The sequence below is a fragment of the Vidua macroura genome, chromosome 4 (assembly GCF_024509145.1).
Source record: "Vidua macroura isolate BioBank_ID:100142 chromosome 4, ASM2450914v1, whole genome shotgun sequence".
Taxonomy (NCBI): domain Eukaryota; kingdom Metazoa; phylum Chordata; class Aves; order Passeriformes; family Viduidae; genus Vidua; species Vidua macroura.
In genome coordinates, this window is record NC_071574.1 from 68,568,406 (window position 1) to 68,638,955 (window position 70,550).

Here is a 70,550-nt window from a genome sequence, read left to right on the forward strand (position 1 = left end):
AGGGAAAAAAAAAAAGACAGTCCTGCCTTCCTTTAACCCTTAGATGAGTATTATTTTTTGAAGAGGAAATTATAATTATTTCCTTTACTTTTATATGTAACTTAGTGAGGGTTGGACCACATCAGTGAAGAGTCAAATCCAACAGCTCATACGTAATGTACCAAAATCTTGTCTAATTGAAGAGCAAGCAGATAATCACGTGTTCTACTGAGAGGGTTTTCGGGGTGTGATCTTCTGCATATGAGCACCTTGGGCAAACTCAGCCCCTTTGCCACAGACCACCACTTTTTGGACAGGGTACTTGCAGGTTTCTCTGCAGGTCAGCTGTGGGCTGTGATTTATCATTCATGAAATGTTTCTTTCATCCTTATTTGAGAGCTCAAGCAGCACATGCTGACCCTGGCTGGGCTCTGGGGGCTGCACTGGGTGTTTCTGCTCAGGCTCTGTGTTTTTCCTGTGGATTTGCTGCTGTGATAGCCCTGGCTACCAACAGCCTTTTCCAGCCTCCTTCCAGAGGCTCCTCAGCAGCCCAAGGCCATTGTTGCTCCCTCGTCCGATCCTTGGAAACTGCTCAAGGAGTTGCTTTGCTGTAATTCATATCTCTGATGCCCACAAATGCCCAGTGGGCTTCATTTCCAGTTCCTGGGATGCCCTGCCTCACCAACATCATTGCCTCAGCACCAGCAAGGCTGGCCAAGAGCTTTTTATCACTTTTAAAGCAAGTCAGCAAGAAACTTTTAGCAGATTGAACATCCTCAGCTGTAGAATCATTAGAAAAATCTTCTCTGCTCATTGGATTGTACAGCTGGAGGTTTTGCCACATATGACAGTCACAATCACATCAAAACATTACTCAGAGGTTCAGTATCATTTAATCCATCCTGCCTGGGCAATTTCATGCCTTTTTTGTTATTCAACTATGGGTCATGTTATTCATGTTATTCAAGTTTTGGGCCACGTATAAAGGATAAAAAAGGTAGGAGATTTTTTTCTGAAAATCAGATGGATGTGTTTTTAATCTCCCAGGCAGGCAGGCACAGTTCCATGTTCCTTCTCCACAGCTGAGTTTGGCCTGTGTCGAGTTGTGAAGAGGAAAACCCATCTGGTTACTTAGCTGGGATTTTTTTTTCCCTGGAGTAAATCTAATACCTGAGACTTAAAAGTCATGGATGTTCTAGAGACAGTGAACTGAAAGTAGTTGATTACATCTCCCATATGCCAGGTCAGCAGGGAATATTTCATCCAAGCTCCTTTATCTCAAAGTGACAATTCTTCACTTCAAGTGCCCAGAATTCTGGACACCAGTCAGAAGATATTGTTCATTATTGTTCCAGCCAGGACATGGCACATTGGAATTATTCTTTAAGGACTCTCAGGACACCGCCAACCCAACCACCCTTGTCCTTGTGGGGCGATTCCACTGGCCAGATGTTAACTGGGAAAAGACAGGTCCAGGAGATTCCCAAGACACCTGGCTGACAAATTCTTGGCAGAGGATCTTGGGGAGCTAATGCAGAGAACAGGACCAGGACTTATTCCTAGTTTCCCCACATCAGTAATAGGCTTTATCTCACATAGCTTCCCACTCAAAAGCTACATGAGCTTGGACAAACGTGGAGCCTTATGGAAAGGTGCCCTCTGTGCTTTGCTACTTGTTCCCAGAGAGGCTCTTGTGGGTGAGATGGTGATTGGTGGCTGTCTGGGCCACACTGACTATGAAAACACTGATTTTCAAATCTCTGGTACTGCTGGAACCCACCTGGGTCCTGAGGTGGCTCACTGAGTACTGCTGACAAATCAGCATCTTTTATTGGCGTGTCCTGCAGGAAAGGTGTTTGTTGCTTTGAGTCTCTGTGCAGTAATGAGGGACAATGACGATTCTCCAGAGCACTTTGCAAATATAAAAAAATGTATTGACAACTGAACTACCCCAAGTGAACTGATTTGAATTAGAGTCTGGCAGCATGCACTAATCACCCAGCTGCAGCTCCATGCAGGAGCACCAGAGCAGGGTGCACAGAGCCTGCAGAGTCCGCCTGGGGCTGGAGGGCTGCCTGTGGACACGCTGCAGGTCACCGAGGGTCCGGGCTGCCAGCTGGGTCTGTGAGGAACAGGGAGAGCAGCAGGGGCTGCCCGGGGCAGGGCTCTGTGTCCCTGCAGCTGCTGGCACCTGCTCATCTGAGGTAGAAGGAGTTGCTGCCTTTGCCTCCTCCTGGAGGGGTTCCTGCAAGAGCTCCGGGTAGCTGGGGTTGATCCAGACCGTCCGGATTGTGATGCATCGCCAGTTTTCACGCGGCAATGTTTTGTTGCTGTTATTTTCCCCTTGGGACGGCTTCGGGATTCTGCTGACTTCCCCTTGGGAAAGCTCTCGTTCCATGTGGTTTTCCCCTCGGCACGGCTCAAGGGGATGGCAGACTTCCCTCTCTTCCTCCTCCCCGGGCTCTGGTGCTTCCAGCACTGACCCAGGCCCGCTGAGGGTCTGGGCTGCCCCCTGGGCAGATGAGGGGCCTGGGGAAGAGCAGGAGCTCTGCAGGGGTGGGACACAGCTCTGTGTCCCTGCTGAAGACACCTGCTCACCCAGGGCTGCTGCCTCTGCTGCCTCTTGTGCCTCAGGAGGAGCATTTGGGCAGCGCTTCTCATCCTTTGGCTGCCTGTGGTCCACCTGTGGCTGCTTGAAGTCCATCTGTGGCACAGAGGAGGCGTGGGGTGGAGGGGGCTGTCTTGGCACAGCCCCAGCCCAGCCTTGTGCCATCACCAGCCTCTCTGTCCTGCCCTGTTGCTCATCCTTTGCCTCTTCAGGTGCAGCAGCCCTTGGGCGGGCAAGGATTTGGGATTCACCTTCTCCCCGTTGGGTGTCTCTGTCATGCTTTCCTGCAGAGGTTCTCAGGCAGCTGCTGCCTCCTGAGAAAGGTGCTCTGGGGCAGTGGCACCCCAGGCCTCTGTGCCCCAAAAACCCCCCAGAGGTCACAGTGGCCTCTGGGCACAGGGCACAGCCCCTGTGTCACAAAGAGCCCCCGGACACTCCTCAAAGGGACACAAAGGACACTCTGTCACAAAGGGCCACCCCAGCACCCCCAGCAACCACAGAACCACCCAGGACCGGCTGTGCCCAGCACAGGAGAGCCCCTGCTCTCCCATCTGAGCCCCTGGCTGGTCTAATCCCACCCCTCCCACGCAGCCCCTCACTCTGGACTCCTGGATCCCTCTGGATCCCTCTGGATCAGGACTGACTTGGCCTTGGGCCTTTATTTCTCTCCAAGCCTTGATGGGGGCAGCTCACATTGGGAATAATTTCTACAGGTGTTCTGTGTTTTAACTCAGCTCTCCTACTCAGCTGCCTAAAAGTGGTACAGTCACCAAGTGCCTAATGTGAGCTCTTGAGGCTTATTTCAGTCATCCAGTTTGGGAACATTCTGGTTCAAAAGGGGAAAATAAGCTTTGTTAGGTCAATGAATGCTTAGAAAACTCAAACTTTTATTAATTAAATAATACTCAAGAGTTCCAAACTGAATATTCAGTAAATGAGACAGAAAAAAAGCCTGATGCTTTTCTAGTCTAATTTAAGAGAAATAGATAAGATTAAACCAATGTGAGAGAGAGAATCCAGATGTTGCTGTTACTCTGTGGTGGATGACTGCTTTCCCCAAGAAAAATTCAGTGGAGAAATTCACGCCCTAAGGCCGGTATTTATTGCTTGAGGAGTAAGTGAGGTATTTCATGGATATCATTATTTACAGGATCAATGTTGCTGTTTAGCCAGATGGCCGGCCAAGCACAGACAAATACTGTCTGCTATAATTTGTTTATTTGTCTATTGATCCATCTCTGCACCCATTTTGCTGATCAAACAGATGGATAGGGCAGGATCAGGAACAACTTATTCCTAGTTTTCCCAAATCAGTAATAGGCTTCATCTCACATAACTTCCCACTCAAAAGCTACACGAGTTTGGACAAACCTGGAGCCTTATGGAATGAGCAAAATGGATTCACCCCATCTATTTTAGGCAGAACCCCTCACCTCCTGTGGCTGCCCACCCCAGACAAAAGCAACCCACATCTCCTCCTACCTACAAGTCTCTCAACACCAGAGAACTATAATAACACTTTAGCAAAGTGTTGCATTGCTTAGAGCAGAAAATGTGATTCTAGGAGGGATGTGTAGAAGTGGAAAGGATGGATAAAAGATTTTCCTGAATTCAGAATATTCAATGGAGGACGCAGAGAGGTTTTTTTCAGATCTACTCAAGTATACAGAGTACCTCATGTTGGCCCAAGCTGTTGCTTACTTGCTAGGAAAACGTGATCTAGTAAAAGGCTTCCACTGATCAGAGGGTGACAACCCACTGTGAGGGCTCCTCACCTCCACACCAAGCAGGAACAGCTCCAGTGAAGTGGGTGGAGCTGATGAACCAGAAATCACTGTCAGCTGCAGATGGATTCACAGATGGAGAAGAAAGATGTTTTGAAAGATTGAGTGAAATGCAGCTTTAAAAATCAAGGTGTTTCACAGAAAGATCCCTGATGGGACTACATTCACTGGGCTTGTTGTGTGCAGAGGTGTGATCAGGGGGAGGATTTGGAGATTAATGTGCTGAAAAATTCCATGGAACTGGTGTGGGAGTGGGGGATGCTTTCTGGGAACCAGCCAGGTCACTGCAGAAACACAACAGGTGATTTTTGGAGAGTGAGATGAAGCCAAAACACTCAATTTTGTGTTGTTTATCTCCTCATCACAGGGATGGTGACAGTGGCTGTGCTGGGGATGGAGCTGTTTGCCAGTCACCCCCTATATCCAGTATCAGCCCTGTCATTGCCGTCATCACCCACAAAGATCTCATTTAACACACTCGGGTGCCAGCAGCCAGGTTGCTAAAGAGAATTTCTGGCTGTTTGTTTTTCAATACAGTTCCAAGAAGACAAAAGAGACGAGCCTCTCAGTTTTCACCTGGCAATAGTAGTTGTCAGCCCTGCTGATAAACAGATGGTTTGAAACCATCCTGTTTTTCTGGAAATATGCAATACGTGGGGAGGTCAGTCCAAACAGTCAAGGCAAAACACACAAGGAACCTTTGGTGTCTTGAGGATGATCACTTGGGGCATCTCTGATACAGCTCCAAGCCCTGAGGGTGGGCTGGTCCAATTGGCACAGCTTGGGAAGCTCACCAAAGAGAGGAAGCCTCCCTGGGTCTCACAGGGTGCTCCCCAGGCTGACATGGGGCAGAGGAGGGGCTGTATCTATAGCTATGATTAATGTTTTCATCTAGGATTTGTTAGATTGATTTAGAAAAAGCTGGGCTATGTATTGAGGGGGTGGCTGGAAATATTTCTCTTCTCCCTTTTCTTCCCTCTTTTCTCCCAGGCAAATTGTGGGCCGAGTTTCTCTTCCCTCCAGTCACAAAGGGAGTTGGCATCAGGCTTGGGTGAGCTGTGATTTGGTGTCATCTCAAAAGAAAGCACCACTGAGTCCAGCAGAGAAGCTCATTTAGCAAAGCCTGTCAGCTTGAACAGACTCATTGGCCTCAGTTGGTTTTAGGCTGCATCTAAAGTCAGACAGACAAAGCATTGCTTTAAAGTGACTAAGAGGAATTTTACTAAAGCCACTGTAATAATTAATCTTGTAATGGACAAGTCATGCAAATTAGGTGAATGTAGGCAGGCTGGGAACCCTCTGCCCAGGCCTGAGGCACTTCAGACACCTTTGTGCCACTCTGGGTTCCTGTTACAGTGGAGAAATGTGGGTCCTAACCCATGGTGCATCCCCTGCTCTGAGGGCCACCTCCTCCTCTGCAGTCCACTCCAACGTGGAGGAAGCACAGCCACAATCAGCCACTTAAAACCTCACCTTTCAAATACTTCTTGTCCTGCACAGGTAAATCCAATCAAAATCATATTTTGTCACACACAGGTGTATGATGAGTGGTGCTTTGCTGTGGTCTCCTACAGGACCTGGGCTTGTTTCACTCTAAACCTGTCAATAACCCCAGTGAATTTAAGCACTGCAAATATTTCAGTTTGAGGGTAAATGTGCCTGGGTGTTTGAGTGGAGTGTGACAGCAGAGAGCTAACACTCCTCTGTGGCACCCACTGAAGTGGCATAACCAAGCAGAAACCCCACTGAGCTGAAAAATGCCCTTTGCTCAGGAAAAGCAGGCTCCTGCCTGTGCTTACAATGTCTTGTGATGGGACATCTCCCAGAGAGATGGGAGCACCTCCAGTGGTTCCTCTGGAACCCACTGCAAGTCTGATTCAAAGCTCACTCAAGGTAAAAGTGCCATTTATTTTCTGTGGAATTTTAAATCTCTTTTCCCATTAAATGCTGTCAGCTTTTAGAGCAGGACAGCTGGGATATGAACTATTTTAGCTGAAGTTTCTGGACTTTCCCATTTCATGTCCATTTTAGGGATGAAGTTAAACCAGGTTCTTCACAGAATCACAGAACAAGCTGACTTGGAAGGGACCCACAGGGATCATCCAGTCCAGCTCCTGGCCCTGCACAGCACCATCCCCAGGAGTCACCCTGTGCCCGAGAGCATTGTCCAAACACTGCTTGAGCTCTGCCAGGCTGGTGCTGTGCCCACTGCCCTGGGGAGCCTGTTCAGTGCCCAGCCACCCTCTGGGGGAAGAACCCTTTCCTGATAGCCAACACAAACCTCCCCTGACACAGCTTCAGGCCATTCCCTGGGTCCTGTCTCTGTCACCACAGAGCAGAGATCAGTGTCTGTCCCTCTTCTTCCCCTCACAAAGAAATTGTTTCACAATTCAGCACAGTGAGAATACCCCCACCAAGATGTTCACTGCTTGTTGTAAGGTGCTGTTGTTCTGACAATCACTTTTGCTTTCTTTTTCTTTGTACTTTTTATTGGTTTTAGGTTTGGTGGTTTTTGTTTTTTTTTTTTTTTTTTTTGTTTTGTTTTTTTTTTTTGTTTTTGTTTTTGTTTTTTCACCTTCAGGGAATACTTTAACAGCAATTTCACAGGAATTCAGTTTTGGTTTTGTTTGCAATAATTGTTGTCACTGGAGTGAAAAAGGAATCCACAGGAACAATTACTGGTCATGAGAGAGTGAATAAATGAATTCATTATCTTCAGCTTTGCTATTATTTTCATGCATATAATGATGGCACAGGCTGGTGCACTGACTACAGTGTGTTTAGGGGAGGGAAAAAAATTCTCTAAAAGCCTGTGGGAGATAATTAGTTTGAACCTCCCTCCGAAAACTGTGTATTTTTCTTTTGTGGCAACCTCAGTGCCAAGACCTGAGGATGAACAGGTTCCTGTGGATGACACCAGCAGAGACAGAAATCAGATTGCCTTGGGAACAGAGGAAGAATATTCTTCCCTGACCTTCACATGGGCTGAAGCAACTGTGCTCACTCCTTCACCTTCCAATCATTTGCCTCTCTGCCACGAGCTGCTAAAATAGGGCAGAGATACAGCCAGTCTCTGTGGCAGTTTGGCATCTAAAATTAGCTCCTGCAACAGAAAACACCTCGAGTTTGGCCTAATTAAGTTCTGTTGATGTTATTGCTATTTCTTCACTATTTCAGTAGGAGGAGGTGGGTGGCTGCTTGTGTGTTCCAGGACCATCAAACATCAACAACCACGGTGACAACACAAATGCTACATGCTATACCCAGGGAAAGTGCAGGAAAGTCACTGCCAGCACTGAAATTATCAGAATAAAGGCAAAAATAATATCCTGTGGTCACTTTGCTTTCCTGCCTCCAGCATAGCTGTTTGTGTCCCACATCAACTTCTTCTCCACAGCTTTTTGCTGTGGTTTCCAAGGGTCAGGGTGGTCCTGCACAGGAATTTCTTCATACTGAACAAACTGCAGAGCCTTTTTGTGCCCAAAACCAGAGGATTTGAGAAAAACATTATTTTTCTTTTTTTCTCAAGAAAGGTGTGTCCTACAGCACCCTGCACTTCCTGAGGTCAGAACCTTGGTTTTGCTTAGTTGTCTTTGTATTTTGTTTCTTAGTTAGACCTGCAAAAGTTGTTCTTCAGCCGAGGCTGTTCGGGAGGGAGCAGTCAAACAGTGAAGCAGTTGTGACATCTAGTGGTGTTTGTGGCTGTTACAATGCACGGAAAAATCAGGGAATCGTGGAATGGTTTGGGTTGGAAGGGACCTTAAAGACCACCTTGTTCTAACCCCTGCCATGGGCAGCAACTCCTCCCAATAGACCAGGCTGGTCAGAGCCTCATCCTTGAACAATTCCAGGGATGGGGTAGCCACAGCTTCTCTGGCCAATGAAAAATATACACTGAATAATAATAAAAATGAAAAATAGGTATACTTATTGAAAACTGATTTTGTGCTTTAAAGGATAAACAGCCAGAGGGATCTCACAAAGGACACCAGGTCTCAAGTGCTGCCATTGCAGTGCCTTCACCACTGCTGCTCCAACTTTAACTGCAAGGATGTGAAATGAGGATTAGCCCCTGTGGATTTAGTTTAGACATTTGTATACATTTTGTAGACATTCAAGAACTAATCCTGAAGCAAAGGATTTCAGTAGAACATTAACTTGGTCCTGCAGAACTTTGCACACTGACATTGCTATGTCAGCAAGATTTCTGCGATTTCTGCAAAATTAAAAACCTCAAATAAAACTCTTCCCTTTAGAAAGAATCTGGGTTCTTTTAATGTTGTCAGTTACTTATGCAAGGACAAAGCTGGCTTCAGTGTAACAACAAATTTGAGTGAAATTCTTTTTGTCTTTAGGTGCAAGACAAATACTGCCATGGAATAAACCTATATTCATATTTTATTCTGGGGCTGTTAAGCCTCCAGAGAAATGGTGGACTCTAGAGAACTTCTATTCTTCATCAATCCCACAGTGCCTGAAAAGAAAAGCAAATTTAGTGCAGAAAAATTCCAACAGATGTGTTTGTGAAGCTGCTGTGGCCAGCTCTGGGATTTCCAGACTGCACGTGACCTGTCTGACCACTGAAAATGAGCTGATGGCATCCAATAAAAGGGAGTAAAAATGTGTAATTTGTCAGCTCAGCACTTCTTAAGGCATTGATGTATATCCAGATTGGGCAGGGCTCTGAGAAACTTAGTCTAGTGCAAGATGTCCCTGCTCATGACAGGGAATTGGCCTAGGAGACCTTTAAATGTTCCTTCCAACCCAAAGCACTTTTTGGCTTGATGATGCAGAATTAAATAAGAATTGCAACGGAACTTTTGTGGTTTTGTATGTGTGACTCTAGGAGAGCTGGGTGAAAATCACTGGAACTAAGGGAGGGAGGGAGCTAACTGGTGGAGGGAGAAGCCACCAGCTCCTGCTCCAGGACCACAGAGCCCTGCCCTGCCCAGCCCAGCTGTCCTGCAGTGGCCTGACCAATCTTCCTATGAAGTAGGAATGATAATGACGGAGGAACAGGGCAAAAGGGAAAGAGCTGGATTTACTGCTCTCCCTGGTGAAGGTGAACACACTGTTCCATGTGTTTGTGACATCTGGGGACACCAGACCAGACCAGACCTGATCTGTTGTAGGCTGTGCTACATTTAGCCAGGTTGAGACCTTGCTCTTGGCTGTGGATTTTGGGTGCTCCCAGTCCTTACCACTCTCTTATTTTCTGATGCTGATGTTCAGAATTACAGCTTTCTTAAACCCCACAGGGGTAAAAAAAAAAATCATTGCTCCATGACTAATTATGGAGAGACACATGAACCACAGCATTTCAGGGAGCTGAGGTCAAAAGGAAAGTGCCTTTTTCCACTGCTGCAGTTCTGGCCCTTAGATGTCAGGGTTTTATCAGCTTTCAGCTTAACTCCTGCTGAGATGCACCCCACAATCCTGAAACCTTAAAAACCACCGTGGCCTCCAGCAAAGAAAACTTGAGTTTATTTATCACACAGGGATTCATTGGTATTCAGTGGAGTCTTTTTCAGGGCAAAGAATTAGGGGTGGAATGAAATGGTCCCCTTCCAACTCAAACCATTCTACGATTCTATGAAAGAATTAAGAGCCAAACTCAATTCCTGACAAGCCATGGCCAGAGGCTTTTCTGGCATAAGCATTTCAAGGAACTTACATCCCATTTTGGTCCTGCTTCTTCTTGTGTGGCAGAGGCTTTGCAGGATCCTGTATCCTGCTCCAACACCAGGAAAACCCCATGCAGGATCTCTGAGAACAGAATTTGTCCCAATCTGCTGTTTTCCCTTTGTGAAGCCCTCCCATCTTCAGGTCTGCTCCACTCCTCGTGGCCAGCAGTGCAAGCTGATGATCTGGAAGTGCAGGTCTGCAGGACGTGACCTTTCCCAGCACTGTGGGGCAGCCCCAGGTGTGACACCCGTGTTTTTAATAAACCAGATCGCCGTGCTTGGCTGCCCCGTCTCCAGGAGGGAGAAAGGCAGCGGGAGGTGTATGGCTGCAGCCCAGTGAACTGCTACAAAAACCCATCAAATGTCAAGCTTTTCTCTAAGACCTGGAGCTGCTGAAGCATTTCTGGCAAAATTTACTGAATAAAACGAGTAAGCTCTGATAAGCCCCTGATATGTGACAGAGCCAGACTTGCTTCAAATCACAGAGCAAAGGAAAAAAACACTATTTGGATGAAGATCACCACAGACCTTTGGCAGCATCTTCCTTCCAGGAGAAATCCAAGCCATGATGGACCTGAAAGGATCATTTTGGGGCTGGCAGGCTGCAGGTGTCCATGCTTGGGACTTCCCACTGAATGTTGTGACCACAGTTGGTGCCAAGCTGAAATCTGATCTCCTGTTTGTGAAGCACTGTAGAAATGTCAGCCTCTTTAAAATACCAAGCCACAGTTAGGGGACGAGGGGTAGTGTTTGTGTGCTTCTTTATTTTCATTTGGCATTAATAATACTGAGCCCCCCAAAGTAACTATAGTACTAGTACCACAAAAGTTTCCAGGATTTTTTTCAGAAGCAAAATATAGAATGTGTTTGCTGAAAGCATAATGGAGATTGCACAGAAAAAGAGCAAGCTGGATGATCCTTTTCTTGCTCCACCTACACCCTCCCTGCCATAACTCTCCACTGGTCCTTATCTCTGCTCTCTGGAGTTACAGAAATCCCAGCAAAGTTAATTTCTAACTAATTCCTTAGCAGATGCTCTCAGCCATAGCTCTGTTACTGAAAACTACAGGTTGCAGGTTAAAAATAAAGCAGGTTAAAGCACAAGTGTGGCTAATCCCTCCAGAGGGAATCCTCAGCTCTGAATTTCTCTGTGCTCTTTTCAAAGGAAAGGAGAGCAGTGGTCCACCTCCTCCCAGTCACTTTCCTCGGGCTTAGATGCTGGGATTATTTTTACTTATAACCTATAAATCAAAGTATAGAAACCCACAAACCTGTCTGTTTTTAGAAGGGTCAGCTCCCCTTATCTGCTGGAAGCTGGATAGATGTGAGGCCAGGGTTTAGCTTCACACTGGGGTTCCTGCCTTGATTCCAGGGAGGCGGTGGGGAACGACCAATTTGTTTGCACATCCTTCAGTTCCAGTGATAGAAGGTGATGATGCCACTACAGCTAACAAGACTCATGAGGATTTCAAGCTGCTGGGTTGTTTTATTGAGGGTAAGATCAGACATCAGCTCAGATCAGACATCAGACAGCAATCAGACATCAGCTGATGCCAGAAATGTAGGTCCAGAATCATCACTGAGGTGAGTAAGGGCTAAACCAGCTCAAGCATTTGTCCTTGGTTTAGCAATTCCCTAAATACAAGTTTTCCCTCCAAGGATGGCCTTCCTGCTGAACCCTCCCTACTGGAACCTGCATGTGTCCATGGGTGTCTTTTAGCTCTGGCCAGCACAAGGAGACAAACCTGCTTCAGGTTCTGAATGGGAAAACAGGGGTATATTTGATATACTGTTCAATACCTGCCCACAAAGTCCATTTTGGGGCTGTACCAGCTGTGAAGTTTGTACAAATGCCAGGCTGAACACAACCTGAAGTTTTTTAATAAGTCTGAGTTTATTGTATGGATCAAGTGTGTGACTCCTGCCACACAGTTACAGATTGGCTTGGGTTGGAAGGGACATTAAAAACCACCTCAGTCCAACCCTCTGCCATAGGCAGGGACACCTCCCACCAGACCAGGCTACTCAGAGCCCCATCAAGTCTGGTCTCAAACACCAGCAGGGACAGGGAATTCACAGCTTTTTCTGGGCAACAAGATTATCCCGAAGGATTTCTGCCTGGTGGGAAGCTCACCACAATGTTTGTGGCATAAGGGGCTGCCATCCTAGGACAGTGAGCAGTCCTTTGGCCACTAGAACTGGGTCTGACCTGAGCTTTGTGAGGCAGCCCCTGTCACTGCTACCTGAGTCTTGACAATTGCTGCATTGTTTCTCCCTGGGCTGAATGGTTTCTTTCTAGGCAGTTGAATAAATCAGCAAAATTAATGTTGGTGGGACAGAGTGTTCTCTGACAGGAACCAAACCATTGCATTAAAAATTTTGAAAATAAGTTTATTTTTCCTCAGTTTCATGTATGTCTGGCCAATTAGATATTGTACAGCTTGTTTCTATACCCTGAAACTTCAACAATTAGAGTATGATGCCTTGCATTGATGTTAATTACAGAATCAAAGACTCTATACACAATAGGTTTTGAATGTAAAGGACTGAAGAAATGTTTCTGTTACTGAGGTTTTAAAAAAACCAAGCCATCAAATCAACAACCCCTACCCTCATCTTACATGAGCCTATTAAAAACACTAAAGAAGTGAAATGTTTGTGTGTATGCAATGACAATACATTGGCATCTAACTCAAATTCTATAATCTCCACAAGAGTCTTAGTGAAAGCCTCAAGGAAAAGTTGATTTGGAAATGGATCCAGGTATAAATCTTTTAGTAGTGAGGAGGTTCCTTATAAAATCTGTGTGTGTGTGTCCTCCTAAGGGACACTCCTCGTGAGAAGCTTAACATTTGGATGCTCCATTCATTACAGCCTCCTTCTGGCCTCAGTTTTAGGGACATAATTAATTAATAAATCAGGAAGAAATCAGAGTAGAACTTTGCTTGTTTATTTTTGTTCCGAAGCAATACTTTCTCTCTTCTCGACCACTCCCACAGCCCTCCCCACCCCATCTATGCCCATAAATACACAATTATTTGTACTGTTTGTATTTACAGGACTGTTTCTGGAGGCAGCTGATGGCATGGGTCGAATCAGGTAATGGACTGTGGTTCCTCCCAACCTGACCCATCCTGGGATTCTGTGAGGTGACGGAGTCACAGAATCACAGAACAAGCTGAGTTGGAAGGGATCCACAAGGATCATCCAGTCCAGCTCCTGGCCCTGCACAGCACCATCCCCAGGAGTCACCCTGTGCCCGAGAGCATTGTCCAAACACTGCTTGAGCTCTGCCAGGCTGGGGCTGTGCCCACTGCCCTGGGGAGCCTGTTCAGTGCCCAGCCACCCTCTGGGGGAAGAACCTTTTCCTGATAGCCAACACAAACCTCCCCTGACACAGCTTCAGGCCATTCCCTGGGTCCTGTCTCTGTCACCACAGAGCAGAGATCAGTGTCTGTCCCTCCTCTTCTCCTCACGAGGAATTTGTAACTGCACTGAGGTCTCCCCTCAGTCTCCTCCAGGCTGAACAGACCAAGTGCCCTCAGCCTCTCCTCACACGGCTTCCCCTCAAGGCCCTTCACCATCCTTGTGCCCTCCTTTGGGCACTCTCTAATAGTTTAATGTTTTTCTTCTATTGTGGCACCCAAAGCTGCCCCAGCACTCGAGGTGAGGCCGCCCCAGCCCCAAGCAGAGCGGGACAATCCCTCCCTTGCCGGGCTGGCCATGCTGGGCCTGCTGCCCCCAGGACAGGGATGTCCCTCCTGGCTGCCAGGGCACTGCTGGCTCAGGTTCAGCTTTGCACTGACCAGGAGCCCCAGGTCCCTTTCCCTGGCACTGCTCTCCAGCCCTCATTCCCCAGTCTGTCCGTACATCCAGGGTTGCTCCATCCCAGGTGCAGAATCCGGCACTTTCCCTGGTTGTACCTCACATGGTTGGTGATTGCCCAGCCCTCACACTTGTTGAGGTCTCTCTGCAGGGCCTCCCTGCCTTTGAGGGAGTCCACAGCTCCTCGCAGTCACCGTCCCTGGGGGTGACTGAGGACAGACAGACGCGTCTGTAGCGGTGCCGGGTGGCGGCTTGGACTCGGCGATGCCGGAGCCCTTCCCCACCCTCATGGCTCCCGTGCCTACAACGCCCAGAAGGCCGCGCGGAGCCGCTTCCGCCGCCGGGGCGGGCCGAGCTCGGGGCCGCCGCCGCCGTCATTGCGGACGGGACGATGTCTCGCTGCAGCCCCGCCGCCGCCCGCCTGCTCGGCCGCTTCCTCCGCCGTGAGTACCGGGACGAGCCCTCCCGGCCCCGCCGCGGGGGCCGCGGGCAGCGCCGGGGCCCGGCCGGGCCGGGCAGGGCAGGGGCCGGGCAAGGTCACGGCGGAGCGCGGCCGGGCGCGCTCGGCCCGCGGGCACCGGGGCGGGACTCGGGGTGTCCCCGGCGGTCCCCGCGCTGCTCCCGGCGCTGCTCCGGGCATCGCTGGGCGTTCGGAGCGGGGCAGGATCGCCCCGCTCGGGGCGGGGGCACGCCTGGCTGCGAGGGAGCTGTGTGTCAATGTAATGGGAAGTTTTCCCGTGCAGGGCGGGCGGCCGCACGTGCGGGGGCGCGGGAAGGTTTTCTCGGCGTTGTAGCTCCGGAAAGACTCCAAAGGGCAAGGGCCGGACGGAGCCCGTGGAGTGGGGCTGGTCACTGCGAGGGCTGGAGGCCTCTGGAGGGCCTTGGATTACCCTGTGGTTTCAGCACAGCGTGGTGAAGTTCTTTCTGTTGCCAAGAATAAGGTTGTAGACTTGTCTTTTTGGGGAGCACGAGCCCTCTGAGACTAGTACTTCAGCTCGAGACATTTAATATGTGTTGTTCTGAACATCACAATAAAAAATAAAGTGCTTTTCTCCCTCTTTTTTTTTTTTTTTTTCTCTCCAGTGTGCTTTTTTTTTTTTTGCTGCATCCTCTTGAAGAGGAGACTGGTAGTGATAGAACAAGGGTAGTGGCTTCAAAGTGAAAGAGAGTAAGTTTAGATTGGATATTAGGAAGAAACGCTTTACAGTGAGGAAACTGGAACAGGTTTCCCAGAGAAGCTGTGGCTGCCCCATCCCTGGACATGTTGAAGGCCGGGTTGATGGGGCTTGGAGCAGCCTGGTCTACTGGAAGGTGTCCCTGGCCATGGCAAGGGGTTGGAATGAGATGGTCTTTAAGGTCCCTTCCAAGCCAAACCATTCTGTGAGATCAGTGTGGGTATGCCCAGGCACAAGAGCAGTTAAACAGAGGAAATTATGCATTAATGTGGTTCTTGTAGCTGAAAATGAATGAACAAACTTAAACCTACCTCATTGGACTGCACACAGAGTGTTTTTGTCTCGGTGGGATGGTGCCTTGTAGGTCAGGTAACATGATCTCACAACCACAGGCTGGTCTGAGTAGTTCCTGTGGCACGCCTACCTTCCAGGTGGGTATCCATTCCTGCCTCCTGTTCTCCACAAGCAGGATCAGAAAACTGTGCTGTTAATTTCTGCCACTTCAGCTTTTTGAATTGGCTCCCCTGGGCCCAATAAGAATTGGTTGTGATGGAGGGGAACAGATGGGAATGTAGCACCTTCTAGTTTAGTTTTATTTATACTCCCAGCAAAGCTACTCTTGGGTGCAGTTTTATGTGTAAAAACCCTACATTATTCCCTTTGCAAATAGCAGTAAGAGATTCAGGGAATAGTTATCAAAATTATTTTGAGGGGTAGAAAGGAGGAAGAAATCTAAGTGGCTCAAGAAGTGTCTTTATGCAGCTGTTCATGAAGTCTTTTACAGAAACTCCTGCAAGATGAAATAGTCCTTCATTGGAAATCTTTGGTTTGATACTCTTTAAAGACTGCTGAAACCTTAAATTTGGGCTTTGTACATACATTTTCACTAACAATTAACATCTGCTTCTCTGAGTGATTTGAAATCATGAGTGTCCAGTGTGTTCTGTTGCAAAAGAGATGCAAACCTTGTTTTTGTTGGTGCAGTGCTGAAAGAAATATGCAGGGTGTGTATCCCTAAGGCTGAGATCAGGAAGTAGTGGAAATGGAGTATGAAATCTGTCAGTGAATGGTGAGTGCTGTTCAAAGGTCACCTCAGAGCACTGCTGGTGTATGGACAGAATCAGGAGAGACCTGTGCTTGTCCATACCCTTGAAGAGTTTTTGTAGGCATCTAAACTGACTGGAGAGTCAGGATTAGGGGTTCCATTGTCCTGGATTGTTAGAAGGCTTTGGAGAGCTCTTAGATTAAAAGATTACAGTAATTATGTGAGTAATCTTGGCAAAGGATTGCTGCAGAAATAACAACCCAAACTGAAGAATTCCTTAATTGTTTTTATGTCAACAGTGTGGAGGGAGGAAAGCTCACAAACCTTGGTGGAGGATACCTGGGGAAGAGCAGCTTATTGGCTTGCAGGAAGCAGTGGATTTGTACTGAGGAGAGGCTTGGATTAGGAAAGAGAGATGTGTTGAAAGAATTGAAATTTTTCTGAATGTCATTTCCCACTAGTTGTAGATTTGTTTTAATGTGATGGGTATAGTGGAGGCATTGCATCTGCCCCTCACAGCCTGATTAATTTACTTAATTCCTCACCTCCTTTTTCATGGTCACAGATCTGGGTTTCCATAATTAACAGGAATTTGGCAAGGGAATGGTGAGAGAAGAGAACCTGGGACTGATGAACAGGAATCCTGGAGTGCATAATCCTCTTAAACAAAGGAGTAAGATATTTTGAACAATCCCTCAATAGCATGCAAACGTCTTTGTCACTAAGAAGCATCTTCTGCTAAGGTAGCTGATAACTTCAGGGGTGAGTTCTGGGGATGGGGTTATGCTCCTCTGCACTGTCAGGAGCTCCCCAGAACTGTTCCTGTTGTGGCTTCCTCAGGCCTTGCATTGCTTGGCAGAGGAAGGAGAAAGGAATGGTCATAAAAATGTAAATTAAACGTAGAAAACAGTGAAAAGAACTCTGAGCAGCAAGCTGAAGGCCCATAACTGATGGGAAGTAAAGAGGGGGATTTGGGATGTGTGTGTGGAAAAAAGACATAGCATTTTAAGTAGCATTCCTCATATCTCAGTCCTTCCCTGAGCTTCCCCTGCACTGGCCTCCATTTTCCCCACTTACAGTGGAGCTCCTATGATTTCTAAGGCTTTCTTCTTTCCTTACATAGGTTATGGAAAAGGAGTATCTTCTATCATCTCCAGGTTCTTTGGGTATTTTAAGGAGCAATAAAGGAAGAATTTCAGTTTTCTGGTAATGTAGGTGTCAGCTCAGGTCATTGTGGAGAGGAATCTGCTGCTTCACCTTGCTTTTATACTGGGCTTGTTTTATGAGCAGCCTTTAAGATGATACCTCAACTTCCAAATTTCCTTACTGATTTGGGGTAAATATGGTTAAGAAGGAGACACTTTTATTGGATTTGTGTCCGTAGGAAATCTTACAAGAAGTCATGATAATAATAAGTTTTGAGCTTTGTATAGTTTGGATGAAGAAGAGATTCACCCTTTAGTATCTGTGCTGTCACCTGGTTTGCACAACCCAAATAGAGAAGGCCTTGGACTAGATGACCTCTAGAAGTCCCTTCCAGCCCAAACCATTCTGTGGCTCCATGAAATGTAGCTTGAGTTGCATTGTTTTAAATGACATTTGTGCCTGAGAGGTGCTGCTCAAGGAGGGCCTGAAAGCTCATTGTAAATGGTATTTAAATACCCTGTGTGCTTTAAGATACCTTGTAAATGGATCAGTTTTCTTTTTAACATGTAAATTCCTGTTTGGACTCCATGATAAATAATAGGGTATTTTTCTAGAAAGGCTTGTTAATTGTAATGCACAAATGAGCTTTAAGTCCTGCTCCAGCCTTGGGATTGTGAGATTTTTTTTCCTAAGAGGTAAATGAGGTGGATTTTCCAGTTATTTTACTGCAGTGAGTTCTACTCTTGGCTGGGGCCTCGTTGCCTGGAAATGCCAGAGGAACCAGCAGCAGTGTGTGGTGTTGGAGTAACTGTCCCTTAGTTTCTAATAAGGTTTCTTGACTAAAAACAGCTGGGGTTCCATATACAGGCTTATGCCCCACTGCTAAATTTAGATGTTGCTTTTCAAATCTCCCCTGAGACAGCAGGGGTTGGGTACTTGAGCACTTTTCATAACTGCTGGCTTTTCTATACAATGGACCAAGGTAGGCTCTTGCCACAGTACATCTCACTTTTTAGCTAAGTAGGAGTTAAAGTACTGAAAAGCCAAAACAAATTATCTTGTTATTTGTGTAACTTTATTTTTAAACCACAAATTGAACAGGGGTGGGGCAGAAATTAACATTGTGCCTGGAAAGATTGTCCAGTCTCTTATTTTATTTTTAATACACTTTGTTAAAGGTCTGTTACAGGCCTTTGTTGGACATGGTAATATTATCTTAGAACTCTGACTTGACAAAATGTAGCATTTTCCCTGTGATTTTGGGAAGAGATAGATTTGATAAGACTTGTCCTTATGCTCTAGGACTTCATCTGGAGCCTTCACCTTTGTAACTTGGACTGTAATTTAGATGTGAGCATTAAAATAGCATCACCAGTGGGTTTGGCCTTGCTGGTTCACAGCTGAAGAACATTTTTTTAAAAAAATTTTTTCCCTCCAGTCTTCATGAAGCAGCATACATTTACACCTAAGCACCCAGATTTTGTTTTGTAGTAAAATCAATTGTCTGGACTGGTTTGGAAGTTGTGAAGCAGGTCCTGGGTGGAAGTTGAGACTTGGCTTCTATTTCTGACTCATACCTGCTGTGAACTTGGGCATGCCATTTCCACTTTCCACCTGTTTCCTTCTCATCTTGTATCTGTCTTAACACTATTGCAATTGCCAGCTGCCTGCACCCAGGGCTTGCTGTTTGTGCCACGTGGAGCAGAACCTCATCCTGACCCATGGTCCTGCTTCCCCCCCTCTGCTGATAACTGGGGCAAACCTTGCTGCTGCAGGTGGGGTCAGGAACACAAGTACAGAACTGAATCAAGCCATTTGAAAAAACCCAGAAATTCAGACTCATCCAGCCCAGAGACTGCAAGGTGATTTTTAGGGTTTTTTTTTTCATAAATCGCTTCAAAAATATATTGCTCTCCAGATATTTGCCCATGCTAAGCTGCCTGCCTCTGGAGACAGCAAAGGGCTCAAATCTATAGCCAGGATTTTTGAACCAGCTGTATTTTCTCTGAAGGAAGGCCATACATTAATGTAAGAAGCACATGGTTTTCAAGGGTAAAGCCATACAAAGCTTAAATTTTAAGCTGCTGTTTAGATATCTAAATTTTTTTTCATAGTTTAGAAAATGCTCAAAAGCTTTTTATCCTTGAAAAATATATTAATACTGTCTTCTGAAAATGGAGGATTGGCAAACTTAAGCTTTCAAAAACTTTTTTTGTGCAATGTTATAACTCTCTGAAAATAGATCTGGAATGAACAGTTGAACTGGGAGTGTACAGTTGCTGTAAGGTGTAGAGAAATGTGACTATTTGTCAGTTTGTCAGCAACAAGGAGGCACTGGAGTCTTCCTCACTGGAGATATTCAGGAACCATCTGAACACAATCCTGTGCAATGTGCTGTAGGATGACCCTGCTTGAGCAGGGAGGTTGGACCAGCTGACCCACTGTAATCCCTTCCAACCTGACCCATTCTGTGATTTTTCTTTTTTTCAAAGTACTGAAATTGCTCAGTGACAGGTGGCTAGTAAGCATCCGTCTCTTACTTTGCAGGTGGATTTGCCAGTGGTTGGGCACAGGCTTTGTAAAACTTAGATCTGAATCAGTTGGTGTTGCCTGTTTGTTCTTTCCCCTTGCAGGCCCATTTTCAAACAGTCATTGCCATTCTCCTGGAAGCCTGGAGTGTTCCCCCAAGGCCTCGCTGGTGGTAAGGACTGTAAGAGCTCCTTCTCAAGGGGAATCATCCTCTGCTGTCCTCAGGGCTGGGTGTCACCCAGGCACATCTCATGACAGTGAGGGATTGCCTGAGTGGCTGGGCTCAGGTAGATCAATTCCCTGCTCTCCTGAGCATCATTCCACCTGTTCCTGGTTTTGTTTTGCCTCTCCTTTTCTGGAGTCAGGCTGCTCTTCACCAGATGTGTCCTTGAGTTGATTCAGGTGCAGGGCCTTGCAGCCCTGCCTAGGAAGACGAAGTCCTCAGCCTAGGACAAAGATTATCCTGTGCTGTTTTCTGTAGCAGTGGCTTCTCTCTCCCCTCCCACAGCCAGCCTGGTGGCATTTGTTCATTAAATCTCAGCCTTAGACATATTTTCATAAAATCACAGAATCACAAAATGTTTTGGGTCAGAAGGTGACCTTAAAGATCATCTTGTTCCACCCCTCTGCCATGGGCAGGGACACCTTCCACTAGACCAGGTTGCTCCAAGCCCCCTCTAGCCTGGCCTGAAACACTCCAGGGATGGGGCAGCCACAGCTCTGGACAACCTGTGCCAGGGCCTCACCACCCTCACAGTACAGGGCTTTTTTTTCCTAATATCCATTTTAAATGTGCTCTCTTTCAGTTTGAAGCCATTCCCCCTTGTCCTATTATTACATACCCTTGTCAATAATGTTATTCCATCTTTCCTCTAAGTTCCCTTCAGGTACTGAAGGGAATTGAGTCACACCAAAGGCTTCTCTTTTCTAGGCTGAGCAATCCCAATTCTCTCAGCCTTTCCTCATAGCATCCTCATAGCTCCATCCCTCTCATCAACTTCCTGCCCTCCTCTGGATTCACTCCAGCAGCTCCACGTTCTTCCTGTGCCAGGCCCCAGAGCTGGACACAGCTCTGCAGGTGGGGTCTCACCTGAGTGGGGCAGAGGGGCAGAATCCCCTCCCTCACCCTGCCCATGCTGCTTTGGATGCAGCCCAGCATACAACTGGCTTTTTAAATGTTTATTTTCTTAAGGATTTCACATGGATTTTGTCTGTTACTGCTTTGTATTTCCTGGAATAACAAGTTCTGCAGCAGTATTTGTGGTGATTTAGCTTAAAGCCCTGCAGGTCACTAAGCTGAAGTGCACTTTTGCCACTTTCCTTAAAAGTTTACTGCATCCTAGTCTGTACCTTTGTGTATGGAGTTTTACTTTGTGTCTGTGTGAAGCTGAGGATTTGCTGCAGCTCCTTAGAGAGCAGCAGAAGGTGGCTGGAGTTAAACCCTGGGTTTGCCAGCACTGTCTAAGAACACAGTGAGAACTTCAGGTTTAGCAATAGCACTGATGTGTGTAGGCTGCTTCTGGCATGGTTTGGTTTTTCTGTTCACTCCTTTGAATACAACTGAAGCATAAAAGCAGTGTAGCACTAAACTTTACTTGGCAAGAGAGAGCTGTGAAGCTCTGTGATGGAAATGTGTGTGTTTGTGGATCTTAAAAAGTTTCTGCAGATTTACTAACACATGGAAATTCTGTTATTATAGTAATATAATAATGCATCTTAACAAATTCTGTGCATTATAATAAAGATACTTTTTAATTTCTTTCTCCTTAAAAGCTTTTACTCCCTTCCTAAAAAGAGAAAAAGGAAAATATACTCCCTTGTTCAGTTGTGCCTAAGTATGTATATGGAGCAGTCTGGGGACCGTGATTCAGGATCTGTTATTTTGATTTCAGCTGCACTATTTACTTCCTTAAGTCTTAGTTGCTAAAGTTTTAAAAGAGCTAAAGGGGTAAATAGTAACTTATTAGTGTATATATTATTAGGATTGTGCCTTCCCAGGGTCACTCTATGTATAAATTAAGCTTTTTATGTCAAAACACTTGCAGAGAGTAAATTGGTTCTGATCCCCTCAAAACTCTGGTGTTTGAAAAAGCATATGGCAGTAAATATAGGTGTGCATCGTATTTAGACCAGTCCTCTCTTCTCATCTCAAGCTTTCTTCTGTGTAACATTCTGTGCACTTGCTGTCATCATTCCTTTCCCTTCAGCACAGATGCAGTCATTCCCCTTGGCTTTTTGTTGCCAGCATGCACTGTGCTCTTTTTCTACAATTGTGTTGTTTTCTTCTCTCAACACCAGAGTTGTGAGAACTAAATTGAAAATTACTCTAGTGGAGTATCTGGAGAGCTGTGTTTCCTCTGGAGCCCAAATGCATGTCCAGCAGTGATGCCATAGCTAGGAATCTGATGGAAAAAGATCTCTTGCTGTCTTACATAGCATCAGGTTTTTCCTGGGCTGTCTCTCGTTGTCTGCTCTGGACTGTGCTCTGTTCACAGGAGGTGTCACATAGTACCAGTGTTGTAACAGCCTCAGGATTTTAGTTCTGCTTTGTCATTTTGCAGAGTATCTGAGAAGATAAAAACGTATTTGTTTGCAAATGAAAGCAGTGCTTAAGAAGTCGTTTCTGTCTGTCAGGAGGAATCCTGATATTGAGTACTCAATATGAGAAACCTCTCCTAATTTCTAGTAAATTGAGTAATTGGCATAATAGGGTGAGCTACAGGTGTTTAATGTCTTGGCATGACAAGCACTGAATGAGGCTTCAGAGCTGCTTTTGAAAACATGAGCTGCTCATGATTTTTTGATACAAACACTGATTGATATGCACTTACTTTGTAGGACATTTTTTGTCTCAGAGTCTACCAAAGGAGTGAATTAATGGTTTGTGCTCTCTTCTTTTTTCTCTCCAGTTCAACAGAATGGAGTCCGACACTGCTCCTACACAGCATCCAGAAAAAACCTGTATGTTAATAAAAACACAAAGGTTATCTGTCAGGGTTTTACAGGCAAACAGGTATGTTTATAAGTCATTTTTTCTATCAGCCTTTCAGTCAGAAACTTAACTGCTCAGAAAACGTAGTTATGTATGAAATGGATTATATACTGCCTTTGTCTGTGTTGATAGGAAGCTGGACTTCCTGCACCATCAGGAAGGTCCCTTCAGCACTGAATGTAGTGCTGAATGTAGTTTACATTCTTTGGTCCAAATACTTGTGCACAAGCTTGAAAGTTGGTTTTGAGTCATCTCTATTCATTTTTGTTTTTCATATTGTATACAGCTGAAAGGGTTTCTCTGTAAGAGGCTATTTGCAAAATACTGCAATAACCTGCCCATTTTCAAAGTGCTTTTTTTCACAAATGCAGTTCAATATCAATGGCTATGAATTAAATTTCTGTTTTTATTTCAAGATATTTAATAATTTTCTCAGGTTCACTCTTTTACACATTTGCAGGCAGAGAAGGCTGCTTTTGTAAAACTATCAGCTAGTCATGGATGAGCATGCTAGTTTCTTCTATTTCACTGTAGTGTTTGTCATCTGCCAAACTTGATGTGGGAAAGAAACTGTGGCTGCTGTGTCTGCAGGTGTGTTAGCAGCACACAGCAGAAGACCCTTGAGCATGAAACTACAGTGCTATGATTGAAAAAAAAGGAGTATATTAGCATATTCCAAATGCATTTAAAACATCTTGATGCACTCACCAAAATATTTGATTATATATGTATATATATATGTAGTGAAAACTTCCCTTCTTATTGCAAATTGCAGTGACATAAATTGCCTTCAGAATTATAAATACCATCAAACTTTTTGATTAAGGTTATTTGCTATTACATGCCTTGTAACTTTACTTATTTTCTCTCTCAAAGGGCACCTTTCACAGCCAGCAGGCATTGGACTATGGCACCAATCTAGTTGGAGGAATTTCTCCAGGGAAAGGGGGAAAAACTCATCTAGGTCTGCCTGTGTTTAATTCTGTGAAGGAGGTAATTTGCAGCAGTGACTGGAGGGCACAAAGTTTAAAGCCGAAGGGCTCCTTATTTCATTACTCACACTGGAGAGACAATATTTGAGCTGAGGATGTCACTGGGCACAGAGTGAAACAGAAGCCTTCTAAAAGAGGGAGCATTCAGGGTGGTCAGGCACCAGTTTGGCTTCCACTGTGAAGTTCAGAAAGTCTGGGTACACTTGCTTTATGAATGCAGCTAGTTTCTGATTGAGTCTGCTGTGCATGATGAATTTTTAGCAAACTGTTACATAAGAGTATTTATGATGGTGATCACAGGGCAGATCCTTTCCAGTTCTCAGTTCCCTGGTTGTTCCCCATCTTCAGGAAATTTAACACTTGCTTTAGATTATAGTAGATTATTACAAACCCTTAATTCATGCCTGAGAATGGATGTATTTTAAATGACTTGTTGTCAAACATTCTCTTCAGCCCCGCTAAACACACAATGTGGGTTTTTTTTGTGTCTGTTGCAGGCCAAAGAACAAACGGGTGCTTCAGCCACTGTCATCTACGTCCCTCCCCCATTTGCTGCTGCTGCCATCAACGAGGCCATCGATGCAGAGATGCCCCTGGTGGTGTGCATCACTGAGGGCATCCCCCAGCAGGACATGGTGCGGGTCAAACACCGGCTGCTGCGGCAGAACAAGACCCGGCTGGTGGGCCCCAACTGCCCGGGAGTCATCAATGTAAGTGACCTCTGGCTTTGGTCCAAGGCTGAACTGTTCCTAGTGGTGGTTGGAATGTTCCATCTGACTTCTCCCACTCTTTCCTTAGCCTGGAGAATGTAAAATTGGTATCATGCCTGGTCACATTCACAAGAAAGGAAGAATTGGTGAGTTCTTGAATATTTATGCGTCATCTAAAACAAAAGTTTGGTGCTGTAGTTCTTCCTCGTGAGGCAAGGCACATCCTGCCCTGGAGAGAGTTGATAACACCGTGGGACAGCTTGTCTGTCCTCAGTTTGTACATGAATTTTAGCATTACCAATCCTGAAGGTCCAAATCCAGAATTGTTCCATAGTAGACACTGGGTGCTGATGGTAGAGGCAAAGCAGTTGGGAATTCCTGTAGGTAATGTGATGGACTTGGTATCCTCAAAGGAGAGCCTTGAGGAAACTTCCATTTTTTCTTGGGATTTGAGAGCACTAAGCTCTCCAACACTATTCCTTACAACAGCTTGGCTGCTTGGGACTGGGATCCTACTCTTCTAGTGATCTCAGTACTACAGCAAAGAGAAGAGACTACAGATAAGTTTATAACATAATTTAGACAACTATGAAACCATCACAAGTGGAAGTGACAAATATTCCCAATTTTCAGGCAGTGTGGTAAAGGGTGAGAAGGCAGTGACTTGTTCATAATCAATGTTGGTCACACTCCCTGTGTGTAATGAGTTACACCCCCTGTTACATGCTACTCTCATGTCCTGACTTCTGTCAGCTCCTTGTTGTAAACTACAGAAATAACAACTTGATTTTTTTATTTTCAAATAATGCAGTTCAGGAGCTGTAGAGAAATTTCTTCTGAAATGTCCATTTGTATTTAGGTAGAGCTTCAGAAATACTGCTCTGAACAGCACATGCTGCTGTTGCCTGTCAGCAAGGTAACCAGTTTCACTTGAGCACAGTAGTACCCTTTGCAGCATTACCTTTTTTTCTTTTATGGAAAATGTGTTTATTGTGGGAAAGCCTGTTCAGTGCTGTTGAATTACAGGGACTCAGTGCATTTTTTTAGCATGAGGACCTCCCTCTGCTATGGGACCACTTCTGGCTTGAGACTAGACTGCACCTAAGGAATGCTGGAAGATGTGTTAGCACTCATGTTCCACCTCCAGCTTTTACCCATAAACCTGGAATTGAAAAATCAAATGGCTGCAATTATGCCCTTTATAAAAACCACTGAGACATTGCTCTATGACTGTAAAATGGAACATCAACCAGTGTTGCTCTGAGCTCCCTTCTGAATCAAAGTTCTGTTCTGATTTTCTAAATGTATACAGGAAATGTGTTGCAGCCACAAGTTATGAGAATCTGAATGCAAGGCACATCGAGTGCAAAAGAATATTTAACATCTTAAATTTAGTAGCTGTGCCATTGCTAGAAATGTTTTCAGTGGTGAGCCAAGAATCAAGGAATAAAAATGTGGATTTGCCACCCTCCCAGTTTCATCTAACTGTGACCTTTGGTGATGTGCTCTCCAGCTTTCTGTTACTGTGAGGCATCCAATAATTATCTGAATATACTGTGATGCAAGGCATAAAAATAGCCACAGTCTTTGGACTTTCATCTGTAGCTTCTCTGTGGCAATCTGATCTTAGTGGTAAACAGGGAGGCCTTTTCAAACATAGCAAGGAAAAAACACTGAGCTAGAACACATCTGAGCTGGCCAACAGTATAAATAGTTGATAAAACTAAGGTTCTTAGTCTAGTGGTGTATTTTCTTCTCTGTTCATGCAACGTATGTGTTATATTCCTTCTTATATGGCTTGCGGTAGATGGAAGATGATGTCTGTTTTTCCTGAAGACCTTTCCTTTTGTAGTGTTAACAGAAGTCTCAACTTGAAAAAATGAACAAAAAGCCATGCAAATATTCTGCCTCTGCTCTAAGCTCTGTGCTGCCTTCCATCCTGTATTTAAAACTGGTCTTGTGGTCTCTTGTGATATTGTAAATGCCAGATGTGTTCTGTAGAGCAGCAACAAATACCTTAATAGTGATAACTTGCATTTGTGCAGCATTTTTCTGTTTTGGAAGATCTCTTGTGTGCCTGACCATACTGGGGATGTGATTAATACAGAATTCTTGTGTTAACTGTTGAGCTTCAACTCAGTTTCAAGACCAGTGCATCAGCTACTCACATACAAGATAAGAAGTATTTTCTTTTATTTGCTTTTCAGTTTTCTTTCTTGGTAAGGCTTTTAGCATGACAAAAATATTACTGACTTTCTGGGCAGCTTTAGTCCATTGGCAGTTAAGTGTCAAAAGATGAAAACCAAGAAATGGTACAGAAAGAATCTTAGAGTGTTTTGGCAAGGACAAGTGGAAAAACTGGAATGTCATGTTGTTTACTGAGGTGATTTTCATGACTATAAGAACAGCTGCCTCTAGTTATATGCTGTGTTAGTGGTAAGTTTATCTTCTTTTCTTTCCTCAAGGTATTGTGTCAAGATCTGGAACCCTGACATACGAAGCTGTTCATCAGACAACACAAGTTGGGTTGGGGCAGTCTTTTTGTGTTGGTAGGTTCCCTCAGAATCAGCCTATTGGACCTAGACTAATCTGCTTTTTCTTCACAAGTGTAAATCCAAAATAATTCCTTTTTGCAAATGTAGAATTTGCTGAATGGCAGTTGTGTTGACAAGTGGGATTCCTATGTGCTGTGAAGAGTACAACTCTTCTCTGTTACCATTTCCACATCAGATTAACAAAAGCCTTAAAACCAGCTTTGAACAGAGAACTGCCAGCAAGTATGATGTCAAACTGTCCCAAGAAGTTTAGTTATAAAGGATTAGGGCATTCTTAGGCATTTAATTGGGTGTGTTAAGTAAATTCAGTTTTCATACACCAAAATTCTGGAGCTGGCATCTTGGTCCTGCTGTGTTCATAACATTTTGTTTATGGTTTGAAAGGTGAAGACTCAGATATCAAAGTTTTCTGTGAATTGTGGGGGAAGTATTTGGAGCAGGAATTTGACATGCTCTGACTTGGGTAGAGCCTTCAGAGCTGCCTGCCTTATGAGCCTTTGGGAATATTCCTCATGCTGAAATTTACTTCTAAACTTCTATTGTAAGTGCAATATCTTTATCCTGAGTTACTCTTTTTTTTTTTTTTTTTTTTTGTGATTTTAATATTTTTTGTAGGTATTGGAGGTGATCCCTTCAATGGAACTAATTTTATTGACTGCCTTGATGTCTTCCTGAAGGATCCTCATACTGAGGGGATCATATTGATTGGGGAGATTGGAGGAAATGCTGAAGAAGATGCAGCAGCATTTTTGAAAGAAAATAATGCCGTAAGTCTTAAAACACATTGCTTCTAGACACTTTCATAGTTAGCCAGCTTCTTTTGCCACATCAAGGAAAACTCATTTCACTCTCACATCTCGATTTACAAAAACCACAAATAGTCATGGGGTTTTTAAAGAAAAAGAGTTGAAATTAAGAGTGTTGTCAAGGTTGGACTCAATGATCTTAGAGGTCTTTCCAGCCATGTTCTGTGAAGTGAAGAGCATTGTCAACTTCAGAATTTTATTCCTGTAACAATATTTGTAGTGATTTTTTTTTTTTTGTAGTATGCATGGGTCTGTATAAAGATTGAAAGTTTGTTAACTTCTGGTTTGTGATGATCATCAGGAGAGGAAGTACTCCACACTCCTTTGTGCTTTGTGAGCTGTTTAATAAATTTGCCGGGCGAGTTAATACTTAAATTAAAAATGAACAAAATAAAGATGAACAAAATGAGCAATTTGCCACTTAGAACTGCTTTTCCTCTCACCCTCCTCACACATAACACATTTATCTCTTCCAGGGCCCCAATGCCAAGCCAGTGGTGTCCTTCATAGCTGGCCTGACAGCTCCTCCTGGCCGGAGGATGGGCCATGCTGGAGCCATCATTGCTGGGGGAAAGGGGGGAGCCAAGGAGAAGATTGCAGCCCTCCAGAGTGCAGGGGTTGTGGTCAGCATGTCCCCTGCTCAGCTGGGCAGCACCATCTACAAGGTTGGTTCCTCAGGCATTGGCTCATCTAGAGCAAGAAGCCACTTTTGAGGGAATATGAGCTGGGAGTCAATCTCTTACCCAGACACTCTGCTGCTCTGAACTTGCTTAAACATAAGAACTCTATTGGCTGGACAAGCTGAAATTTCTACATAAAAGATATGTGCACACATTTTTATTTAATATTGTTTTATAGAAAAGTAAATGTAGCAAAATAGAGAAGAGATTACATTCCGCTTTCAAGCGTAGCTACTTGTTGAAATTGTTTTCTGGATGCAAAGAGCCTGAGTTAATGTAAAATATGAGAACATTATTTCTAAATAGGGTATTTGAGGAAGGACAACCCTGGCATATAATTCAGAGTTATGGCTGAATATATGCTGCTGAAAAAATGAAGTGTGGAATGGGATTATTTGCATTTTACTTAATTCATATCCAAAAAAGGAATGCAGCTAGAGGAGATGCATAATTCAGCTCTGTTAGGTATTTTTTGTTTCCTGTGGTGACTGTATAGTACAGCATCTCCACAGGCTGCTGTGGGATTCTTCCCTTCTTTTGTCGTGCTTTTTCTTTACTGAAATGAAAATCTTGATTTTGTTGCTTCCTTGGCTTGAGTGCTTTACTGTAAGGATTCTCCTGCAGTTCTGATGCAGATTTGGCGTTTTTCAAGCCTGTTATGCTGTGTCTGGGAACAAATGGTTCCTTGACAGCATTGCAGTCTGGCAGTGATTATAGTCTGGCTTGTTAATGTGAGGTGGGAGAATGCTCAGTTTCCTTTCCCCCTAACTTGCACACTTCATGCTTTTTATATTTTAATTTTTAATACCAATTTTTAATTCTTAACATCAGATTTCCTTAGATACATACAAAGTAATTTGAAATAGAAGAATAATAGAAGCATTTTCTGTTTTCCCTGCTGGTAACATCTGTGTGCTCTTTGCAGGAGTTTGAGAAAAGGAAATTGCTGTAAGAGAAGACACTTTGGAATACTTTCTCCAAAACACCAGTGCAGCATCCGGCCTCCGCTTATCTTTTGTCTGCTAATCTTCAGTTGCCCCAATGTCTTGACACTAGTCAATGAATTTGACTCAGAAGCCATAAACCTCCTGGCTAAACCTATTTTGGTGTCTCCTTGTTTCGGACGTTGTCACCCTGTTGTAAATCACAGCAAATTAATAAATCTACTACTAAATCTGATCCATCTTTTCAATTCCTGAAGCAGAGCCATTTCTTCGGTCATCATAAACAAAATCTTTTGTGACTTAAGCAATGCCCCTTTTTAAGGTGAAGTTGCTTGTAGAGCTGCTTTTAAGGATCAAGGCACTGACTTCATGCACATACCACACTTTGCTTTATTTTTAAGCAGTCCAGTCCTGCTCGTTCGTTGCTGGCCAGTACCTTTGAACAATAGGCCAAAGTTTCCGTCCATTAAACCAAAGCTGCTGGATCTGGAGGGATTGGTGTTGATCCACGTAGCTGGATATGCCTGAGGTCCAGACTTTCTCTTCAAGGCTGATTAGCCATGCACAGTGCAGTCCTCTACTGGCAAGGAATTCTGTTTGTTGTGTATAGAAATGGAATTGTTACTGATAAAAATTAATATAATTTCACATGCAGAATATATATTCAAAGTTGTCTGTAACTATGAAGATGATTTGGTCTTTAGCTGACGTTATCCTAATTTCCACTTTATCTTAACTAGCATTGCACTGCTTGTATTCTGAAATCCAAGTAACAATGGGGCACAGTAGAGAAGGATTATTACTCTCTAGAAAAGAATATAATAAGGTAACTTTCTTGTTAACCACTCTCAGCACTGTAATGGAAATCCCTCTTTTTTTTACTGTGGATATAGCCCAAGTATTGTGCCTATAAATGTTGCAAGTTTCATCAGGATGGATTAAACCCCAGATTGCTTTATATAGAGGACTGAAAGTTCATGTAAGCTGGCACTTGTTTAAAGCTAACCTTGTGTCCCATAAAGGTGCTGTTACGAAAACCTGTGTCGTTATTTATTTAAAACTGTTCTTAGTTTTCCCACTCAAAAAAAATCCCTGTGGAATTTCTCTTCCTGAAGCAAGCAGGTGTGTCACTACTGACATTTGCAGCTCCTAGAGCTAAGCCCTGATGAAGTGCATAAGGGCCAGGTCATATCTCTGCACACTGAAGGTGTATCCATGCACTTGATGTATGGTCTGGTGATCCAGGCCTTGGGACACAGAGACCAGGTGCTGCATTGTTCACCTTGGCATGATTTACTGAAATGAACCTGACACCCTGTCACCAGACAGCTGAAAGCAGCATTGAGCAGTAAATCATTTGATAAAGCCTATGACAGCAGATAAGGGTTTTTTTAACTAGATCTGCCCAGTTTTCTGGTGGTGCTTGTTTTAATCTGGAGCAAAAAGATTGATGGGTGCCCTTTAGAGAAATAGCACTGCTGGATTGTCTCAGTCTGTGCAAGAGTGCAATTCCTCAGCAATGAGTGTCAGGGAATTGCAGCCAGTCTTCTTATGAGCCTGATAATCAGAATAACTCATGGCAGTGCTGTGCTGCTGCCCTTTGGGATGGGCAATGCTCTGTGATGAACTGCCTGAATTTCATCCCTGTAACAGATGCTCTTCCAGGACAGCTGAGGTGGAGGGAGTTTCCTCCTAGGGATTGCTCCTTGGAAGCTCTTTTAGAGGCACCAGCTATTTTAGAAGACAGTTATAAACTCCAGTGATTGCTGTATCCTGGGAGAGTGTTTCCTTCTGTCTTGAGGATGGGTTTAGCAATTCACCCCTGGTTCTAAGGTTTGTAGCAGTGCCCAGTGCTGTGCCTCAGCAGCTGCCTGGATCTGCTGCAGCCTGGGCAGCAGTTTGTGCTAACCTGGCACTGATGTCATCTCAGGATGGAGAAGGACCCTGACCTTGTCTGGTAGAAAGGCTTGGTTTGCACAGTTTTTTTCTTGCTGCCTAAAAATGTGCACTTGACAAATATCAGCTAATTAATGACAGCATCTCTTTGGAAAACATTCACATCTGTTTAGTACCATATGTTCTTGTGGATAAATATTTTGGGTAATCTGATCTGGAAAACTGTTTATTTATTCTTTTTAAAGGCAAAACTTAAATTAGTGCTGAGCCTTAAAGCAGTTGCTACTTTATAACCTAGTAGTTAACCTATATAACTATAACCTGGTATAACCCAGGGAGATTTTATGTGCAGGAGAAACGCTGCCAATGTTGGTGCTTCCATATTTTGTGGAATAGTCCTTTTTGTATTTCTTGATCTACACTTGACAGTGGTGTCAATCCATAAATCACTTTCACTTTTGAGAGATGAATTCTGTAAGTTCATTTTGGTCAGGGAAGTTTATTGCCATGCTGATTTTCTTCAACAAAGAGAGAAGGATGTAGAGCCCCTTGGGTTTTTTTCCTCTTACTGGACAATACGTGATTCTGGATGGTCCCTAACACTTTCTAGTGACTGGATTCCCTGGTAGCAGCCAGGTGTCAATGCAAACTGGGCCAGAAAATGCCAGGATCTGAGCCATGAGAGATACATTTCAAGAAGAGCTTCAGACTGACTTCTGTGCTGGTGTTTTCAAAGCAATGCCCAACTTGCGATGTCCAAAGTCTTAATTTTGCTGGAAGTGTGGAATTAAATCTTGTGCTGCAACACAACTATTTGCTCAGTTTATCATCACCTTTGCCTTCCCTCTCCCACTGCGTGTTGCTGGTCAGGATTAGATGACAGCTTTTCCTAGGAAGGTCTGTCTGATACCCTGGGCAGGAGCCTGCAGGTGATTTTGGGGGGTGGCAGAAGGTTCTGGGTGTTGTACACAGTGGGCTGTTCCTCTTGGAGCATCTGTACAGGGCTGGGAGTGCTGAGACAGCCTCTAGCTTTGGGATGACTAGAAATAGCTGGTGAAGAGGGAAGAGTCCAGGTTTGATGCTTTCCACAGAAATGTTAACACCCAAAAAACCACCAAAAGTCTCTTGGACATCAACTTGCAGCACTCCAGTAGTAATTAAATTAGGTTTGTGCTACTGGCCATATTGTTAAATAGTTGTTTTTCCTGAGTTACTGAATAAGGGGTTAAAGTTGTATTTCTCTATCAGAGATTATACCCCAGCACAGGGTGGTGCAGTTAGTTAATTAAGGCTACAGGCAAGAGCATATTTGGGAATTGCTGTTTGATTTGCATCCAACCTTTGCTCTGTGCAGCCCAAGGCTCTGAGGACCCTCACAGAGGCTGATTGAGGTGAGTGGTGGGGGTAAGGTATTTCACAATGTAGGCTAAATAATGTACAATCCTGAAATTATCTGCCACTTCCTCCTTTCCTGCCTGGGCTGTATGATGAACCCTGGAGCCCTGTGACTGAGTGTGTGATGGAGGTGATTCTCTGATACAGCAATGAAAACCTGTTAGGTACCATTGTTAGGGAGAGGTTACTTCAGGATGTCCCCTCTCCTTTTATCTCTGTGAATTTGGTTTAGTGTTGAATTGACCTGAAATCAATGCCAGCAATTCTGGAAAATTTCTTCACTCAGAAATGCTGAAACTATTTCAATTTTCTAAAGGAATTTGTCAGCTTGTTCTGCTTGAATTTGAGGTACAAACAGGATATTTTCATAGAAGTCGAAATCTGAGAGTTTTGCTCAAGTTAAAAATCTCAGGGAGATTACTCAGAGTTGCACCAGGGTTGTGTTTTGTCTGTTTGTTTTGTTTTGTGTGTGTGTGTGTATGGTGTGTTGTTTGGATTTTTTTTGTGCATGGGGTTTTTTGTTGTTTGTTTGTTTTTGTTGGTTTGCTTTGGTTTGTTTTTTTTTTGTTTTGTTTTTTTTTCTTTGTTTTTTGGCTTTTTTTTTTTTGGTTTGGTTTGGTGTTTGTTTTTGTTTTTTTTTTTTTGTTTTTGTTTTTTTTTTTGTTTTTTTTTTGTTTGTTTTTTTTTTTGTTGTTGTTTTTTTGTTTTTTGTTTTTTGTTTTGTTTTGTTTTGTTGTGGCAGGGGTTGGTAGTTCCAGGTCCTCCCCTGATACTTGCTGGACCTGCTGACCATCCATACCTCACTCATAGGACTCAGACCCAGACAATTCTCTGCCACTCAGAACATCCAAAAACTCTAATTAAATCTGACTTTATTTCTGCAGCAGTTACATGATCTCAAAAGAAAAGGCAAGAGATGCCTCTCTATTTACAAAGCCACATAAATTTCTAGGACTGGGAGTAAACCTGTGTTTCTGAGCTGTAATGAGTAACCATGCAGAGCAGTGTTGGTGCTGGGATTAGGAGCAGTATCCTGTAACGATGTCTGTGCTGTGCAGATACATAATTGAGGGTCTCAAAACCTGTTTTGTTGCTGTAAAAGACAGCACAGCAAATTTATAGTTCCCAGCACATCTGAAACATTACGAGGTCGTTGCTTTAAAAAAGCCCACCAGCCTCCAAGCCTGCTCCTTTCCATTTGCTGTTTTGCTCTCTAGGTGGCAGGTTTTGACTCCAAAACATGGGTTTGGTTCCTGCTCTGAACTCGGGCTCAGAGTGTGCTGGAGAAATAAAAGATGGAAGCAAACCACTGCTACTTTATTCTTTCTCTGTGTTAGATTGATTTATGATAGTATCCTTTTATATGAGTTGGAGAGAGGTGTTAAAGAACCTGCCTGGTTTCCTCATGGTGTTCTCACTACTCTCTCACTACTCTTGTGATGTTGAAATGTCTTCTTGTTTTTCTTGCAGTATGTTGTCTGAACTGTGTGGGTTTGGCAGTCAAATGGGACCTGCCTTAGAGAAACACCTGTCTTCATTTTGAAGCAGGCAAGAGATGGCTCAGACTGTTTCTTCAAGGGCTTAGCAACTCTGCCTTTACTTTCTTTTCTCTTTTTTTCTCTCAGTTGTTTGCTCCTTAGAAGAGAAGCATCCTCCGTGCTGCTGTGTCCACCAGGCTCTGTAACCTCCAGGGCAATGGATCAGCTGTGCCCTCAGGGCTGGGACCAGTCCTGCTCCTCTCAGTGCCAGCTGGGCACGAGACCAGTTTGGTTTAGTTGCAACCAACCCAGTCTTGTGGGAAGTGTCCCTGCCCGTGGCAGGGGGGTTGGAACTGGATGACCTTCTGAGGTCCCTTCCAACCCAAACCATTCTGTGAGTCCACGATTTGAGGTCTGAAGTGCCAGCCCTTGCATGGAAGAGGCTGCCAGGGCTCTTGTAGGCCAGGAGCTGTCTGGGAACAGCTGCTGTGCGTGTGGAGCCAGATGTGTGCGTGTACAAGTGTCTCTGAAGGATTTGTACCCTGAGGCACAGTGCCTTGCTCAAGGTCACCCTCTCCTCCCTTGTTCTGCTTTCAGACTGCAAGTTTTATTACTGACCAGAGCCCTAGCTACGAGGAGGAGAATACAATAGGCAGGAGATTGAGCCTCCAGTAATTTCAGTCATTTAACTGAGTGTATTTTATTTATCTTTCTGTAGGCAACTGTTATGTTTGCTCAAGACAGGCACTACATTTTTTTCTTCCCCAGAGTATAGATGACTTGGATGTAAATCCAACCCAAGCTCACAGATGCCAGCCTAGAATGTGGCTCAGCCCTGTTCTGAAACATGGAATTTGGGGCAAGATCCATATCCACATCCCAAAGTTCAGACATGTGGTAGAATCCAGTATTTTAAAATGCAGGTGAACCCAGTGGGAAGAAATGATGATGTCCAACTCCGGTTCAGAAGGCTGAATGATTTCTTTATTATAAGTGTGCTATAATAAATTAATATACTATATAAAGGAAGATATTAAAACTACAAACCTACTTGTTCTAACTACCATATTTAACTCACTCACAACTCGTGACCCTCTCACTCTAGTCCAGACACAGGTGGATTGGATTGGCCATCAGGCTCAAACAATCCTTACCAGAATCGAATCAAGCAATCACCCCAGGTAAACAATTCTCCAAACACATTCCACATAGGAAAAACAAGGAGCAGAAATAGAAATTGTTTTCTCTTTCTTTCCCTCTGTGCACCTCTATGAAAAATCCTGAGAGAGAGAGAAATGTGCTTGCCTCAATCCAGTGCTTGGAGAACACATAAGAAACAAGGCAAAGACAAGAGAACCTCTGAAATGGTCACATTTCAGGCATGTTTGATCACTGACCTCTCCTGGTCAGAGCAGAAACTTGGACACCCTCTCCTGCATGGAGACAGCTGTGCCTGCAGGACAGCTTGGCTGGCTCTGCCTGGAGCTGCAGTCTCCCTCCCCTTGGCCAAAGTGACTTACCCAAAGTCGTGCTGGAAGTCAAGCTGCCACTCCCACACCTCAAACAGTCATCTGAGCTTTCCTTCCAATTTTAAGTTGGTGCCATTTTACTCAGTATGGGCTGTGTCATCCTCATTCCTGATGCATTGAAACACAGCAGCAGATCCGTATTTTTCAATTTGTCCTATTTATGGTACAGCCCATTTCTGTTGCAAAAACACAGTTAATAATTTATTTAATGTATCCTTTATAAAACACTTGAGAATGCCAAGATCTGATTTTGTACAGGGAATGAAATCATACAGCATTAATCCTCTCTTTCATGCAACGATGGAAAACAATATAATTAGAAGCCATTCCTTCAGCCTGGAAATTGTAATTGGATTGTCAGTTTTATAGCGTCAGCCTTCAAAGAATAAACAAGAATTAGTCAACTAAAGAAAATATGCTCAGCTTGTTTCCAGCAGGGGCTGTCTTCAGTGGTTAACTTTAGGTGTTATTGTTGTTTGTTCATTTTTTTCTATTTGCTGCTGGCAAATAAGGCATCCTTAGAGGCTTAAAACACAGATTCTTTTTCTAGGAAAACCCACTGTGGTGCTAGTCACTCAGCCTGAAGAACTTGCAGTCCTCCTGTCCCCTTTGCTTTCCACCTTGAAGTTTGCTTGGAGCAACTCTGGGGGTATCAGTGATCCTGTGGATCAGATTTTGAGATTTGGTGGGGAAGCCAGTGCACCCTAAATGGGGGTGATATAGCAATGGCAAAAAAATGAAAGAAAATACCTCAAACCCCAAAAATGGGAGTGCTGGAGTGTGACAGAGGCAGAAGAGAGCAGGCGGCAGGGGAATTGTGGAGGGGAAGGGGCTTGTCTGTATTTACTGTTCAGCCATTTTATCTGCATTGAAACACAGAAAAGAATTTGCTTGTGAAGATATTTATTAACTCTGCTTATGACAAATGGTAGAAATTATCTTGTGTGAAGCACTTAATGAGGACTGGGTAGAAAATAGGCTTCCCCTCCAGTGGGAATCACAGAATCATTAAGGTTGGAAAAGGCCTCCAAGATCATCAACTCCAACTGTTAACCAGCACTGCTGGGTCCCCACTAAGCCATGTCCCTGAGCACAACATCTGCATGGCTTTTGAACACTTCCAGGGATGCTGATTCCACCACTGCCCTGGGCAGCCTGTTCTAATACCTCACCACCCTTTTCTGTGAAGAAATTTTTCCTGATTTCCAATCTATTTGGAGCTTCTTCCCAGCCCTGCCAGCCCAAGAGTGAGGGTGGTGGCTGAACCTGCAAAGCTATGGAGGTATCTCAGGGCATCTCCTGCACAATGTTTTGTGTCCCAGCAGCCCGTGGACATGGGTGCTCTTCGTGGAGGAGCTCCACCCTCCTCTTCTCTCCTTAACCTTGTCTCTGGTTTCCCAGATGGAAAGCTGCTTCCAGCTCTTTCCAGACCAAACACCACACGGTGAGCTTACACAGTAAGGGCCCATTTGAATTTTTTGTCAGACAATGAAAAGTGAGGTTTTGGCAAACACTGCATATTCTTATAGAGCTGTTGTTACCTTTGGTTTATGGTTAAATAAACCCAGTAACAACACAGTCTCTTGAAAACGCTCCTATCCATAAATTTGAGATCCTCCCTTCTCCCCCCAGCCCATGAGGCTTTGCAATCATCCTCACTACATCATTGTCCCACAGACAGGGCTGGGGACCCTCCCGTGACAGCTTTATGGCTGATGCCTGAAGAACGAGCTGTTACTGATTTAATGTGTGAATAATGCTTGCAGGATGGGGAGAACATCTTCTGCTGGATTGTTTTTATGTTGCTAAAGTCTGAGTGCTGGGATTTACAGCTTCAAACTATGTTTCTTTTTTTCAGAGGATAGTTGTAATGAGACGGGGTTTGTTTCATTCCCCTTGACTAAAAGGATCTCCTGGATGCCAGGCATGCAGAAGCCTGAAAATGGTTTGGGTTAGAGGAACTCATCTTAAAGTTTAGACCAAAAGCCCTGCTGCCAACTCTCAAGTTCTTGTTGTGTGCCTTGTCACTTAATTCTGCTCCTTCAGTGCCCAGCTCCAGGGGCTGGAAGCCAGAACTGTCCCTGTGAGGCTGCCAGCCCATTGCAGTGGCTGTGCCACCATTTGGAGGGACACTCTGGGAGCTTGTACCCCAAGGCTGTGCAGAAAAGCCTGAAAACCTGACCTGAGAGCTCAGAAATGGAAATGAGGGGAACTCTGCATCCTCTGGAGACAGAACAGCCATAAAGGCCTTTTGAAGAGTTTCCTTTTGTCTTAGGTTACAAAATGTAGCTGAGGGTGTGTGTTCTATTGCCATCTGTTAGAGGTGGGGCAGTTATCTGCTGTTCATTGGGCAGTTTTTTCTTTATCTCTTCTACAACCAATCCTCCCTCCAGGAGATCTCTTCTGTTCATGGGCCATTAATTATTAATTATCTCCTGTTCATGGCCAGTGAGTGTCCCTGCAGGGCTGATAAAATTCCATCATCCCACTGGGAGATGCTCCGCCCAGGGGGAGGAGCCAAGCATTCCTACCTGGATACAATCTGACCTGGGGAACACCACAGCAGCCTTTGCCCACTGCATTCCCAGAGGAGCAGCTTTCTTCTCCACTGCATTCCCAGAGGGAGCCCAGGCCCATCTCCAGCAGCCCTGGAGCTTCAGAGGAAAACTCCAGCCTTGTCCAGGATCCTGCTCCAGCAGAAGCACAGCTGGCACTGCAGGAGGGCTGAGCCACCATGGAATGGCACTGCTGCCACCACCCTGACCCACAGGCTGCCAGGGCCTGCTCTGACTCTGGCAGTGTTTGGGTTTTTTTGTACTATTGTATTTGTATTTTTAAATTTTCCTAGTAAATAACTGTTATTCCTACTCCCACATCTTTGCCTGAGAGCCCTTTAATTTCAAAATTATAATGATTCAGAGGAAGGAGTTTACATTTTCCATTTCAAGGGAGGCTCCTGCCTTCCTTAGCAGACACCTGTCTTTTCAAACCAAGATATTTTGCAAAGGCATAAGCAAGGAGACAATTCTTTAGAAGATTCGAGAGCTGGAATTTTGAGGACCCTTCCTGCCTTGCAGCAGGTTCCCACCTTTGAAGCTGTAAAGCAATGTTGCCAAAGCTTCCAGGGAGGTTCTGAACAAGGAAGAAATGGAAGAGTTTTGTTCCTAACCACACCCCTGCAATTTATGTGAGTGAGGTGCCTCAGGTTTGGGGGTTACAAGGTGGCAAGAGATGGTTTCCAGGTGGTTCACAGAACCAGAGAATGGTTGGGATTGGAAGGGACCTTAAAGAACAGCTGGATCTTCAAGTCTTATCCAAAGGCTGGATGAGAATTGAAGTCACCTGGTCTGGTGGGAGGTGTCCCTGCCCATGGCAGGAGGGTTGGAATTAGGTGACATCTTTAATGTCTTAACCCAAACCATTCCATGATTCTATGATAAAACACCCTGTTCCCATGTGGCTGGACAAATATCCAGCTCTGAGTGTCCCAAGAATTCAGGTTTGTGGAGATTTTTCAAGGACTACACAGCCTGGACTCTTCCCAGGGAGACTGATGTCAGTAAATGAACCAGGTGATTAAAAGAGGGTGAGAGTAGCAGCTTGCTGGCATTCCATTTGGAAATATTTCTATCCCATTCACTTGTGTGCTTTGTGTGTGTTTTTTTCTGACTGGACAAGTGAATTCCTTAGGATTTGAATATTTTGTTCTCCACAGATGCAGCACTAAAGATCAGCTAATAAATGCCAATTTCCCCAGGTAGCAGAGTGTCCTGCAATGGCAGGAGGCCACCAAATTTGATGACCTATTTGAGCCACCAGTGACCTCTGCTGCATCTGCTGTCTGCATCAAACCATTCCTGCTCTCTTTCCTATGGCCTGGCAAGGCCCCCTCATGCAAAATATGAAAGAAGCACACCTGTAATTAAACCACTGTTTCCACAGAGAGTTTAAATCCTGCTCATCAGGAATAAGGATATTGATATTCTTGTTATAAATGACTTATCAAATAATTGATTTTTTCCCCCTTAAGACCCTAAAAGCTCTTTAGAAACTTTACAAACTAGCAAATGATTCCTTAGAGGGTGTTTTAGGAGACAGTGAGATGGAGCAGAAGGGGAAGAGACATCTGATGGTGTGAACAGTCGGCACAGAAGGGGAAGAGAATACTTTTGTTCAGCTCCAGGTTCAGGCAACTAAATTCATTTTTTTGACAAATCGTAGAAGTGGGATTCAGCTTTCCACATGGAGATGCCAAATAGGCAAATCTTCCATGTGGGGCTTGTGAATATGATACAGCACCTGTGGAAGATTCATGGGCTAAAGGAGAGCAGATGGAGGTCAGGGAGGGCAGCCTGAGACATCCAAACAGACATCAGCTGCTTGCCAACTTGCCCCTGTGATCTCCACTGAGACTTAGAGAACCAGCTAGTTCCTGCTTTTGGGTGCCAAGATGTGTCTCTTGTGCTGAATCCCATTTTTAATGTTACTCAAAAATAAAAGGGGTGTGTGTGTGTGAATTTTGACATGAAAAATTCTGTGTTCATTAACTGACTTCCTTCTTTGTGTGTCTGTCAGGCTGCCTGTCTGTCCAAACTGACCAGCATCTGTGTTTCTGTGCTCTGGGGCTGTTGAGGAGGTCTGTGCTGGCAGATCAGTCTGTCCTTTGTGATATGGGTCCAAGTGTTCAGCTATTAATTGATCTGGCAAAATGTTAGAAGCATTTTCAAGTTTCTCCAGAGCCTCTGACCTACAGGGTGTGTTGTGTCACTCTTCACCACCAAGGGATTTAAGACATGATATATAAAATATTATTTGAGCCTGGGTCAGTCTTGCACCCATTTTCAGCCTGATGTGAATTTCAGACCCAGCTTTAATCACAGGCTGTGAGCCCTGTGGGGAGAACAAGGATGGCTGGACAAGAAGAGGCTTTTCTCTGAGGTCCTAAATTGTTGCTGGGGGCTCCTCTTTCCTTTTGTGGTCAATAAATAAGCACCTGTTTCAGCAAAAGGGTTACAGTGCCTCTTTCCTACACTGGCATCCTCTTAAGGGATTAAGACCCTCAGGTGTTGCAGCTCTGGAGGTGTTTGCAAATGCTTCTGCATTTATGGGCAAAGTGGTCATGGCAAAGAAGTGTTTGGTGCAGAACACTGGCTAAAATGCTTTTGTCTGTGTGTTCAGGAGGTCACACTCAATGACCACGATGGTTTTTCTGACTTTCCACACCTGTTAAGTCATTTTTATCCTGCAGACCTGGTTAGATCATCCCAAGGCTCGCTCCTAATGTGTGCCTGGTATGGTGTGTGCCTGCAAAATATTAAAAAGTGATTTGTAGCATGGATTACTGCTCTGCAAGGGCTTTGACCAAAGCCTTCGAACACTTCACCTCAGGGAAACTCCAGCTAAGTACACAACCAAGGTGGGGAGTGGCTGGGGGATCACAGGATAAAGCAAGTGGGGAAGGGACCTCTGGCTCAGTCTTCTGCTCAAAGCAGGGCCAGCAATGAGGTCACTGCAGCAAACACAGGTGGGCAGCAGCAGCTTTTTTCAGAAATTTGCTGTTTGAACATGAAGCTGCTCTTTGTTTGTATCCCCACACTTCAGTTTCCTGTTTGCAGCCTGATTCTGCAGCACCCCCAGCAGAGTTTGGGTATTTTAAGCTCTTTGTCTACATGGACACTTGCATTATTTATTCTGGTTGGGCTTGGTTTCTTCAATACTCATTGCCTGGTCTAGAGGTGGGGTGACTCATCCTCAGGTTGTCGAAAGGAAAGGAAAGGAAATCCTCCTGCTCTTGCCCATCATGGTTAATATGAGAGTTGTGCTTCTGCTTCACTATCAGTTTTGCTTCCTAAACATGCTGAGGGTGGAAAAATACATCCAATGATCATCTTGGCTTCCTTTTCATTTATCTACACACCTCAGGAAGATATGAGATATATAAAGGCTTCAGACCAGTTTGCCATTAAGATTTAAGATGAGACAAGAAGACAAATCAGTTTGATGTTGAAGGTAGTGTGAACCACAGCTTCACAGCATTGAAGGCTCCTTCACTCCTGGAATACCCTGAACTGGAAGGGACCCACAGGGATCAGCAAATCCATGAGTTGCAATCCCATGCTCCATTTCCTGGGATCCCTCACCAGCTTTGCTGGTGCAACAATTTTGGCATTTTCTGTAAGCAACCTGCACTTTTTAAGCCATAATTATAATTCTGAGTGGAAAACTAAGGGAAAGGAGGGAAACAAAGTAGAAGTTCTGTTGCATTATCTTTCCTTTTAGTTATATCTTTCTTTGATCCCTCCTTTTCTCCCCTTCCCTCCACATTTTCCTGGCAGTCCCTGCAGGAGATGATTCATTTGAACGGGAGCAAGTGCCACTTGGAGGTAATTGTGAAGGATTACAACCACGATCATGGCAAAAGAGCTGAGGTGTTAAATTCAAAACTGCTTTATTTGTGGAGCCAGGTGCTGATCCATGGGGCTCCCTGCTCCAGATAGAAACATTCCTGCTTCCCATGTGGAGTGATGGACTTTGCAGCATCAGCCACCATGCAGGGGAAAAGCCTCTGTTGGCACTTTTGGCAGCTCTGTGAAAAACCTCATCAATAAGAAGAGCTCAGGGAAGGAAAATTAAAAGAATCAGCCCCACAGAAAATACCTCTGGTGAAAGAAATGAATACAAATGATGCTGTAAGAAGCGAGTCTATCATTCAGGCTTTTCTAGCCACACTAGAGCAAGGAGCCTCCTAATGAAACACATTTTAAAGTGATGAAAGCAAACCCCTCAGAACAAATACAGAAGCACCTGGAAAAAATTCAGCAGGAGATTTTCTTGAGAAAGGCATAGTGAATTAGAAGAACTGACACTTTTACCAAAAGTGTACTCATCACATGGGAAGGGGACATCAGGAGGGGTGACATCAGGGGTTGGGGGCAGGTGGAGGGGAAGGAGGCAGCTGCAAAGGTGACACAGGTGAGCCCAAGAATATCTTTTAACAGGCTTGGAGCCAGTGGTGGTTTTAACACTTTGTTATTTTAATGAAACTGAACCACCTGCAGCTGAGCCCTGCCTGAGAGGCAGATGAACCTTTGGCATCTGAGTTAGGAAGCTTTGGTCTGTCCTGGGAAGAAATCTTTCCTTCTGTGAGCAGCAGTGTGGGTGCCAGCTGTGCAGGTTACCAGCCTTCATCCTTGGAGCTGTTAGGGCTGGCTCTGATTTGGCAGCCCCTGTAGAACAGAAATTCCCCTGAATTCCCCTGCAGAGGCACTGATGTAGCCCTGCTCTGCTTCAGCTCACACAAAGTTAAGGCCACTTTGTATTTTTCTAGCAAAACATCAGGCAGAAGTTCCAAATAGTTCAGGAAAGGCTGATATTGCCCAATGCAAGAGAAAATGTTGTCCTTAAGGACCAAAAATTTGTTATGGACAGTGCAGTAAGAGTAAGAAAATGTTCCTGCCTGCTTTCCCTTGTACTGTGGATGCTCCTGCCTGGACGCTTGCTCCCTCCTTGGAGAACAATGGCAGTAGCCTGGTGAACTGGCTTTCACCTGCCATCCAGTCTGCTCTCAGCCGAGCACCTTCTGGAAAATAATGCCCTGACTTGGTAAGTTTATTCATGGATCAATGTCTCTAGGGCTGATTCCCTTTGGGAATCCTTGCAGTGCCTCTTCTTCACTGTACACCCAGTCTGAGAAGTAAGCTGGGTGGGAAGGGAGGTGCAAAGGAGTTTTACAAACAGAATTATTTTCTCTCATTCTGAAGCTCTTGAAAATCTTCATGAGAGTAATTCCTTACACAACTCCATCTGACACTCTTTCCACTTGTGTATTTCTTGGGGTCTGCGGTGCTGGAATGACCCCAAGATTGTAAAAGTCCTTGTTCTCCCAGCCCGTGCAGCCAAAGAAGGAGGCTGAAATGTGTAGGATTGGCTTCTCAAGGTTGCTTATTTTTCCTTATCTATTACATTCTTTCTCTGACCTGCTGAGCTCTGGCTAGCAAGGAGGCCATGGCATTCTGTCTGCCCTCTAGGGTGGTGTTTACATTTTATACTAAAAACTACGTGTGCAATGTTTACAATATTGTGCCAATACCTCTCATCTATGTTGGACAGTGTGTCTCTATCTTAAACCAATAGAAAAGTGTCACCATCACAGCAAGACATGGAGGACAAGAAGAAGGAGAAGGCTAGGACACACCCAAATCCCTCCATCTTGACCCACTGAATCCCAATCTAAAAACTCCAAAATTCTATTTTTTCACCCTGTGTTAATTCACTTATCACACTACTCAAACCCTTGTGGCTTGTAATTCCTCATACAAAGTTGGCAGTTTTTCCCATGGGCTAAAATCAAAGCCACAGGTGTGTTTGACTTCTTGCCAAGGTCTCCGACCCCTGCCAGGGTCTTGAGACAGCCAGGGCAGCCAGAGGGATGTCCTGGACTATGACATATATTTTGCCCTCTCTGTTTCCCCTAAGATTTCCTAGTATTTCCATTCCCTTGACCCTGTTTTATTTTTCTCTCAAGGCTCTGCCATGTGCATTCTTCCTGCTGACATGGTAAGTTTTTCCTTCTCCACTGAGAAATGACTCATTTATTACAGTGGGGGTCCCAGCTCTTCCCCAACAGTGCACAGATGCCCTTTGAATCGAGCTTTGAATCGAGCTTCATGAATAATAATCCAAAAATAACCCAGTGATGTGATTTGACTTTGGCTCTTGGAAACCTGTAAATCATCTTAAGCACGATTGGTTAAAAGAGCCCACTGTGGAGATGAGCACAAGCCAGAAACAGGCTCTGTGCAACCTGTTTACAAGACTTTGAAACCCAGGCAAGTGGGGAAATCAGGTCATTCTGGGGACTGGTGGAGGCTTGGGCAAGGCACCCGTTGCTCTGAGAGCTCGCAGACATCCACATCAGTGTCAGGAAGGTGTCAGAGTCCAGATGGCTGGTGCCCAGCAGGGCATGGCAGAGCCAGAGGAGGAGGGTGCTGGTGGATTGGGAGCAGTCTGGGCTCAGGCTGCAGACCCCTTCCAGCTCAGCATGGCACAGGGCAGGGCAGGCCCAGAGCTGAGAACGTCTGGAGCTCTGCTGCCATGTGGAGGGCTTGGACTCATGGTCTGTTTTCTCTTCAGGTGGCTGGCTGGGCAGCCCCATGGGGTAACTGTGAAAAACACCAATCACTTGTTTTTTAAAAAAATCTTAAAAGTTTATTAGTAATAAAATTGTTATTAAAAATAGTAATAAATTTAGAGTAATAAAAATTTGGACAGTGAGGATTAGGACACTATGAGACAGTAAAAAGCAAAGAATTTCGGACGTCCGGATGTTTTTGGGCACTGAGCTGCCAAAAACATGCCTTGGGAACAAAGGAATAACCCTTAAAAACCATAGCTTGTTGCATATTCATATATCTCATACATGATGCATAAATTCCTTGCAAATTAAGAATTTTTCTGATTTTTGTCACGTCCTTCCCCTTAATCCTGGTGGTTCCATAAAGATGGAGAGAAGGTGGAAGAATGTTTGTCTTTTCTGATAAGGAGGCTGTAACTCTTTATGTGTCCTGTCGCTGTTATCTCTGTGCAAAGAGTTTCTTGATTATCTTATCCCTTTTCTTGAGCTAGTAAAAAAATATCTTACATTTCAGAGTTTCTATTTTAACATTATTTTATAACCTAAAATTATATTTAACACACTACTTAAGAGAATTAATACAGCATAGCTAACATTACACATATAATATTCATTGTAATATTTGTGAAAAGGCAATCATAAAATATGCATTTTTCACAGTAACCAAGGCTGTGCTCCTCTCTTTGAGATGTTGCAGTACAAGCTGACCTGTGGTTAGCATTAATCCAGTTAAAAATAAGAAATCCAGCCCAGTTCCATAAACCAGCCTCTGGGCTGACTGACAGAGGTTTCAACCAGTAACAACTCTCCTAAAATGCAGGCATTTGACTGGTTCAGTGTCTAGAGACCAGACCAATGACTGTGCAGTGCCAGGAATTTTTGAATTGCCTATGAAAGCTGTTCAGGAGTGATGAAACAGGCTGGTTGGCAACAGGGTCTGGCCTGTGTTAAGTCTCAGACGGACAAACATCACAGAATCACGTGGTGCCATAGATAAGAGCTAATAAACATCTGAGTCTGAGCAAGAAATATTGTTCTTGAGATTTAATCCCGACCTTGGCAGAAAAGAAGCAAAGAATCCATTAAGCTGGATCACAGGATGCTGGGAGGAAGAGACACCCAGCAGGCCTGGCTTTGCCTCTTGTCCATGGCCTTGCTCACACCTCATGGACAGAGGAGTGACAAGGCTCAGCCCAGGAGCATGGGGAGATGAAGTGGATAAATTCTCCCCACAGGATCTGCTTTCTGCAGTGCAGTTATGAGCCTCTAAGTGCAGCTCATTTGTAAGCAACACCTCAGTCTCTCTGGGCGCATTCTCACCGATTTTTTTGGGGTTAATTTTTCCTCTTCTTCTGCCCTGCTATTCATCAGTGGCTAACAGACAATGAACCAGTCTTTTTAATTTTTTTTTTAATTTGCCTTTCCAATCACCATTAAGCTTTTTTGTTTGTTTCTTTGAGTTTAGTGGTTTAGTGGGGTTTTTTTTTGTTTGTTTGTTTGTTTTTGAGGGAGAGGGGAAATATTTATTTTCATGAGTTGTACTTCATAAGACTAGTCAGTTCACAGCTCTCTTTTTTTTGCTAGCCATGTCAAGTTTGTAACTTCTATAATTCCAGTTGTATCATTCAGGCTGGAAGCTCAAGGAGGATATGCATCCGAATGGGCAGTTTTAGCCCTGTCTGCTTCACCTGTGCCAGTCTTTCAGCTGCTCTTGCATCTGATTTGGAAGGAGTTCTGGACTGATCTGATTTGATTCTGAACCCTCAGCAGTAACTCCACCACCCAGTGGCATCTCCCAAATTCCCTCTCTGTCCCCTAGCAGTCCCTCTCTGAAATGCTACACTGGCCTTGCAAGGACTGAGGTAAGAGAAGAAAGAGTTCTTCCTGACAGTTAAAGGGGTTTTTTCCTCTTCTTTTTTTTTTTTTTTTTTTTTTTTTTTTTTTTTTTTTTTTTTGGTGTTTAGTGGCTGTTTGCTCTGCTAGTGAAGAACTGTGTAAATACAGAGCAATGTCTCCTCTGTAAGAAAGCTGTGGATGAGCCCCTCCTTGCCCTGGAGCTGCTTGCTGTTGCTTTGGCAGCATCTTTGGGAGCTGAATGTACAGCTGGTCTGGCACTACTGGAGCCTGTTACTGCAAAATTCGATCTTTTTGGTCCTAAAGTGCTTATTCTCAGGAACTTTACTGGCTGTGAGTGTGAGAAACAGGACAGTAAAATTTGCTGGGCAAACTAGGCTTTAACCATCATCTCTGCAGATTCAAGGATTACTTATAGTCCTTGCCTTCATGGCCTGGTGAACACAGCAGAGCTTGATAGAGACCAGATAAATTATGATGGATATAGCTCTACAATAATGGGCTGCTTGCATCTCTGCCAATGTCATAGATCAAATTTGGTTCAGCCTTTCGGTGTTTTGACTAAACTGAGATCCTGAAACTGTGTCTGCTAATTGTGACTTAAATGCTTGAACTCAGTGGGAGCTTGGTGGCTGACTGTGATTAATTGTCATATTTTAGTGCTGTTGGTGTTATGGACCATGAAGTTTGTTTCAACAAAATGCCAGCGAAAGTTAAATGTATTAAAAGACAGGAATGGTAAAAGGGTCTGGGCTGAACACCAAGCCTGGGACTGGCATTTTTTTCCCTTACTCTGCTGCTGAGTAACTATAATAAATATCCTAGTTTTTTTTTTTTTTTTTTTTTTTTTTTCTTCATCTATTCAGCTCAGGAAAAGGGCTTCAAACCCATCTGTGTGGTGCCTGAAGAAATGGGGCTGTAAATCCTGCAGTGTGTCTGTGTGTTCCTGGAGTAAAGTCATGGCAAATCAGTCTCCCCACAAGCACGTGTGAAAAGTGCTCCTGTCTCAGAGCAAATGGTGACTGAGGTGTGTCACTTTGATTTTTTTTAAGATTTTCTAAAGCCTTCTGAGTTTACATTCTTGTAACAAACTTTCTCACACAGTTTCTGTAAATAACTTATTGTTTTGCATTCCTTCATAGAGGAGGAGAAATTTGATGGACTGGTAGTTCGTCCAGTGTCATTGGAGAGGTGGCACTTTCACCCTCCAATCCACTGTCACCTTTGGAAAACTATAAATGCTGGAGTCAGAAATAAACTTGCCTTTATTACCTTCACAAGAGCAGCGGCACGCGTTGTGTTTTCTTGTGTCCTATAGTGACAGGGGTGGGAGGAAAAACAGCTGAGGAAGGTCATGGATGAAACTGGGAGCTGAGCAAGGTGGGACAGGTCACTGCCTGAAGCAAAAGGAAAGACACGGGCACAGGGGGACCTGTCCTAGGCAGGGAACTCTCCCAAGAGCTGAAGTGGTGACCAGCACTTTCCTTGTGTCTGAAAACATAAGGACACCTGGCAGTGTCATGGTGAGCTCAGTGCAGCCTTTTGGGGGGCCCAGCCTCTGTCCATGACTTCTCTCCGATACCTGATTTAGGTTGCCCAGCCTGAGCTGCTGGCTCTGACAATAATCAGAGCCCATTCCTGCTGCTGCTTCATGTATTAAACTCAAAATCACTTCCTTGGGACTCTGTATCTCATTCTTTCAAGAGTTTTTCTTTTCTTGGCAGTGAGACCACCTATTCCAGGAATTTGCTCCCCTGTGCTCCCCTGCAGTTTCCTGCTGTGTCATGGGATGGATCAGGTTAAACACAACCCAAGTTCCATGGTGTCTTTAGCTGGAAAGGGGGCTTAATTGCCTTTTTTAATGAAGAGGAGAACATTTGAAGAACTCATTCATTTTACTAAATTTTGACACTGCCTGTGGACTCGAGATCTCTCTGAAGACATCTCTCAGCATAATGTTTTAAAAGAAAGTATTTCGAGTTGATAAAACTTATTTTATTTATCTAGTGGTGAAAACAACAGGGAGATGGCTTGGCCCTGGTTAATGTTCTGTGCTGTTTTTTGCTTGTGCTGAGCAGGGGGATTACAGATACTGACTTTGTCCAACTGGGAGAGAGATGGGTCTGGCTGTGGCATGGATTGAGGAGATATTGATCAGAGAAAACTCCCTGGAGGGTACAGAGACTTTAAAGGAGCGACCAGGTGCTGCCTAAGATGTCCCAAATGCCCAAATTAGACAGAAGGCCGTGGAGTTCCACAGGTCCTGAGTGGTTTGTGCCCACTGCAGGAGGTTCTCTCATGTCCCAGTGCATCCCAGATAGCCCAAGGCACCAGTCTGGGTCATTAAATTGTGCCTTTGTGTCTCTTCACCTTTTGTACCCCAGGTGGAGGGGTCTGTGTTTTACTTCACCTTTAGCAGTCTGGTAAAGGGATAGACCCACCAAAATCTGTATCCAGTGCCCACAAAATCACTTCTGTGATGTGTTTCATCACAGCCAAGTCCTCTCTTTCCTACTAATGCAGCTTTGAGAGGCTTTCAAGGCACTTGAGACAGGCTGTCTTGCTGTGTGCCCTTTTGAAGAAGGACACAAATTCCTAATTTGAGTGTAATCTCATCCCTTTGGTGCTGAGCAGAAAGCCATTAAGGATGTCAGATATATATTTTAGCTGTAGGAAGTCTTTAGCATGAGATCTTAGACAGTTTGACCACTTAAACAGTTCCTAAAAGCCTCTATATTTCTATTGTTATTGTATCTTTCCTCAGTTGTTTCCACAGAAGATATTTTAGGAGGAAATTAGCAATTAATTACAATAACGATGATGATGGTTAGTTGTAATAAGAATAGTGATAGAGCAGAGCTTACCACTCACATAAAATGCCACCAAACCTAAATGAATGAAATCACTACAGGAAATAGATGAGTATTAAATTCATAAAGCAATTTCCTCCAGTGCTGCTACCACATCTTCTGGTGTAACCCAAGAAAAGAGATATTCACGTGGCAGCTATAAATATTCATCTGCACAAGGAGATTTCAGTCTCTTGCCTCCTGCTATTGGTTTTTCCATTGCCAGGAATTTTGTTGTTTTATTCCCCTCAAAGCTGAGCGTGAGAAGGCACCAGGTGCACAATAGCAAAGTTAGAGATGGCGCTGGCTGAAATTAAATTCACCCCCGTTGGATCCTGATGAACGTTTCTTATCTCCAGAGCCACTCCTGCAGAGAAATGTTTTTATAATCTATTTGGCCATTATGAGGAGTAAAAAGGGCTCCTGGGCCTGTTTCATCCTGGAGTAAAGGATGTGGACATGTGCAGTGCCCTGCACGAGGTGCCCCAGCTCCTCCTGCCTGGCTCTGAGCTCCTGAGTTAATGCAAACAACATTATGTTCCCTAAAGGAGTTTTATAGTTAGAAAGAGTTATATGGTAATAAGAGTTATATAGATGCAATACACCTGGGGTGTATAAAAATGCTCAAATTGCAACCCTTTCAAAGAAGTTATCATCCTTGGAAGTGGCTATAAACATGTGTGAGCAGGAGCTGAGGGCTGAAAGGGGAAAAAAAAGTCAGCTGAAGTTTTCTATTCCCACTTCCCCTGCCTCTTCCTGTGAAATTCAAAGTTATATCAAACCTATTGAAATAATTCAGAGCCCTGTATGATGGAGCAGTACCATCTTATGGGGAACCATAATCCTGGTAAGAAGCCATAACCATACAAATAACCCCTCTCACTCTCAAAATAAATGACCATAACAAAAAAAAAAAAAAAAGAAAAATCTATAAATGCAGCTCTGCACACAACAATATTTCATTTTTCTTTTAAGAAACATGTTGGGAACCCTGTTGATGTTGCTTTAATTCATTTTATTATACATCTATTTATTTTCTAACCCTCTGAGGAAAATAAAGTAAAAGAACATGTACCTGTACTTCTATGTTAAAAGAGTTGGTTTCCATTCCACTTCTGCTTTCACTCTGCAATCTGTTCTTTTGAAAAGCAAAGTAGATTAAAATATTTGCTTTATTTGAAATTTTCCTGCTGGGAAAGGATTTAAAGGTGACAGCCAAAAAAGATTTCATTGTAGAATGTAAATTCCTTTTGACAAAAACCTGTTTTCCAGCAGAAACAAACTGATGCATAATCCAGTCACCCTCACTTCACATAGCAGTGGAGCCATGTAGTATTTCACATGAAGTTAATTTCAGAGAGAATTTTTCTCAGCCATTCTGGACAAATCAACATGACAAGGCCTTCATAAAAACCCAAAGCAAGATTTTAATGGAAACCATCAGATAAGCATAAACATTTTCCTCTTTTAACATCCAGGTGTATACAAACCTCACTGATCTGTGCAAGCAAGCTGGAAAATCTCCCTTCCAAAGGGCACAGGGATGGCAGTTATGAAAAGAGAGTTATTTTTTCCCAGTGTAACTCAAGTGAGTAACTTAGATTTGAGTAAAAAAAAAAAAAATTAAAACAATTTATCATAGTGATCTCCCTTTGAGGTGGGTTTTTTATCATACTTAAAACACATTCAAGGCACATGATGTTGATGAGCTCCCGTGGTGTCTGACTTCCTGCTTTTCCTCGTGTTTTTTAACCCAGTGACACAAATGGTAGATCGTTTCCAAATTCACAGGGACCTGTGGGAGGTATTTTTACCAAGGAACAAGAGGCAGGGCAGCTGTAGATATAAAGTGCTTGCAAAACTGGTTGCATCTATATTAATGTTAATGATTATGAATTAATTTTGTACAAATAGTAATAAAAGATTAAAAAATAAAGTGAGTGCTGTTTTTTTTTAGGAAGCAAGTCAGTTCCACTTCCTTCATGAAGTTAAAGACATGTTTGCCAAGCTGATAGCTTTGAAACACACAAAATCATTTCAGGGGAGCTGTGCTTACACAGCAGCAAAGTAAGCAAAATTTGAGCTACCTGTTTTTATTGCTGAATTCAAAGTCTCTTTCAACACACTCAGAAGCCTGGCAGGCTGGATGGAAGATGAATGACAGCTGTGGGGGAGCTGCTCCAGTGTTGTTCTTAACAGCCCTTTTACCTCTAAAGCAGGCAGAGCAATATCCATGAATTAACTACTGGTGCTGCCACTCGGCAGTAAATCTGGGCTACCATATCCCACTGATTTAGCATAACTACAGTCACATTTGTGGCACAAAAACCCTGAGTTACAACATCATTTTTAACCTTGCTCATTGATTTCTTGCTGTGTCAAGCTGAAAGTGGTTGTCTTGTGAACAAACTAAGAATTGTAGATGTCAAATAATTTCTGAGATAAAAACTTATTCCCAGCTTAACCAATGAATACATCTCAAGGCTTTTTACCCTGCTGCCTTACCAAGAGGAGCCCAAATAACATTTGTTGAAGGTAAGTCATTTGTGCATCTCGATCCATACTGATCACCTGAGCTTGCTTCTCCTGTAACTCCTGATGAAATTCCTCAAAGGAAAGCCCTCCCAGGCAGGAAACTCACCAACCTTTAGATGTATTTTAATACATCAGAGTTGAAATTTAGCCTCTGCTTTGCCTTTGGAAGGAGACAGAGGGCACAGAGCAGGGGGAATGTATAATCCTGGCCCTGGCTGGAGCAGTCCTGGTGCTGCAGGAGCACTGAGAGCAGTGTGGGGCTGTGAAATGCTGCTCAAACTGTACAGCTCTCAGCACACCAGTGCTTCAGTGGCATTTATCTGGGCCAAAACAAGTTGGATGTCTGTAAGATCAAGGTGGGATTATCCCAGGAAAGGTCCTTGGTATTCCCAAAATATACCCAACTGGTTTTTCTGAGCCTAAGAGCTTTCACCTGAACTTCACAGGGCCCCTGGTGGGAGACTGAGGGGAGATTATTCTTTATGAGATTTTGGAAAGCAGGCCCTTTTTCTCTCTTTGCTGCTTGTAGCCAGCCTACTTTCTTTCTCAGAAGCAGCAGTAATGATGGCTCTGGGGTGGCAGTGTCACCTGCTAAAGCTGACACTTGGGGTTTTAGTATTGTAACCTGGAGCCTCCCCCTCTGGCACTGAGTGCTTTGTCAGGAGCGCTGTCACAGATCTATCCAGGGCAAAAGTAAAGCTGCCTGGATGGGGGCAAGGCAAACTGCTCTTCCTTGCACTTATGTGTCTTTCTGTCTCAGGAGATTAAATTGGTTTGCAGAAGTGCCTTTCAGCACTTTGGAGAAATCCATCCTGCTGGCTCTTACCTGGAGAGGGTTACTGAGCTGGTGTTGAGTGGGGCTTGAAGATACAAACTGGTGGCAAGGTCTCCTTGCAGTGGCCAAGGCTCAGCACCTCACCCAGTGCTGGTGCTGGCCCTGCTCCAAAGTCCTGTGATACAAAGGACAAGAAAGAAAAGATTTTAATTCACAGAATGACCAGGTTGAGGTTGGAAGAGACCTTCAAGATCATTGAGTCCAATGCAGCCCTAACACTCAACTAAACCCTGGCACCCAGTGCCACATCCAGGCTTTGTTGAACACATCCAGGGATGGTGACTCCACCACCTCTCCAGGCAGACAATTCCAGAACTTTATCACTCTTTCTGTAAAAAACTTTTTCCTGATATCCAACCTATGCTTCCCTTGACACAGCTTAACCAAGAGCTTATTTGCTGTTGGTCATGCTCTGCTCTGTCTCAGCAGACTGGGAACTGGAACCTCCCCTGGCAGAATGTCTCAACAGGAAAGTCATCTGTGCCATGAGCTTTCTGGGCTCAGCTACAGGGCCAGCCTTGGCCTTGCCTCCCTTCTTCATCTGCTGCCAGGGCTTCCCAGCAGTGTCCCTGCAGCTCCATTCCAGCTGCAGCAGCTCCATCCAAGAGGCAGGGATGCCTTGGAGAGGCTACCTAGAACAGAGGCTGCACAGAGAAAATAAAGCAGGTATTTTTTGAAAGGCCTTCAAAGGATACACCTTGGGCAGTGCAGGTGCCTGGAAGAGGCTACAGCCAAGATGGATCACAGTCATGAGTTTTTCAGAGAGATATAAATTTGGGCTATTTGCATATCAGGTGTTAATTGTCCAATTACAGCTTTAGGTGATGAAGTCACATCCCCTCTGTTTGCTCCCCCCAGTTCATTTTTGTTTGTACTTTTTGGGCCTGAGGCTGAGATGATGACCTTGGTTCCCATCTGGGAAAGGATTGTTTTGTCTGACCAAACTGTGAAGAGAACTTGCTAACACTTTACATAAAGTTCGAAGTTATACACTAATGCAGTACAGGATCTGGAAAATAGAAAAGCTAAAACTCAAGGCATCAGCAGGAAAGAGGTACCTGGGAAGAAGGAACACACATCTCTGGATGGGGAAATCTTCCAAGGGGGAAGGTTGAACTCCTTTCCCCTTCTCCACTGCTCGTTGAGCTGTGAGGAAAACCCACCTTGCAATAAATCCAACATGGCAAAGAGGCAAAAGGTCCCAGCCTCCAGTTTCTCTAATGCAGAGCAAACATAAAAAAAAAAATGGGCAGGAAAATGTGAAGGGAAAATTCCTGTTTTATGTCTGCCTGTATGCAAGTTTCTTTTTGCTCTTCTAAACTGCACCTGATATATTTTTATTGGACCAAGATGTAAAACCTGAATTTGATTGCAGCCATGATTTCTGACCCACTAAGTGTTGCTGAGAATTATCTCTTGAGGCAGAGTAACTATTTAATACTGCACATCCCTTGTGTTCAGTCGTGAAAGCTGCCTACAGGGTCTAACATTTCTAAATTGAGTGATTATCTATTGGTAATTGCACTCGCTAGACAGACCTGGGGAACAGACATATGGTTAGAAGAATGGCTCAATTTTTTTCTCCTTCCTTTGGCTGCTCACTGCTAACGACAACACTTCAGCTGTTTCCAGGCTCTGAAAAATGTTGTAAAATCTGAAAGAGTCAGGGAAGAAAAAAAAAAATCACGAACAGCAGCTTCCCTTGGCAGAAATGTTGTTACCCCTGTCACTTCAAGGTGCTTTTATGCCACACAGCCAAGCTGAGTAGAGAAGTCCACACACCGAGGTCTAAAATCAAACTTAGCTTTTTTTTCTTCACTGGCTCTTCATTTCCAGTACAAATCTGTAGAGGAAGAAATGTGTATGACTTGATCTTTGCACCTCAACTCTATTTGCTGAGTCTTGCCTCTTCATCTTGCAAACAGGAGTTAGAAACAGCCTTTACACCCTGAGAAAGTCCCACTGTGTTTATAGTAACTCTGATTTCAGCATGACAGAAATATGGATCTCAGAATGTGAGCTAGGGCAGCGTGGCTCCTGTGGCAGCTGCTGACCACAGTGAAGAGTGGTGGCAAAAGCTGTTGTCTGAAAGGGTAAATCTTCAATAATATATCTTCTAAATATACATGGAAAATTCCAGACAGCTCCCGTAGATTTACCCAAGACTTCAACTACAAGAGAATTTGCAAATTCCCTCCTAATTATCAATGCTCAAGTACTTTTCAGTGGCTGTGGTGATTCTGCTTTGAGGTCTAATTACTTTCATGGCCTAACTTAATGCATAGAAAATCTGTAACTAATATGGATCCATGAAGTCAGTGTCTAAAGCTTTGTCCCCACTGAAGCTGTAATAACCTCACAGCTACAGCTCAAGCAGTATTTTAAGGCATCACCAACCCTGTTCCCTGTGGGCATGATTATGGCAAGTCCCTTGAAGTTTAAGCCACCTTCTGAGGCTGTCACTGGAGTGATGCAGTGAGGGATGAAGGAATGCCAGGAGGTCACTTGGTGTGGATAAGGATGTTGCAGTCAGTACTGCAGCAAGGGAAAGTTTCTCCCAAATGCAGCTTGGCTGGAGATATACAAAGCATCAGAACCTGAATCAAGATCTGTGAACTGCTGTCTGTCCTTGGGGTCTTGGGAAGCTGCACGCTGCTCTCCAGCAAGGAATTCTCAGAAGGAACCAGCAAGGAACTGTCAGAACTTTGGGCCTGTGAGCCAAAGCTTAGAATTTAACACTGGATTTGATCTGAGACCTTGGAAAAGGCTTCCAAACTTAGGTACTAGAAGTGAGAATGTGGATTTGTAGTTTAAAGCAGAGACATGTTAAGTTAAATAAAGGAAAGTTTAGAGTTTTAGAGTTTAAGATATAGAAAAAATAAAAGTAGTTACAAAGGTAAACAAAGAGTTTAGAATGCAGTACTGCAGGTTTGTGAGTCATAACATGATTGGCTAAGAAAGCTTACACTGTAGTATGAGTCCATAAGTTGAAATATTTAAGGATTGGATCAAAAACATAAGTATCCTTGTTGGCACTGTTTTATTGGTCAATAAATCCTTAAAAGGTCTTGTAACTAGGGGCCTTGTGACCTTCTGAGCCATGGGGTGAAGATGTGAGCCAAACTCACCCTTCCTGCCTTATGTAGAAGATAAGAAAATAAACCTCATCATCTATAAACTCAAGATGTCCTGTCTCTAACTTATTCAAAACTCCTTCAAAAATCCCCATATTTGTGCTCTAAAGGGATCTTAACAGAGTGTGAAAATCCACTCTGTGGAACCTCTTAAACTCTCACTGCAGAGGCCTTTCCCTGCCTCTAGATCTTGCAGATCCCTGCCTCTCCCTCCATCACACATGACCTTCCTTTATTTCTCCAAGGTGACCTGTGAGACAGGGAGCTGCTTCCACAGGACCAGTGAAGAGGTGGTTGTTTAGTGCTGTGCTTCTGAATTTCAGCATGACAGCGTTTGGCATGCAGATACAAATTAAAGGATGAGAAACAGGTGTTTGGATTGGGAAAGGGCTTTTAATTATGAAGAATATTCTTGCTGACTGGTTGTTCTGTGGTTAAATGGGTCTGTCATCATGCTCCTGAGCTCTGTAAATAAACAACACCCAAACATTCAATATTAATTAGAAATGTTACATAGGCATATGCTAATACTGAAGCACCATGACATGTTCACAGATTGCACAGCTGGAAATAATGGTGAATTTTTAAGAAACACCATCCCAGCTAGAATTGTCCGTGGGGAGAAAAAGAAACCCAACAAAACATCACCACCCCCAAAAACCCAAAACCAAACAAAAACCCCGAGGTGGCAAATTTCCATGGATAGAAACTGATCTGTTGAAGTTGGTCAGCAAACAGTTCTTGGCCTGATGACAGTGTGTGCTCAACAAATGGGCTCTGTGTCCTCAAGATGCTGCTGCTTCTGTCTGTGCCCCCCCTCCCCTTGGCAGGGGAGCAGAGAGCTGTGGAGCTTCTGCCACCACCAGAGGTGGCTGTGAGCTGGTGCACCTGAGCCCTCTGCTCAGCACCATCCCCTGCACTGGAGTCACACCCTGTGCCCGAGAGCATTGTCCAAACACTGCCTGAGCTCTGCCAGGCTGGGGCTGTGCCCACTGCCCTGGGGAGCCTGTTCAGTGCCCAGCCACCCTCCGGGGGAAGAACCTTTTCCTGATATCCAACACAAACCTCCCCTGACACAGCTTCAGGCCATTCCCTGGGTCCTGTCTCTGTCACCACAGAGCAGAGATCAGTGTCCTTACCCTTTGTGCAGAGACTTCTTGGCCTTGAGCTGCCTGGTTTTCCCCTGGGTGTTTCCAACCTTGGTCCTTCTAACTTTTTGGACAGCACTCATATCTTGGCCTTGAGACATTCTCTACTATGACAAGAAGGAAATCATCATCTCTGTTTTAAGATCTGTGAGGACTCAAAACCTCTGGTGGAAGAAAGGGGGAAATGTGTGGACATAGATCTCTAGAATTAATCCTCCCACTGAAATTCAGCCATTAGTCAAAGACTCAAAAACATTCTGGGAGCTGAAGATAGAATCATTAGTAAATGACTAATGGTTTACCTTTTAATCACTCTAACATGGACTTTGTTCCAAAGAGCTTTGCTGAAGTGGCTGAAGCCTGCACAGATGGATGAAGAGCAGAATCAGTCAGCAGTGGGTCACAGCAGTGAGGAGAAGCAGCCTCTGAATTATAGGGACTTACAGAAGGGCTTGAGTAATCACACTGTGGGACTGAGCTAAAGGGTTTCAAGGGGAGTGGGAAGGGTTGCCAACCTTCCAGGACTCTCACCAGGGTAAATGGCTGCAACAGCCCGAGTTTTTCCTCAAACAGGAGGTTATTAGAAGGGCAATTCTTATGGCAGGCTGATTCCTTGGCCCCTTGCAGGGTGGTCTGCTGAGAGCTGGCATCTTGTTTTTCCCTTTACAGATGGAATTTCAAGCATGTGAACCTGTGGCTCAGATTGCCAAGGGTGGCAGAGTTAGATCTGAATTTCTTCTCAGTCAGTGCAACCACAAGGCACAACTCACACAGCATCAGCAGTGAGCCTGAGCAGCCTGGTTTATGTTGTGGCTTGTCCCTAGATTAGGTGGGTTGATGACTTTTTTATGGTGTCATCTTAGTGTGTGTTTGACTGCTCTAATCTGGCAGCATGGACCTGAATCAGCCTCTCTGTCTCTGCCTCTAAAACAAACACTTTTATGCTGCCTGAGACTCCTTCCAATTCCTCCCCACACCACATCATTCTCCTCCTTGGCAGCCTTGTACAAGCTAAGGACTGAGAGGAGCAAAAACCTATCTAGCAAAGACAAATAAATGAACAACGCACACGAAAGCAGCTTGCCTTGAAACTTAAATTGTCTGCTAACTTTCTTCTGGTTTTGGCAGGGAAACAGATTATTTCCAGTGCCCCAGCCTTAGGAGCTTGGCTGCTTTTCAATATCTGACTAGGGCTTCAATGTTGGGAATTTAATTGTCTTCAGCACCTGCAAAGGCAAAGCTAATAAGTTATTGAAGTTGCAAGGTAAAGTTAGATGCTGTTTGGTTTGCTAATTGAATATTTAGCCTGACTTCCTAAGGAGGCAAAGCTTGCTGGCTGTTTGTATATGTCTTGCCATTAAATTTTAAACCAAAAATTGAGTAGGAATGATACCTGAAAGGCATAAGAAGTGTCCAGTTAGAGATGAGAACTCATTCCTAGTCCCCAGAACAGGAGAAAAAAGGCAGTGTGAGGGCTTTGAGTATTCCTGGGCAAATCCACATAGAATTACACTGCCTGAGGGTCCAATCCACAAGGGAGCCTGACTTTGCACCATGTTTACAAATTAAAACTTTTCATGAGCCATTTCAGTTGCAGGCTGAATGATTTTGATCCTTGTCATGGCAAATATCTCATGTGAGGGCTGAGGGGTCAGATCATCTTCTTCCTCTTCATTCAATTAAAAGAAATATTTCTGCCTGCTTGTTTTGCATGCATTAGGCAATGCAAAAAAAGGTATCTTGTGAGACAATGGTTTCTTGTGAGACAAAGAGATAGTTATGTAGAAGAATGGCACTAGAACTAATGACACACCTACCTGCAATTTTTCCTACCTCTTGCAACAACAAAAAAAAATCCTTCTAAAATGGTCAATATTGAGCTAAGAAGAAATCAATTCCCATGAGCAATAAATACCAGAGACTCAGCTCACCAGTCCTTCAGTTTGTCTCTATTCACATTGTTATATGCAAGGTGTTGGGCTGTTCTACAGGAATCAGGATGAAAGAGCTGGCTGGAATGAGAGTTGATTATAGCCAGTTCAAGACATTTAGAAGAAAAATCCTCACAAGTTCTTCTGAGCAGGGTCACACAAAGTGTAGTGGGCTCGGTTGCTTTTATTCTTGTGAACATGGTCCTGAATCAACAAAGAATTAGGCATGCACCTGGCTTTGCAAGCAGAATAAATTTCCACTGCCTGTGCATTTAAAGCCTTCAAGGGGACTCTGCCCAGAGCATTGAGTTGATCTCATGTCACTGAAGATCTTCAGAAATGGGTCTAAGGGTGGCTGCAACACTGAGTTGTGCTGAAAGTCCCCCTCCTTCAACTCTTGTTTTTGCAGAATATGGGCTTCAAGGGAAACTTCTGAGCTTCCTTAGAGGAGAGGTGTATGTATCTCACCTTCTGGCATGGCTGTTCAGTCCATCCAGAGTTATCTTTCTCCTTCCAGAAAAGAGATGCCAGTAAAATGCTTCATTGGGAATAGATTCTGGGTCTGTGGTAGGAGGTAAAGCAATAAGAAGGACAGTCATTGAGGTTTTATGGGTCTGAAAACCAGAAACATCTTCTAAAGGGTTGCTCAAGGTACTGAACCAGCAAGTTGCCTTGGTCTCTGTGTATGATCCATCCCAGAATAGGTGGGAGCAATGACTGCAGAGGCACTTAGCAGTCAAAAGATCTTGATATGTTGATTTCATGCTCTGTATTGTCAGTCCAAGCCTTGCAGGTAGACTAGGCTCAGCCCTGGGGTTTATTTTTCTCTCCTCCCATTCCTGTCAAAAGCTTGTGGGTGACTCTCGAGAGGCAGGAGAGTTTGGTGCCATTTGGTTCAGGCAGCAAAAATGGAGAGCAATTCCAGCATTGACTTCAGAAATATCCAGAAATTAACCACAGAAATATCCATTGACATGCAGCTGCTCTGACTGGGTCATTTTTAGATTTTCAGGGGAGAGGAGGCTGATGTGGAATGCTCTGCATCTCCTAGCACAGAGGAGATGTGAGAGTGACTCTCCTTTTCCCTGAGAAGGAGCAGGGATCCCACATTTCTCTTTTCTTTGGCTCACCCTCATGTGAGGGTGCAGGCAGCAGAGCTTCCAACCTGTGCCTGACACTGAAAGAAGGAAGAAGCCTGGGATAAATGAGTCTGTGTGCCTCGCTGTTGAAAAATTAAACCAAATAAATATATGAGGGTCTGATCCAAAGCTGTTGATTGCCAGTTGTCCTTAAATTACCATCACTTTATTATTTTCTGAAACAAAGCTGGTTTTTGATAGTTGATGTGATGAGCTTCATGTCCTGTACTGAATCAGAAGGACTGGACTGACAGATCATCCACTTTGGAAACATATTTTGCACGTATTGATGTTTGTGGCTCCACGAACCTCCCAGTAAAATCTGCTGCAGAAAGTCTTTGGCCTTAATTTCTGCACAGAACAAATTCTGGTTCAGTGTAGATCCAAGGAAAAACCTAGAAAATTCAGATAGAATCCAGATATGCCTTCTAAATAAATCCAGTTATCACGAGCAGACAAGCCACCATTTCCTTTTGATTGTAGCAATTAGTAACTCACACCCTTTGTGAGTTTAGGATTAATGTCAGGATTAACACCAAACACCAGCTCTCCCCTACAGAGCTCAGAAATTTCAATACTGCATTGTAATTAGGCCGTGTGAGCAGCAGAGGGTAGTGTATTACACAGAAAAAAACTTCCATCTGGCTACCAGAAGTTATTTGGGAGAGTTTTTCAGAAAAGCAGACTGCTAGGAAGCATTTAAAGTGAGAGCAGGACGGCCCCTCTCTGCTGCAGTCCTGCGTGGAAGGGCTGCAGTGTGCGAGCCTTGGCTGCTGCATTGCTTAAAGATGATTTCAAAGTGATATTTATTTGGGTGCAGGAGGTTTGTCTGTGCTGAAATGCTTCAAACTTCTGCGCTGCACCAAATTCTGGATTTGAAGTTTGATTTCCAGGTGTCCAGGCAAAGGTTTTCCAGGATTGCATCTCAGCTGTGTTCCCTTCCCACTGGGGAGAGGCTTGAACATGCCCTGTGCTCCTGTCACACAATTTACCTTGCAGGGGTGTCACAGCCCACTCTGAGGTCACCAAGGTCACTCAGCCTGGGTCACCAGGGCTGTAAAGCTCACAAAAAATCACAGAATCATTAAAGCTGGAAAAGACCTCTAACATCGAGTCCAGTCATTAGCCCAGCTCTGCAGTGTTCACCACTAGACCATGACCCCAGGTGCCACAGTTAAACATCTTTTGAACACTTCCAGGGATGATAATTCCAACCACAGCCCTGGGCAGCCTGTTCCAGTGCCTGACAGCTCTTTCAGTAGAAGAAATTTTTCTTATATCCAATCAAAACCTCCTCTGGAGCAACTTGGGGCCATTTCCTCTCACCCTGTCACTTGTTACCTGGGGAAACAAACTGACCCCCCCTGGCCACAGCCTCCTGTCAGGGACTTGCAGAGAGCAATATGGTTCTCTTTGAGTCTCTTTTCCTCCAGGCTAAACACCCCCAGTTTCTTCAGCTGCTTCTCATCAGACTTGTGCTTCAGACCCTTCACAAGCTCTGTTCCACAGAGGCCACACCTCGAGTGCTGTGTCCAGTTCTGGCCCCTCAGTTTGCGAAGGACGTTGAGATTCTTGAACATGTCCAGAGGAGGCAACAAGGCCAGAGAGGGGCTTAGAACATAAACCCTGTGAGGAACAACTGAGGGAGCTGGGGGTGTTCAGCCTGGAGGAAAGGAGACTCAGGTGTGACCTTATCACTCTCTACAGCTCCTGAAAGGTGCCTGTGCTCAGGTGGGGTTGTCTCTTTCTCCAGGCAGCACTGACAGAATGAGAGGACACAGCCTCAAACAGCATCAAGGGAAATACAGGTTGTATGTTAGGAAAAAGTTTTTCACAGAAAGAGTGATAAAGTCCTGGAATTCTCTGCCCAGGGAGGTGGTGGAGTCACCATCCCTGGATGGGTTTAAACAAAGCCTGGATGTGGCACAGGGTGCCAGGGTTTAGTTGAGTGTTGGGGAATGGGTTGGACTCAATGGTCTTGAGGGTCTCTTCCAACCTGGTCATTCTGTGATTCTGTGATTCCCTTCTCTGGACATGAAAAAATCCAGTGTAAAAGTAGCTTTAAAAAGTCCTGCCCTATGGGAGTTCAGCAAACATCTGCTGGGGCGTGGTCTGGGTTAAACACAGTGAGGACTATCAATGTACCACCCTCTTCCCTCCTTCCATCTACTGAGATGACTTGCTCTGCCTCTGAAGAGCAAACCTGTGCCTTCCCAAGCTGCTCCTGCTTTTCCAAGAGTGTTTGAAGAATCAAGGTGGTGTATTAGCCTCCTTGTGTTGCTGCTTCACCTCTACACCTCTCAAGGCTCAGGATAAATTGTAGCAGTCTCAGTGAAGAACATCTCACCTTGTCATCTTAGTGCCTCTGGAAAGGAGAGCTCCAAACAGTGACTGCAACATTTCTCTGCCTCTCTTGTAACTTAAGAGAAGGAAAATTTGGTAACTGGTGCTGAGAGAAGCTGCTAGAGAACAGCTGTGCTCTTTGAGATAATACACGTATATTTGCACATTAATATTTACAGATGTATGTGAGAGTTTTACTTTCGCCTTTTTTTTTTTTTTTTTTTTTTTTTTTTTGCAAGGAAGTCCTTGTATAACAAACACTAAATGGAGTGTAGGCCAGAGCACAGAGGATCTTTTAGGGGTGCTGGGAAGGACTGTCATCACCTGCTTGCTTTCTTTCATTGATACATCACAGTAAATATCCCACTGGGAGACATCCCTAGGGCAGGATGGTCTTTCTTGCATCTCCTTTTGTATGAACAAGGACAATGAACAAGCTCTTCTTGACCTTTCTGGTTTCCTCTGGATCATTTGAATGCTAATTTAAAAATTTCAGAAGAAAAAAAAGATCTTAGGAATTACCTCTATTCCCTCATACACAGAGACAGCTTGAATATGGACAAAATGGCATTTTGCAACACTGATTAGAAAACCCTTGCCAATTTCTGCTGGCAGTGATGATGGAAAGGAAGTGAAAAGGAAAAGGAAGTCAAAAGAAGTTAAGTGATGTTAAAGTGGATGTGGAAGATGGGATGTACAAGCACTGGAGCCCTTCCTGGGCAACCACCTGTGCCTGGATGGGTTGTGCTCTGTTAGAACCATGGTTCTCCCTGCTGCTGACTTTCTCCCTGACACAGAAATGCAAAACAATGTGATCTTTTTGTCTTAATAAAGTGGATTTTTCTCTCCCATTTCCTAATGAGGTTTCTGAACTCCTGCCAAGATGCTCATAACAAGAAATGTTATGAAGCCCATTTCCTAAATGGTTTGGGGTTTAATTTGGTCCTTATGGCCCTGGATAATTTAAAGACTTTTGATCTGCTTAATCACAGTTATTTGTTTTATGGTCTGAGGCCTTTGGGTCTTGCAACAGTCATTCATCCATTTCTTGTGCTAAAATGCTACTTTCTGTCCTTAATCATCACCTTGGTGATAAAGGTGATTTATAATGTTGCTTTTCCCTGTTCAGAGGGGGATATGACAGCTACAATCCCTCAGGTGTACTGCACCCTCCATCAAGCAAGCCATTAATTCTAGCACAGCAAAGGTGTCAACCTAACTGGTTTGGAGGTCCTGAAACATGTGTATCTCCCCTTAGATAAATGAAGTCAATTAAATTTCCCATTAAGATCTCCTACTTCCACAGATGGTCTTTCTTTTTCTCATATGATAATCATATTAAAATTGCATGAAGAGCCATTTGTACATTTTAGCTTTAACGTTTGCTGCTCCAAATCAGCTGGGGGAAGAGGGAATTGTCACAGTTTTCATCAGCCTCTTCTGCTGTCATTGTAATCCTTCCAAAGGGAGCCACTGCAGCCCAAGCAATCAGCAGCTAAAATTTGTTTGCATGGGCAGGTGAGAAAAGTAAAATGGTGATCCAGGACTTTCCTGGGACTCCACTGTAAAATGGAAACATGTTTTCTGAGAAATGATTTCTGAAGAAAATGAACAGGGCCAGGGCATGCCCTGTCCATCTGGCTCTTCTCACATTCTGTTGGGCCAATACTTTCAGCAATTGAGAAGAGCAAATTTGAGCCTTGGAGTTCTCTGCTGCCCTTGAATCTGGGACCGGCCGGTGCTGAGTGCCCTCAATTTTCAGTTGTCATGATGGCAGCATTGGCAGTGTTGGAGAATGCAGCAGAATGAGGTTGGAATTGGTCTCATGTGTCAAGTTGTCTGTAATAAAAACCAGCACCTCATACCCTCCTCTCAGAGAGCAAGAAGCTCTGTCTTTAAGAGGTTTTCTTTTTTTTTTTTCTCTCTTCTTTAATCTCCACCTGGGACTTAGTGGAAGTTGTTTCTAATTGCCAGTTTAAATATATTAATGGCCAATCTTCCAGCAATTTTTCTTTTTGTCAGTGTTTTCCTTCAGCTTCAGGGTGCTTTTCTCTGTCTCTTGTTATGAGCCAAGAGGAATTAGGTTCCCTCAGCTCTCTTTGCCAGGCAGGGGAAGCCTCATTTCAGAAGAATCATTTTTCATCCACATCTCATCCTCTCACCAGTTTTCTGCCACATTTCCCATTTTAGCCTCACCCTCTTCTAGATACAGAATAATTTAGTTCCTTTCTAAAATGGCTTTGCTATATCTTTGTCTGTGCCTGGAAATACATAGGTGCCCACCTTGAGTTAAGAGAGGTCTTACCAAAGGGCTGACAGGTGGATTTTGGGGTAGGGTACAGCTCAGCTGACTTCAGCTCTGTGTAGTATCTGTGCCTCCCTCTCAGGTTTCCTGAACAAATGAAGTTTGTTGTGGAAGGACCTGTCTGTTTGGTTGGCCATGAGGAACTTGGGTTTCATCCTTGCACATGCAAGGTCATCCGTGGGCTCCTGAACTTGGCAGTTTGGGAAGAGGTAGAACAAATTCATCTCCAACTGTCACACACAGTTCTCAGTGATTTCATTATCTAAGAAGATATTCCATCTGTGGTACTTCATATACATCATTCCTAGTGGTTTTCTAGGAGAGGAATACCCTGGATTTACAGCTCAAGGACAGAATCTTCAACAAAACTTAATAAAGATTTAGTTTTAGTTCTCATTTATTTTACTTTACAACATTTGCAGACAATGAGCTTTACTGCTTTAATGAAACATTTCTTATTATAAACCTGTCAAGTCTGCTACAAAAAGAACACTGATTATTTTTTCAGTGCATGCCAAGGGGATTTAATTAATTTTTTGTGATCACCTACTTATAGTTTATGCCACAGCTTCCAAAGGAACTAGACTGGAGGGTATTCCTTTTGCATTGGCCCACTTGCAGCAAAAAGGGCTACACAGTAAGAATACATTGGTGGCAACCTCAACATCTCTTTTTGGTGCTGGGTGCTCAATAATTTTTGTTTGTGAACTACTATTAATTAAGGGACTAGAAACAAAGAAACTGGGATCTTGTAGTATTCCATTATACCTTCGGGCAGTCTCACAGCTCTGAGTCACTTTCCTCACTTGTGAAAGAAGAACATCATGGAAATTCAGTAATGTGCTAAAATTGATATGTAGAAAACCAAGCAATATGGAGACAACACTTGAGCCACTTCTGAAGGGGCTCCCACTAAATCTGTGAAACAGAAATGTGGTGAAATTTGACACAAAACAACCAGACACGACTGTGCAGCAGTTTGGGACAGAGAAGGAAGAGGGGCTCAGAGGACTGGGTGTGTACCTGTTTTCTGTATGTAGTGAACAGGGAAAATCAAACAGCTGGAAATGGTGTCCATAAACACCTGCCAGGCTGACAAGTCATGGGAAATGTCCAAGTCCTGTCTGAGCCCATAAAGATCTCCCTGACCTTGGTATCCACCTGTAGTTGCTTGTTGCCTTTCTCTTTTTGTGAGATTTTATGGACAAAACCATACCTCTCATATTTAATTTTTTTTTAAACCATAGAAAACTGGCCATTTTTTTCATTAAAAAAGACAGCAGGTATCAGTGATATCTGCCTATTCATGAGAGCCTAGTAAGAGTTTTGGTCCAGAAGTAGTATATTGTTTTGTGGTCATTTCTTTTAAGCCTCAGGGGTTGGAACTTGCATTTGCTTTGCTTCCCAAGCCCCTGGCAGAGGGAGTTTGAGCCCACAGTTGTGGTGTGGCTGTGTCACCTGAGCCCTGGTGGGTGAGAGGAGATGGGTGGGTCAGATTTCAGGTCAGATGAGTTTTTCCTCTTCTTCATATCCTGGAGCCTGGATCTGGTGCATGGTTGATGTGCAGTGGGAGTCACTGTGAGACCTTTTGTTGGCTTCAGGGGTTCTTCAGGTGGAGTTTCTTGAGAGAAACGAAGTCTCTGACTTGACTGACAGCACAAGCTCTGGAAGATGTCCCAATCCATGAACTGCAGGTTTTAAACAGCCCCTCACAACTTCCCTGCAGAGGGGTGACTCTAGTGCAGCCCACAGTTCTTTGATTCACACAAAGTAAAAACCTAAAAATCTCAGAAATGGCTTTTGGTTGAGAATTGGATAAATAAAAGTTAGGGCTAAACTTTGTAATACAACTGAGCTCCTGGCTGTTCACAAAATGCTGCTACTGTGATGACTAATAATAATAATAATAATAATAATAGTAGTAATAATGATAATAATAATAATGACAGCCATCATCATTATGGCTTCTGGTAGAAAGATTTAATGGGGAATGAGTTGAAGAGCTTAAATGTCAGTAAACTTGCTGTGGTTTCAGAAATGCTCAAGTTCTGCCTTCCAAATGTAAAGTGGCCAGGTTAATTTGGCTCTCAGCATTCGAATGAGCTTTTAAGGTGAGGACAGCCTTCCTCAGCTGTCAGAGTGGATCTCATGTGGTTTGCATGCTCAGCCTCTCAGCTGCTGGTTTTTAGGGATCCTGCCTGGGCAGTGCTGTGTTTTTCTGGTTTCCCCTCTCCACGCTGTGCCCCTCTGCTGTGTGTGTCCTGCTGCAAGCTGTGCATGCCAGGCTAATGCTGTAAATTACACCACTGTGTAATTGTTCATGAAAGCCTCATCAAGCCACACGTCCCTGCAAATGACACCAGAATGCCTGCTCAAGTGGCTCATAAGTCAATGGTGACTGTCAGGTCCAAGCTGAAATCTCCCAGTGGATAGAAAAAATAATTATTGGTACTTACAATCTTACCTCCAGCCCTTATTGTTTCTGTGTCTTATTTTCAGAGGAAGGAGGGGACAATTACCAGCACTTTGATGGGGATATAAAGTGAGAGTTATTACCTACTGTTTAGTACTTGGTTATTCTTTTTCACTTGAAAATTAGAAAGAAAAATAACAGGGAAAAATAAAACCACAAAAAGCCACACACACAAAAAACAAACTTGAAAGCATGACCTGTTTGGTTAGGATGTGTTCTCTGTCCTATACTGACATTTTCCCCTAGCCAAAGTCACCTCACAGAGTCATGAGCTTCCTCAAAATGGTCATGGAGCTGCTCCTTTGTTAAGTAAATGATAGCTGGCAAAAAGCTGGAAGTGCTGCTGTTTTTGCTTTGCTTGGGGTTGTGTTGGTCACTAGAAAACAGGGAGTGCATCAGGGCCAAAAGAAGGGGAGAATATCAGAAGATTACAGCTGCAGTGAAGAAAACTCCACTCCAAAATGAAGCAGGAGAACAGAAGTCTCTTACTGAAAATGATTTAGCAGGACTGAGAATCTCGTTTTGGTGGGGTGTGAAAGTGTGTGCCTGGTGTACAGGGTGAGACATCCTGGTGATCTCCAAATCCGCAGGTCCTGCCTTGACTTCCTTCACAAGATCTTCCTCTTGCGGCTACAACCACACAAGCACACATCATTCTCACTCTCAGAAACTAGATTTCCACTCGGTTTTGGCAGTAGGTTTCAAATTTATCCTTTTGGGAAGAGGAGAGTGGATAGTCTGAGCATGGATAGACAGGGGGGGAAATAAAAGTAGTCATTATATTTCAATTTTGTAGATATTTTCATCTGACAAAGATATGCAAAGCAATCCTTGCTTTCTCTTGCCTGTTAAAGGGTTATGAAGGGGTGTTGGTATTAGGTGGGACCATCCCCATGTTCCTCCACCCCTGTTCCCTCAGACACCCCAAGTCCCTCCTGATTATGGAAGAAAGGTGTGAATACAATGGGTCCCCCACTTTCCTCCTTTTCACTCACATTCCTTCCCAAGTAACCAACCCACACATACTCACTTTTTTTTTTTTTTCCAGTGGTCACAGTTTTGCTGTGTCCATCCCGAAACTTGCTGGTTTCGATATGGTTATTTGCTGTTTCTGATATTTGCAATCTCATTTTTTGCAGCGTTGCTGATTTAGTTCCCCAGGTGCTGCTGCTGGCCCTGCTACACTTGGATCCCCAAAAGGTCCCTGGTGTTCCCATCCAGGTACCCAACCAATGTGGCCACTCCTCACAGCACTATCTGCAGATTTATTGGTTTCTCACATTGTTATTTAATACATTCAGCACTTCCTTGTGTCAAACCTAGCAGTTTTCCACATCCACCCAGTTATCCAGACCTCAGCCAGAGCTTTGTCCTCTGCCTGCAGCCTCAGCGCTCCCAGCAGGGACCTGCTGGGCAGGCAGCAAGTATTACATTGCTTAATTCATTTCAGTGCTGATCAATCTACTCTCTTTAGGCTTTCCTTATTAGAAAAGTTAACTATTTTAACTTATATTTTATTAAAACATAGCTTTTGGGGGCTGAAAAGCCTTTTCAATCTCTCCAAGAACAGAAGGTAAAGGCACATCCCCATTAGTCCTTGTCACTGCCGTTGTTGCTTTACTGCTCAGGATCAAATCTCTCTAACAAGTCCCTTGCCTTATTTCTGGAGACTTATGCCTCAGATCTCTCCCTGGGAAACACTTGTGACAGGGCATTTTGCCTTCCTCCTAATCCTGTCTCACAGCAAGAAATACTTAAGTATATTTTATTGGGTGCACTGGCGTTTGGCCAGTACTGACACCCACCCCAGTGACTGAAATCCTTCTGGGAGAGGCTGTTCTCTTGGAAGCATCTCTGATTTTGGAGCTGTGCACCAGTGTTCAGTCAGATCCCTCACCATCCATTGATGGATCATTAGCTTGGTCCAGCAGTGCACATTTACTGGCCTAGATGTGAAGGAGAAGAGGAAGAGCACCCAGCAATTCTTTACTGACTCCTTACTTTGGCAGAAATACTAATCTGTAAAATTAAGAGTTGTTGAGTCATTACTTGCACATATTATTCAGTTTCTCTTCAGGGCCAATAATTTTTTTCTGGAGAGAGGAGTGAAGGAATATATTGAATAATTTAATTTTTTTACCCCCCCATTACTTAATACAAATGGCTCTGTGACTTTCCTAGGGGCTGCTTGCCCTAGTCAGGAACACCTGCATGTGCCAAATATTCAGGGATTAAGCTTTTCAGCAAAAACAAAACAAAACAAAACAAAACAAAACAAACAAACAAAAAAACCCAAAAACCAACCAAAAAAAAAAAAAAACCAAACCCAAAATACCAAACCAAAGCAACCAAAAAGGAATTTAATTTTTACTTTTTAAGTTCAATGAGACCAGATCAGGAGGGAAAACTACAAGAATACAGTTCTTCCTATGTCAAAAAAAAAAAAAAATAAGAAAAGGAAGGGAAATGCCCCAAATCATGGTGATGAGGCATTAATTCTGTGAACTGAGGTCACCCCATACATTGAGCTCCAGTGAAAGGATGGCACAGTAAGGGATGGATATGTCCCAAATGGCAGGTCCCTGTAGGAAGGAGCCATTCCAGGGAGCCTGTGGAGAGAAATAATGCTTGGCTATCCATATGTGCATGTGGAAAGTATCCATCATTATTACTTATACTGTAGGCTCATTCTTAACATGCAGCTCACAGCAGCTAAAAAGATCAATCTTGCTCATTGAGGAGAATGGGAAAGAAATAATTTTTCCCCCCTTCAAGAGGTTTGGAAGATAGCTGTTTCCACCTTGAAACATTGCTCAGAGGGGTGAAAAAATAAATAGGGGGAGGGAAAAGGAAAAGAAGGGAAAGTAAGTAAATTCCTGTTGTGAGAAGCAGGCTCTGAAATGCTCTTCTGGTCTGTTTTAGGAGAGAGAAATGGCTCATAATAAAAAAGGGTGGAAGAAGCCTCCCTTAACTTTTCAGTTTGACAAGAAGTTATTGTAGAGTGGCTGAGCCAATACTCACCTAAAGCATGCCCCAGGTGGTAGCAGAGCTTTGACAGTGACAGAAATGTGATGTGTTTTCTAGATAAACTGATATTTTCATGTTTCCTTTTCCTTTTC

The 70,550-nt window shown here is 44.0% G+C and overlaps 2 protein-coding genes and 1 long non-coding RNA gene across 6 annotated transcripts; 2 read left to right on the top strand and 1 right to left on the bottom strand.

The window, feature by feature from the left end:
- Window positions 1–1,891: 1,891 nt before the first annotated feature.
- On the bottom strand, window positions 1,892–2,996 carry LOC128806262 (uncharacterized). The gene is made up of 2 exons (XM_053975689.1): window positions 2,839–2,996; window positions 1,892–2,683 (listed from the first exon to the last, which is right to left on the bottom strand). The coding sequence occupies exons 1-2, from the start codon at window positions 2,863–2,865 to the stop codon at window positions 1,970–1,972; spliced, it is 741 nt and encodes a 246-aa protein (XP_053831664.1). The 5' UTR covers window positions 2,866–2,996; the 3' UTR covers window positions 1,892–1,969.
- Window positions 2,997–3,088: 92 nt separating this feature from the next.
- Window positions 3,089–7,698, top strand: LOC128806263 (uncharacterized). 3 transcript variants are annotated; one of them, XR_008436748.1, is made up of 4 exons: window positions 3,089–3,701; window positions 5,362–5,422; window positions 5,728–5,871; window positions 7,249–7,698. It is a non-coding gene; the product is annotated as an uncharacterized LOC128806263 (long non-coding RNA). The 3 variants fall into 3 exon arrangements; XR_008436747.1 differs by having other exon boundaries at window positions 7,549–7,698; XR_008436749.1 differs by having other exon boundaries at window positions 3,089–3,369; window positions 7,549–7,698.
- A 6,513-nt stretch (window positions 7,699–14,211) lies between these two features.
- On the top strand, window positions 14,212–29,689 carry SUCLG1 (succinate-CoA ligase GDP/ADP-forming subunit alpha). Of its 2 annotated transcripts, none has more exons than XM_053976495.1 (9): window positions 14,212–14,323; window positions 22,685–22,788; window positions 23,644–23,760; window positions 24,257–24,469; window positions 24,558–24,615; window positions 26,935–27,018; window positions 27,640–27,791; window positions 28,307–28,495; window positions 29,436–29,689. In XM_053976495.1, the coding sequence occupies exons 1-9, from the start codon at window positions 14,272–14,274 to the stop codon at window positions 29,460–29,462; spliced, it is 996 nt and encodes a 331-aa protein (XP_053832470.1). In that variant the 5' UTR covers window positions 14,212–14,271; the 3' UTR covers window positions 29,463–29,689. The 2 variants fall into 2 exon arrangements, with proteins under 2 accessions (XP_053832470.1, XP_053832469.1); XM_053976494.1 differs by lacking the exon at window positions 14,212–14,323 and adding an exon at window positions 16,689–16,773.
- Window positions 29,690–70,550: the final 40,861 nt, after the last annotated feature.

Coding starts and splice junctions, on each gene's coding strand:
- LOC128806262 (XM_053975689.1), bottom strand. CDS start 2,865: ATGACAGAGACACCCAACGGGGAGAAG. Junction 2,684..2,838: donor AGACACCCAACGGGGAGAAG/GTGAATCCCAAA, acceptor TCTGTGCCACAG/ATGGACTTCAAGCAGCCACA.
- SUCLG1 (XM_053976494.1), top strand. CDS start 16,704: ATGGTGAGAGAAGAGAACCTGGGACTGATGAACAGGAATCCTGGAGTG. Junction 27,792..28,306: donor TTTTGAAAGAAAATAATGCC/GTAAGTCTTAAA, acceptor TATCTCTTCCAG/GGCCCCAATGCCAAGCCAGT. Junction 28,496..29,435: donor TGGGCAGCACCATCTACAAG/GTTGGTTCCTCA, acceptor TGCTCTTTGCAG/GAGTTTGAGAAAAGGAAATT.